At 43.0% G+C, this 70,842-nt stretch overlaps 1 gene segment (V, D, J or C); it reads left to right on the top strand.

Annotated features, from left to right (window-relative positions):
- Window positions 1–12,316: 12,316 nt before the first annotated feature.
- On the top strand, window positions 12,317–47,537 carry LOC111981703 (Ig kappa-b4 chain C region-like). The segment is given in 2 exon segments: window positions 12,317–12,750; window positions 46,965–47,537. Coding segments are annotated over 2 exon segments (468 nt in total).
- Window positions 47,538–70,842: the final 23,305 nt, after the last annotated feature.

Here is a 70,842-nt window from a genome sequence, read left to right as displayed (position 1 = left end):
GTTTTTCAGCTCTCCTACACACTGTTGTCATAGTAATTGATCATCTACTCCCCTCAGCACCTGCAGTAGGTCCCAGCTGTAGCAGTTACAGTCACTGCGCAGTCTGACTGTGAGGGAGTTTTGGGACGGCTCTGTATCACTGTTGTGAACACTGGGATCACTGTTGGTAAACTCTGACAGTAGTAATCTCCTGCATCTTCAGCCTGACTTCACTGATGTCAGAGTGAGTCACTCCCAGATCCACTACCAACTGAATCTAGAGGAGTCCAACAGCTGAACTTGTTGTTTATCAGATAAATGAGGAGTTTAGGGCTTCTCCGGGTCTTGTAGTAACAGTGAAGGTAAGTACTGGTATATACCACTGCTGAGTTTACAGCCAATTTTGTTGACGTCTCCAAGTGCCAACAGCTTTCACTGCATGTGTCTGAGTCAGATATACTGTCCTCTGATTCTGAATATTGGATAGTGAGAGAAACAACAACAAAAAACGGCTTTTAATATCTTAAATTACGTAATTAATTACCAATTTACCTGAGATAAGCGATGATACTACTCAATTATCATTACTTAGATATCATCATTCTTATACCTTGTATGGTAGAAAGCAAGTGTCCAGATGAATATGGTGATAAAATCCATGGTGTTAGTGGTTCTGTTGGCATGAAGGAGCACTCTCAGTGCATGAAGTGGTAAACTCACAGGATATAAATACTACCGGAGCACTGAAGCATGTGCTGGTCTTATGCAAAGGTCCAATCTATGCGTAAACTAACATAGAGAGAGTTTTTGCAACATCAAGAGGTTGGGGAAAAGAACAATCGTTATGTAATCCAACCAGTTGAAAGTGTCCGTTGGTACTTAAAGAACATGATGTCAGATCAGTTGTCGTCGGAGACATTATTACTGATGATAGGACGACATAAACGGTATCTTTGGAAGTCTACACATTCTAGTTATCAGATTCACATGGAATTGTTGTGCAATTTAAATGTTTAAATATGAAACTATTTGTGAAAAGATTAAATGTAATTTTAGCTTCTAAATGAGAGAATTGTTTTCATGAGTGAACATTGCTTACTCAGTGGCCCTCCCCAAGTGAACAGGCATTGGTTGCGAACTATAAAACACGCCCTTCTCTCCCCCACTACAAAAGCCCATTGGAAAAAGTCAACCTCTTATGTTCCCGTTGACTGCTGTCAATACGTTTAGGGCTAATATCAACTACAGAACTAAGCCAACTTCAGAGTGAGCTCTGGTTGTGAATGGTTGAACGACTACAACCTAACGAAATTAACGTTGTGTTCCCGATGACGTGAGGACTGAAGTCCATACGCTTTAACCTTTCTAGCCCTGGCGTTCCGCTAGCGGAACTCCTGCCACATTCCACTGAAAAGGCAGAGCGCGAAATTCAAAAAAATATTTTTTAGAAATATTTAACTTTCACACATTAACAAGTCCAATACAGCTAATGAAAGATACACATCTTGTGAATCCAGCCAACATGTCCGATTTTTTAAATGTTTTACAGGGAAAACACAATATATATTTATGTTAGCTCACCAACAAATAGAAAAAAGCACAAAAAAAGCACAGACATTTTTCACAGCACAGGAGGCATGCACAAAATCAACCAAACTAACCTAGAACCAACCAAAGTAACCAAGAAACAACTTAATCAGATGACAGTCTTATAACATGTTATACAATAAATCTATGTTTTGTTCGAAAAATGTGCATATTTCAGGTATAAATCATAGTTTACATTGCGGCTACAATCAGAAATTGCACCGAAAGCAGCCAGAATAATTACAGACACCAACGTGACATACCGAAATACTCATCATAAAACATTTCTGAAAAATACATGGTGTATAGCAAATTAAAGACAAAGATCTTGTGAATACAGCCAATATTTCCGATTTTTTAAGTGTTTTACAGTGAAAACACAATATAGCATTATATTAGCTTACTACAATAGCCTACCACACTACCGCATTCATTCATCAAGGCACGTTAGCGATAGCAATAGGCACGTTAGCGTTAGCGAATAAACCAGCAAAAGATATTAAATTTCACTAACCTTCATAAACCTTCCTCAGATGACAGTCCTATAACATCAGGTTATACATACACTTATGTTTTGTTCGAAAATGTGCATATTTAGAGCTGAAATCCGTGGTTATACAATGTGCTAACGTAGCATATTTTTCCCAGAATGTGCGGATATACATGTTGTATAGGATAGATCCATTAGTTCTTAATGCAATCGCAGTGTTAGAATTCTAAAAATATCTTCATTACGACATAAGACTTAGTTATGGTAAGGGAATAACCAAAACCTGAGCGCAAAGCTACTAGTACACAGTTCGACAGATATATGAAATAGCATCACAAAATGGTTCCTACTTTTGCTGATCTTCCATCAGAATGTTGTACAAGRGGTCYTTTGTCCAGAACCGTCKTTGTTTGGAWTCAGAACGWCCTCTTTCCCTCTTGAATTAGCAAGCACACTGGCCAGGTGGTGCTAAGCTCTCCTTCGTGAACAAACGCAAACAACGCAACACGCCTAACGTCCCGAATAAATTTCAATAGTCTAATAAAACTATATTGAAAAAACATCCTTTTCGATGATATTGTGACATGTATCAAATAAAATCAAAGCCGGAGATAGTATTCGCCCATAACGACAGCTTTCCAGTAGGCAATAACAGGTCCCTTCATGCGCCTTGCAGAGAACATAAAATGGGGGACACGTTGTTCCAAGAGGGTTTATTCAACCTCAGACCGAGATAATCAACTAATTTCTCCTCTCACTTCCTCTTGACATCTAGGGGAAGGTGTATGACGTGCACGTAGTGTCATACGTATCATGCCCATTTATAGGCAGGCCCTTGAACACAGCATCGATTTCAGACTTTCCACTTCCTGGTCAGAAAGTGCGCTGCCAAATGAGTTGTGTTTTACCCACAGACAAAATTCAAACGGTTTTAGAAACTAGAGAGTGTTTTCTATCCAATAGTAATAATAATATGCATATTGTACGAGCAAGAATTGAGTACGAGGCCGTTTAAATTGGGTACGATTTTCCCCCAAAGTGAAAACAGCGCCCTCTGGTCCTCATCAAGTTTTAAAGGGTGAATTTCAACGTGGAGGTGACGATCGCCACGCTGGAAGGATGAATGTGACTACACCAGCCAAAATATAGCATGAGCTTATAGTATGGCTACTTGGTATGAACTTTGAACTCTCATTCACTAAATACATCCTTGACGTCGAGTTATCAGCAGCAGCTGTGGACGTGCGTGGCCTGGGAAGGGATGGAGAATCTCTTCGGAACGACAGGGTGCTACATCGTATCTGTCGTACCACCAGACAACAGGGTACTACAACGTACACGTTCTACCACCAGACGACAGGGCACTACAACGTATCCGTTCTACCATGTTCTTCAAAGGACAGGGATGATCTCTGCTGGTCAACCCAGCCTTCCATCTTCGACCAATCTATTGAAGCACAGCTCAGAGTAAATATATTTCTTGCATTTCCTTTTCCGAATGGACGGTTATTTAGAATGCATAATATTCTGTACTTACGATAGCATAGCTTCATAAGGCCCGATAGAGACCCAATCCTTTTGTTCCTCAGTCTTCCCATCTTTATTCAAACCCAACCCCCTTTCTTTGTGTAACCAGCCGTCATATCGGTTTTCGCCCCCTGGGGACGTTTTTATGACATAATTAGTAATCAATGTATAGATCCATCCTGTGCATATGTAATTCTGTGTGCTTATTTAGGTATTTAGTAAATAAATAATTAAACCAGATTTTGTATTTGTAACAACTTCCGCCGGAGTCGGTCCCTCTCCTTGTTCGAGCGGATCTCGCGCGTCAACGTCACGGCCTTCTAGCCATCGCATATATTTAGCTCAGTGTATTTTAGTTCCATTGGAGGCTACTCAGAGGAGGAAGGGGAGGACCATCCTCCTCAGTGAATTTCATAAAATAAAAATAGTGAACATTTAAAAGTTAACCTTTTTAGACAAATCTATGCACGTCATCATAGTTTTTTATAAAACACCATTGTTTTTGCAATGAAGGTCTACAGTAGCCTCAACAGCACTCTGTAGGGTAGCACCATGGTTGTAGCCGGAGGACAGCAAACTTCCGTCTTCGTCTGGGTACATTGACTAGTACAAAACCTAAGAGGTTTGTGGTTCTCACCCCTTTCCATAGACTTACACAGTAATTATGACAACTTCCGGAGGACATCCTCCAACCTATCAGAGCTCTTGCAGCATGAACTGTCATGCACCAAGCCTCCGACGCACCAAGCTCCTGTGCGTCCCCAGAGTCCTGTGCGTCCTGTTGCTGCTCCCCGCACTAGCCCTGAGATGCGTGTCCCCAGCCCGGTACCACCAGTGCCGGCACCACGCACTAGGCCTAATGTGCGTCTCCGGGTCCAGTATGCCTGTTCCATCTCCCCGCACTAGCCTGAGAGTGCGGTGTCCTTAGTCCGGTACCTCCAGTTCTGGTACCACGCACCAGGCCTACAGTGCGCCTCAGCCATGAGCAGCCAGAGTCGCCCGCCAGCCATGAGCAGCCAGAGTCGCCGCCAACCATGAGCAGCCAGAGTCGCGCCGCCAGCCATGAGCAGCCAGAGTCGCCCGCCAGTCATGAGCAGCCAGAGTCGCCCGCCAGCCATGAGCAGCCAGAGTCGCCCGCCAGCCATGCAGCCAGAGTCGCCCACCAGCCAGGATCTGCCAAAGCCGCCAGCCAGCCAGGATCTACCAGAGCCACCAAAGCGGGTATTGACAATGGTGGAGTGGGGGCCACGTCCCGCACCCGAGCCGCCGATAATAAGGCCCACCCGGACCCCCCTTCAATGTCAGGTTGTGCGCCAGAGCCGCACCTTGGTGGGGTTGGGGAACGCACGCCCGCTAGTATCTTTGTTTTCTTTATTATTTTAGTTAGGTCAGGGTGTGACATGGGGAATGTATGTGTTTTTGTATTGTCTAGGGGTTTTGTATGGTAAATGGGTCAGTGTCTTGTCTAGGTGTTTGTATGTCTATGGCTGCCTAGATTGGTTCTCAATTAGAGGCAGCTGTGGTTCATTGTCTCTGATTGAGAGCCATATTTAAGGCGGTCATAGGCATTGGGGTTTTGTGGGTAATTGTCTATGTCTATGTTGCATGTTAGCACTTAGTCTTTAATAGCTTCACGTTCATCTGTTTGTTGTTTTGTTTCGTTGTTCCTAAGTAAAGAGAAGATGTATTTTTCACACGCTGCGCCTTGGTCCTCTCTTTCGCCTCAAGACGATCGTGACAGTCAAAATATAACGAGTACTTTTGAGTGTCAGGAAAATGTATGTAGTGAATGTTGTAATGTAGTAAAGTAAAAGTTGGAAAAAATATAAATAGTAACGTAAAGTACAGATATCCCCAAAAAACGACTTAAGTAGTACTTTAAAGTATTTTTACACCACTGTAAATTCCCCTAAGTTATAACATTTGAAATGGCCTTGAAAAACACCATCATCAGGAGCTGAACTCTCCTCCTCATACAACGTATGAGGTGAAAAGGACTCTAGGGCAACTGAGAGTGCAGAAAGGACAGAACCAACTGAGTGAACTATCACCGAACTTAACAGGAGTTGATGACGATGAACGAGAGTAGTAAGGTTTCAACAAATTCACATGAAAAAGTTGGGTGGCCTTCCTGCGCTTAGGAGTTGCAATCAGACAGTTCTGTTCAGACACTTTGCGCACCTCCGTGATAGGACCAGTGAACTTAACCTGCAAAGGAGAACCTACAATTAGGTAAAAGAGCGAAAACCTGGTCACCAGAGCTAAATTGTCTACGCTCAGCCCGAACGTCATAAATATGCTTAATCTTTACTTGTGCACTTTCCAGTTTCTCTTTTCCCATTTCACCAGCAGAGCACAGTCCATTACGAACACCATTGACATAATCAAGTACATTTAGTGGTGGCTCTACTGTTCCCCAGCTGTCCTGCAACACAGCCAGAGGGCCACGCACTGCATGTCCAAAAAACAGATAATTTGGACTAAATCCTATACGGTCCTGGACAACTTCTCTAGCTGCCAACAGTAACAATGGCAAACCAACACTGGAACTCTTCCAAGTCAAGGTACAGTGCCTTCAGGAAAGTATTCAGAGACCTTGACTATTTCCACATTTTGTTTTCGTTACATCCTTATTCTAAAATTGATTAAATAGTTTTTTCTTCTTCATAAATCTACACACAATACCCTATAATGACAAAGAAAACCTTTTTTTAATGTTTGCACCTTTGGCGGCGGTTACAGCCTCGAGTGTTCTTGGGTATGATGCTACAAGCTTGGCACACCTGTATTTGGGAGTTTCCTCCATTCTTCTCAGCAGATCCTCTCAAGCTCTGTCAGGTTGGATGCACAGCTATTTTCAGGTCTCTCCAGAGATGTTCGATTGGGTTCAAGTCCAGGCTCTGGCTGGGTAACTCAAGGACATTCAGAGACTTGTCCCAAAGCCACTCCTACATTGTCTTGGTTGTGTACTTGTCACGTTTCTGACCTTATTTTCCTTTGTTTAGTCTTTATTTAGTTGGTCAGGACGTGAGTTGGGTGGGTATAGTCTATGTTGTCTGTTTCTATGTGGGGTTTCTTGTTTGGCCTGATATGGTTCTCAATCAGAGGCAGGTGTTAGTCATTGTCTCTGATTGGGAACCATNTTTCCTTTGTTTAGTCTTTATTTAGTTGGTCAGGACGTGAGTTGGGTGGGTATAGTCTATGTTGTCTGTTTCTATGTGGGGTTTCTTGTTTGGCCTGATATGGTTCTCAATCAGAGGCAGGTGTTAGTCATTGTCTCTGATTGGGAACCATATTTAGGTAGCCTGTTTTGTAGTATGTTTTGTGGGTGATTGTTCCTGTTCGTGTGTTCATATGTTCTGTGTTCACTAGTTCGGGACTGTAGCGTCTTCGGTTCTTTCTGTCAGTTTGTTGTTTTTGTTCATTGTTTAAGTAGCCTATTAAACTATGGATTATCATCACGCTGCATTTTGGTCCTCCTCTCTTTCACCCGAAGACAGCCGTTACAGAATCACCCACCAAAACCGGACCAAGCAGCGTGGTAACGGACAGCGGCAGCAGCAGCAGCAGCAGCGATGTCAGGAATGGACATGGGAGGACGAGTTGGATGGTAAAGGACCCTGGGCAGAGCCAGGGGAATATCGCCGCCCGAAAACTGAGCTGTAGACAGCGAAAGCGGAGAGGCGGCGTTATGAGGAGGCTGCACGAAAGCGTGATCTGGACTGTGTTAATACTTGGGAAGAGATAGACAGGTGGGCTTTCAACCCAGGGAGAGTGCCGGAGCCCGCCTGGGATTCTATGGAGCAATGTGAGGAGGGATACCGGCGAATGGAGGCAGCACGGCGACGCGGTGGGAAGCCCGAGAGACAGCCCCAAAAATGTATTGGGGGGAGGCACACGGGGAGTGTTGCTAAGCCAGGTAGGAAACCTGTTTCTCATGGTCTGAGAGTCTTTAGGAGCCTTTTGTCAAACTCCAAGTAGGCTGTCATGTGCCTTTTACTGAGGAGTGGCTTCCGTCTGGCCGCTCTACCATAAAGGCCTAATTGGTGGAGTGCTGCAGAGATGGTTGTCCTTCTGGAAGGTTATCTCATCTCCACAGAGGAACTCTGGACCTCTGTCAGAGTGACCATCGGGTTCAGTTTGGCCGGGCAGCCAGCTCTGGGAAGAGTCTTGGTGGTTCCAAACTTTTCCATTTAAGAATGATGGAGGTCACTGTGTTCTTGGGGACCTTCAATGCTGCAGACATTTTTTGGTACCCCTCCCCAGTTCTGTGCCTTGACACAATCCTGTCGCTGAGTTCTACGGACAGTTCCATCGACCTCATGGCTTGGTTTTTGCTCTGGCATGCACTGTCAACTGTGGGACCTTATATAGACAAGTGTGTGCCTTTCCAAATCATGCCCAGTCAATTGAATTTACCACAGGTAGACTCTAGTCAAGTTTTAGAAACATCTCAATGATGATCAATGGAAACAGGATGCACCTGAGCTCAATTTCGAGTCTCATAGCAAAGGGTCTGAATACTTATGTAAATAAGGTATTTCTGTTTTTAGATTAAATAAATTAGAAACAATTTCTAAAAACCTGTTTTCACTTCTTCATTATGGGGTATTGTGTGTAGATTGCTGAGGAAATGGTTTTATTTAATCCATTTTAGAACAAGGCTGTAACATAACTAAATGTGGAAAATGTCAAGGGGCCTCCGTCTTTAATTTTCTTCCCGCATGTGTTGCAAGTTGCAATCCGTTTTCTGTTGATACATCGTCGTATTTATATCTGAAAATAATAATTTGGGGCATCATCTTTCCAAGGGCTCCATCTGAATTCACCCACCGACGTTCCTCTGCACTGCCACACACAACTTTTTCTCAGCTGGCACAATTTGATTGGCTGCTGTCCGATTCAAACTGTAATCCGTTAAATGAAGAGTTGATGCGCTGCACACTTTTTTAATAGCATAATTTTTTATATTTGGGCTTGGGGAGGGTATCAAGTCAGGTCAAGTCATAAGGCTCAAGTCCAAGTCAAGTCACGATTCATTGGTGTTAAAGTCAAAGTCGAGTTGCAAGTCATCATATTTGTGACTCGAGTCTGACTCGAGTCCAAGTCATGTGACTCGAGTCCACACCTCTGCAGTTTGCAACTGTTGGACTAATGATTACACCATAGGTTAGCTAGATGCAGGCAAGAGGGTGCAAGGCGGTATTGAATGTGTCACTGTCTGTCCATGTGTCACTGTCAGTCACCACAAACCTTTCTCTCGAGCTACGTTGAATTAATAGGCTAGGTTGTAGGAACCTCATGATGGGCATAGGGAAAATGCAAGTAATATTTAGTAGCATAAACCAATCTATGTGAAACTGGGTGAATGTAATATCAATGACAGTCATCCAATATGCTGTAATAGAGATAAGGCCATGCTCATAAAAAAAAGAATCATCCTCCCTCATCTTAAATGGCACCGACCGCCACTGTTTAGTTCAGTCAGTGGTCCATGTCACTGTCTCTTCCCCTTGGCTGAACATCTGGTGACAGTGCTGCTCTATTCTGGGACAAGCAGAACCACCCAGCCCTGTCTATGTAAATCTCAGTTTCACTCCTACAGTTCCCAGTCTACCAGTTAACCAGTTTCCCTCCCTGAAATACCCTGGACTGGGACTGATGTGAGGGAGGTGACTGATGTTAACCTCTATGGTGGATTCAGGGAGGGACACATAAMAGATAAGGCACCAAGTAATTAATGACAGATAAAAAAAAGATTATACTTCACGATGATAGTGTGTAGTGTATGTCTCCACGTAAATGTGTCTCATGTTTGAGCCCAGCATCATGTCTCATTCACAGATCTAACAGCTCATGAAAAGGGTTAATACATGCTAGATGATCACATCAATAACTGGTGGTGAAGTGCATGTAGGGATTTGGTTTGAGGGGCTGATGATGATTTAACATCACTTTTCTTTTACTTCTGTAGATCTTACTCTGCATATGGACTGGTAATGTATTTCAAAACGTCTAATAACTTTCATACACACTTTCAGTTCATTACCAATATAACAAGATACAACCATGATGATGATATTAATGATGATGATGATGATGAGGAGGAGGACGATAATTAGGACGTGAGTTCTAACATGCGTTCTAACCATATTCAAAGTTGATCTGATCAGTGTTCCATGTCATTGTCTCTTCCTGCAGTAGGTCCCAGCTGTACAGTACAGTCACTGTGCAGTCTGACTGAGGGAGGTTTTTGTACGGCTCTGTATCACTGTGTGAACACTGGACCACTGTGTAAACTCTGACAGTAGTAATCTCCTGCATCTTCAGTCTGGACTCTACTGATGGTCAGAGTGAAGTCACTCCCAGATCCACTTCCACTGAATCTAGATGGAGTCCCAGACTGAAGTGTTGTAGCACGGTAAATAAGGAGTTTAGGAGCTCCACCAGGTTTCTGTAGGTACCAGGCTAAAAAGTCATTGTTGTAAACATTACTGCTGGTTTTACAGTTCAGAGAGACTGTCTGTTCTGGGACAACAGCTTTCACTGCCGGAGTCTGTGTCACAACGTACTGTCCTCTGGATTCTGAAAAATATAGTAAAAACATTTATATAAATGAAATGTTACATATAGTAATGAATAGTTCTGAATACAAATATTAACATTGATATACTGTACATGTAAACACTGTAGATTTAATTCATTTGCAATAATACATTCTGAAATGTTAACCTTCTATGCAGAAAGCAAGTGTCCAGATGAAGATGGTGATAAAAGTCATGGTTGCTGTGGGTTCTGTTGTCATGAAGGACAGCTCTCAGACACGAAGTGTTAAACTCACAGGGATATAAATGCTGTTAGAGCAGCGGAGCAAATGAATTATGCAAATTAATGTTACAAATCTATTTCAGGTTCCAAGTAGGCTCCCATCAAAATACATTTTGAGATTTATTTTATAATAATTAGGTGGGTACTTAAATTTGTCTTATTTCACACAGTTTTATTTTTTTATTTTTTATTTCACCCTTATTTAACCAGGTAGGCAAGTTGAGAACAAGATCTCATTTACAATTGCGACCTGGCCAAGATAAAGCAAAGCAGTTCGACACATACAACAACACAGAGTTACACATGGAGTAAAACAAACATACAGTCAATAATACAGTAGAAAAATAAGTCTATATACAATGTGAGCAAGTGAGGTGAGATAAGGGAGGTGAAGGCAAAAAAAGGCCATGGTGGTGAATTAAATACAATATAGCAAGTAAAACATTGGAATGGTTGATTTGCAGTGGAAGAATGCGCAAAGTAGAGATAGAAATAATGGGGTGCAAAGGAGCATAAATAAATAAATAAATACAGTAGGGAAAGAGGTAGTTGTTTGGGCTAAATTATAGATGGGCTATGTACAGGTGCAGTAATCTGTGAGCTGCTCTGACAGCTGGTGCTTAAAGCTAGTGAGGGAGATAAGTGTTTCCAGTTTCAGAGATTTTTGTAGTTCGTTCCAGTCATTGGCAGCAGAGAACTGGAAGGAGAGGCGGCCAAAGGAAGAATTGGTTTTGGGGGTGACCAGAGAGATATACCTGCTGGAGCGCATGCTACAGGTGGGTGCTGCTATGGTGACCAGCGAGCTGAGATAAGGGGGGACTTTACCTAGCAGGGTCTTGTAGATGACCTGGAGCCAGTGGGTTTGGCAACGAGTATGAAGCGAGGGACAGCCAACGAGAGCGTACAGGTCGCAGTGGTGGGTAGTATATGGGGCTTTGGGCTTTATGCCCAAGTGTGAATTGGAAATGTTATTTTTTTTGCATATCCCAAACTCCCCCTGAGAGAACCTCGGAGAGTGGGGTCAAGGCCAGGGTCTGCCATTGTCAACGGCGACCCTGGAGCAATTAAGGTTAAGTGCTTTTCTCAAGGTCACATCAGCATATATTTCACCTTGTCGGCCCGGATATTCAAACTAGTGACCTTTCAGTTACTGGCCCAACGCTCTAACCTCTAGCTACCTGCTGCCCCTTTTACAACATCAAACAGCAACTGTTTTATCTGATAACTAATGTAGGGTAATGTCATACCACCATTATATTTTGATTCTGATGATGATCAGATATAATGAACTGTCTGTTCACTCATGCTTGGTCTCTCATGTAAATTCCTCTAATCAGGTAGTGAACACTTCTCTAAACTAAAGCTGGTAGGATTCCTCTGGTAGTATTGTCTGTCCTCTGTGACTTTACCATCACTGTTAAATGTGAGATCAACATGTTTAATAAAGGAATATACAACATGATCACTATCACTACTGCTGCTGCTGTTGTCTTTCATATGGACAATATGGAGGAATACTAGCAACACTGATCTAATGCTGGACTGCACGTACAGACAAGGAGAACTCCTGATACACAGAGGAAGGAAAAAGGACTCATATCTGGATTTAAGACACAATTTATATTTTTATTATCTAGAAACATCTAATATGAAGTGTTTGTTCTACCTGGAAGATGTTAAAGTATATTAGTGTTGATTATGATTCTGTATGAGTGATATTCATTGTAACAGCTGCAGCAACACAACACAAAGAGGTTTTTGTACCAGCAGTAATAGTGATTGTATCACTGTGGTGTACTTTTGGTAGCGGCACCAGACTTGATGTTGGAAGTAAGTAAAGAAGAAAATTAACTATTTTATTCACCTTTTGATGTCGTTTTTCAGTATCTCTATATGTTTTGCCTTGATAATGAGGATTTTTCAAACTAACTTCTTTTAATGATTTAAACAAAATACACAAGGCCTACACATACTATGGCCAATATGAATGTTATTACATCTAATCAAATTTGACCTGCCTTTAAACTATAAAAGTGATTAGCCTACATTTTAGATTAGTTGTATGAATAAACATACTGCACCTACAGTAGTAGGAAATGTACAAGAAAAAGTCAGGTTTGGTCAATGTTAAGGAAATCAACATGAAAAACACTTTATTTCTAATTGAGGAGATTAAATCATTTCTGAAATGTATTCATACTATAGCAGAGTTAATTATTTGAACCACAGTCTAAAGAAATTAAGAGTGCCAAACATGCAGGAGGTTTTTGTACGAGCAGTACTAGGGATTGTATCAATGTGGTACACTTTTGGTAGCGGCACCAGACTAGATGTTGGAAGTAAGTAACAAGCTCTGATAATTCTTTCTGATTATTTTGGGGGGTATTTTACTTTGTGAAACTCCGTCTCCATGAAAATATTGCAATTTTACATTTTTTTACTTCCTAAAAAACATATATATTTTTTATTACTTTTGACAAAGCTTTCTTTCAAATGAAATGTTATTTAATTAACATGTTCAAATGTAGGTGTTTAGTTAAATGTGTGGTTTGATGGATTGCAGAGGATAGTTCCAGTATGATAACTATTTAATAATATTGGATATAGTTGTTGCATTGTGTATTACTGTTTGTGTGAGATTTTAGATCTTTCACTCTTAAATATTTTTAAAAATATTCTTAAAAATGTTGCTTTTGACTGAACCTTCTTTCAAATAATATTTTATTGAATCAAAATGATAAATTGTAATTTATTTATGTCTGGTTTGTATGATGGCAGACTGTAACTTAATTCTGATAAATAACTATTTAAGAGTATTGTATATAGTATTCATCATTGTTGCATTGTGTTCATGGTAGACTTCACTGTTAGTGTGAAGACAAAGGGTCTCAGTTATGGTTGTAACTGACTTCATAATCCAACATGGATGATATGTGATGAAAATACTATGAATATGATCAGGCTGTTCTGATCAGATCCATTCCTGAACAATATCTGTATAACATGCATAACTGACACCGCATGACTAGTAACTCTAGTCATTTAAACAATTTCTACTTGTTTGGTTCATAATTCTGCTGAATCATATTACTTTAGGTTTTTCTCCACATATTCTAAACAATCTAACTTCTACATTCATATTTAGAGGGCATTTCCAATTCACTTTATTTTGTTGTGTCCTTTGCTGAAGATAATCTCTTACTGTAGCTGTACTTGATGTAGTTACTTAGTTGATGTGCTCTGTTTGTTCCAGGTAACAGTGCCCCCACACTCACCGTCCTGCCCCCCTCTAGTGAGGAGCTGTCCAGTACAACAACAGCCACACTGACGTGTCTGGCCAACAAGGGTTTCCCCTCAGACTGGACCTTGAGCTGGAAAGTGGACGGGACCAGCAAGAASCAGRAGRMCAGTMYCRGGGTCCTGGAGAAGGAYGGTCTGTACAGCTGGAGCAGCACCCTGACTCTCACTGGCCAGGAGTGGACCAAGGCAGGAGAGGTGACCTGTGAAGCCCAGCAGAAATCCCAGACTCCAGTCTCCAAGACCCTGAGGAAGGCTGACTGTTCTGGGTAGGACCCCTCAGTCACACCCCTGTGGAGAGAGGCTGCTGGTTCCTCTGCTTTGACTCTGTTCTGAGATCAGATGTTCTCTGTCTTATTGATCACTGACATGTAGACTAACAGAGGGCTTTGCTTGAGTTCATGTGTCAATCCTCTCTGTAGACTGAGATTGTATCAGTGTTAGATGTGATGTGTTCTGTTTTATTACAATTAGATACTGTAGGAATGATTGCTTTGATGCTTTGATGAATAGATGAAAATAAAGATTTCTCTTTGGAACATATATTTCTGTTGTCTTTTTTAATAATTAAACTACAGTCTTAAATGTTGTTGAATGGTATTGACATATATTAATAAAGCCTGATTCACAGTTTCTTTGAAACTATCAGACCTAATTGTCACTGCTTCGTTTTTTATGTTCTCACTTGAAACCACATCATCTTCAACCAGCAAATCAAATCAAATGAAATGTTACTAGTCACATGCGCCGAATACAACAGATGTAGACCTTACAGAGAAATGCTTACTTATGAGAGCCCTAACCAACAACGCAGTCTAAAAAAAATATGGATAAGAATAAGACATAAAAGTAACAAGTAATTAAAGAGCAGCAGTAAAATAACAATAGTGAGCCTATATACAGGGGGGAACCGATACAGAGTCAATGTGCGGTGGCACCGGCTCGTTGAGGTAGTATGTACATGTAGGTAGATTTATTAAAGTGACTATGCATAGATGACAACAGAGAGTAGCGGTGGTGTAAAGAGGGGGAGAGGGGGTGCAATGCAAATAGTCTGGGTAGCCATTTGACTAGATGTTCAGGAGTCTAATGGCTTGGGGGTAGAAGCTGTTAAGAAGCATCTTGGACCTAGACTTGGCTCTCCGGTACATCTTGCCATGCGGTAGCAGAGAGAACAGTCTATGACTAGGTTGGCTGGAGTTTTTTAGGGCCTTTTTAGGGCCTTCCTATGACACCACTTGGTATAGAGGTCCTGGATGGCAGAAAGCTTGGCCCCAGTGATGTACTGGGTCGTTCGCACTACCCTCTGTTGAGCCTTGCGGTCGGAGGCCTAGCAGTTGCCATGACAGGCAGTGACGCAACCGGTCAGGATGCTCTCGATGTTGCAGCTGTAGAACCTTTTTAGGATCTGAGGACCCATGCCAAATCTTTTCAGTCTCCTGAGGGGGAATAGGTTTTGTTGTGTCCTCTTCACGACTGTCTTGGTGTGTTTGGACCATGTTAGTTTGATGGTGATGTGGACACCAAGGAACTTGAAGCTCTCAACCTGCTCCACTGCATCCCCGTCGATGAGAATGGGGGCGTGCCTGGTCCTCTTTTTCCTGTAGTCCACAATCATCTCCTTTGTCTTGATCATGTTGAGGGAGAGGTTGTTGTCCTGGCACCACATGGCCAGGTCTCTGACCAACTCCCTATAGGCTGTCTCATCATTGTCGGTGATCAGGCCTACCATTGTTGTGTCGTCGGCAAACTTAATTTATGGTGTTGGAGTCATGCTTGGCCATGCAGTCATGGGTAAACAGGGAGTACAGGAGGGGACTGAGCACGCACCCCTGAGGGGTCCCCGTGTTGAGAATCAGCGTGGTAGATGTGTTGTTACCTACCCTTACCACCTGGGGGCTGCCCGTCAGGAAGTCCAGGATCCAGTTGCAGAGGGAGGTGTTTAGTCCCAGGGTCCTTAGCTTATTGATGAGCTTTGAGGGCACTATGGCGTTGAAAGCTGAGCTGTAGTCAATGAATAGCGTTCTCACATAGTTGTTCCTTTTGTCCAGGTGGGAATGGGCAGTGTGGAGTGCAATAGAGATTGCATCACCTGTGGCTCTGTTGGGGCAGTATGCACATTGGAGTGGGTCTAGGGTTGCTGGGATGATGGTGTAGATGTGAGCCATGACCAGCCATTCAAAGCATTTCATGGCTACAGACGTGAGTGCTATGGGTTGGTAGTCATTTAGGGAGGATTACCTTGTGTTCTTGGGCACAGGGACTATGGTGGTCTGCTTGAAACATGTTGGTATTAGAGACTCAGACAGGGAGAGGTTGAAAGTGTCAGTGAAGAGACTTGCCAGCTGGTCAGCGCATGCTCGCAGTACACGTTCTGGTAATCCTTCTGGCCCTGCGGCCTTAAAAATGTTGACCTATTTAAAGGTCTTACTCACATCGGCTGCAGAGAGCGTGATCACACAGTCTTCCGTGACAGTTGGTGCTCTCATGCATGTTTCAGTGTTATTTGCCTCGAAGCGAGCATAGAAGTAGTTTAGCTCATCTGGTAGGCTTGTGTCACTGTGCAGCTCTCAGCTGTGCTTCCCTTAGTAGTCTGTAATGGTTTGCAARTCCTGCCACATCCAAYTAGYGTCAGAGCCGGTGTAGATCGATTYGATCTTGGTCCTGTATTGAYGCTTTGCCTGTTTGATGGTTCATCGGATGGCATAGCGGGATTTCTTATAAGCTTCCGGGTTAGAGTCCTGCTCCTTGAAAGCGGCAGCTCTAGCCTTTAGCTCAGTGCGGATGATGCCTGTAATCCATGTCTTCTGGTTGGGGTATGTACATACGGTAACTGTGGGGACGACGTCCACTTATTGTTGAACCCAATGACTGACGTGGTGTACTCCTCAATGCCATCAAAGGAATCCCAGAACATATTCCAGTCTGTGCCAGTAAAACAGTCCTGCAGCTTAGAATCTGTAACATCTGACTACTTTTTTATTGATCTAGTCACTGGTGCTTCCTGCTTTAATTTTAGCTCATAAGCAGGAATCAGGAGGATAGAATTATGGTCAAATTTGCCAATTGGAGGACAACGGAGAGCTTTGTATGCGTCTGTGGAGTATATGTGCTCCAGAGTTCTTTTTCCCCTGGTTGCACATTTAACTTCTCAGGGATAGGCGTCCCGCTAGCAAAGACTGCAGACATATCCACATATTCTAAGTCAGAACCGTCCAGAGTAGTGATGTTGGACGGGCGGGCAGGTGCAGGCAGCGATCGGTTGAAGAGCATGCATTTAGTTTTACTTGTATTTACGAGCAATTGGAGGCCACGGAAGGAGAGTTGTATGGCATTGAAGCTCGTCTGGAGGGTTGTTAACACAGTGTCMAAAGAAGGGCCAGARGTATACAGAATRGTGTCGTCTGCGTAGAGGTGGATCAGAGAMTCACCAGCAGCAAGAGCGACATCATTGATGTATACAGAGAAGAGAGTCGGTCCAAGAATTGAACCCTGTGGCACCCCCATAGAGACTGCCAGAGGCCCGGACAACAGGCCCTCCGATTTGACACACTGAACTCTATCAGAGAAGTAGTTGGTGAACCAGGCGAGGCAATCATTTGAGAAACCAAGGCTATTGAGTCTGCCGATGAGGATGTGGTGATTGACAGAGTCGAAAGCCCTGGCCAGATCAATGAATACGGCTGCACATTTAACTTCTCAGGGATAGGCGTCCCGCTAGCAAAGACTGCTGACACCTAGTGGAAGCCATCGGAATTGCAATATGGGAGCTGGACTTACCCTATACTTTCCATTGTAAGAGCATGGGATCTCAAAACCTTTTTTTCCCCGGTTGGTTATTCTTTGGATTTTCTCCTACCATATCTATAGTCTCATACATTATTTCAACATTTCTACAAACTTCAAAGTGTTTTCTTTCCAATGGTACCAATTATATGCATATCCTGGCTTCAGGGCCTGAGTAACAGGCAGTTAACTTTGGGCACGTCAGTCAGGCGGAAATTGAGAAAAAAGGACCCTAGCCTGAAGATAGAAATTCAGTAAAACGGATTTAAGTTTCCTTGCATTAAAGTCCCCTGCTATTAGGAGCGCCGCCTATGGGTGAGCGTTTTCTCGTTTGCTTATGGCGGAGTACAGCTCATTCAATGCTGTATTAGTGCCAGCCTCGGACTGAGGTGGTACTTAAACAGCTACGAAGAATACAGATGGAAACTCTCTCGGTATGTAGTGTGGTCTACAATTTTTATTTATTTCACCTTTATTTAACCAGGTAGGCAAGTTGAGAACAAGTTCTCATTTACAATTGCGATCTGGCCAAGATAAAGCAAAGCAGTTCGACACATACAACAACACAGAGTTACACGTGGAGTAAAACAAACATACAGTCAATAATACAGTAGAAAAATAAGTCTATTGTCACGGCGGTGGAAGAAGGAGAGGACCAAAGCGCAGCTTGATTAGTGTTCATCTTAATTGAATGAATATCAAAACTGAACACTACAAATTACAAAAAAACAAAAGTGAAAACTGAAACAGTTCTATCTGGAGCAGACACACAAAGACTGAAGACAACCACCCACAAAACACAATAGAACACAGGCTACCTAAATATGGTTCCCAATCAGAGACAATGACTAACACCTGCCTCTGATTGAGAACCATATCAGGCCAAACGAGAAACCCCACATAGAAACAGAAAACATAGATCATACCCACCCAACTCACGCCCTGACCACACTAAAACAAAGAAAATACAAAAGAACTATGGTCAGAACGTGACATCTATATGCAATGTGAGCAAATGAGGTGAGATAAGGGAGGTAAAGGCAACAAAAAAAAGGCCATGGTGGTGAAGTAAATACAATATAGCAAGTAAAACACTGGAATGGTAGATTTGCAGTGGAAGAATGTGCAAAGTAGAGATAGAAATAATGGGGTGCAAAGGAGCAAAAATAAATAAATAAATAAATACAGTAGGGGGAGAGGTAGTTGTTTGGGCTAAATTATAAATGGGCTATGTACAGGTGCAGTAATCTGTGAGCTGCTCTGACAGCTGGTGCTTAAAGCTAGTGAGGGAGATAAGTGTTTCCAGTTTCAGAGATTTTTGTAGTTTGTTCCAGTCATTGGCAGCAGAGATTGGAAGGAGAGGCGGCCAAAGGAAGAATTGGTTTGGGGTGACTAGAGAGATATACCTGCTGGAGCGCATGCTACAGGTGGTGCTGCTATGGGACCAGCGAGCTGAGATAAGGGGGGACTTTACCTAGCAGGGTCTTGTAGATGACCTGGAGCAGTGGGTCTGGCGACGAGTATGAAGCGAGGGTCAGCCAAATGAGAGCGTACAGGTCGCAGTGGTGGGTAGTAATGGGCTTTGGTGACAAAACGGATGGCACTGTGTAGACTGCATCCAATTTATTGAGTGGGTATTGGAGCTATTTTGTAAATGACATCGCCGAAGTCGAGGATCGGTAGGATGGTCAGTTTTACAAGGGTATGTTGGCAGCATGAGTGAATGATGCTTTGTTGCGAAATAGGAAGCCAATTCTAGATTTAACTTTGATTGGAGATGTTTGATGTGAGTCTGGAGGGAGAGTTTACAGTCTAACCAGACATATCCACATATTTTAAGTCAGAAGTCCAGAGTAGTGATGTTGGACGGGCGGGCAAGTGACGGCAGCGATCGGTTTGAAGAGCATGCATTTAGTTTTCTTGTATTTACGAGCAATTGGAGGCCAGGAAGGAGAGTTGTATGCATTGAAGCTTGTCTGGAGGTTGTTAACCTTTCACGAGCCTCTACCCGGGTCGCGGGATCCCCCCCCCCCCCCCCCCCCCCACACTGATTAGCATAGCTAGCATAGCTTCACAAGTAGATAGTAGCATCTAAATATCATTAAATCACAAGTCCAAGACACCAGAAGAAAGATACAGATCTTGTGAATACCCATCATTTTCTGTTTTTTAAATGTTTTACAGGCGAGACAGCACAATATGTAAATCTATTGCTAACCACGTTAGCAAATAACACAATTTTTCTTGTCCACCATTTTTCTCTCCACCACTAGCTATCACCAATTCGCCAAATAAGATATTGATAGCCACTAACCAAGAAAAACCTCATCAGATGACAGTCTGATAACATATTTTGTATAGGATAAGGTTTTGTAGAAAAATGCCAGTAGAAATCACAGTTTTCAATTGCACCGACCATCACAATCGACTAGAAATTACTACAGAGAGCAACGTGTATGACCAATTTACTCATCATAAAACAGTTTCATAAAATAGACAAAGCATAGCAATGGAAGACACAGATCTTGTGATTTCAGACAATATTTCAGATTTCTAAGCGTTTTACAGCGAAACAATAAAATCGATAAGTTAGCATCCACATGTGCAACGTTACCAGAGCATCGATTCAAGCCAAAGAGAGCGATAACGTATCATCGCCAAAATTATATTAATTTTCACTAACCTTCAGATTTTTTCCGATGACACTCCTGTAACTATATGACAACATACTATATTGTTTGTCGAAATGTGCATATTAGCCATAAAAAACGTGGTGTATACAATGAAATAGTAGCAAATCAAGCCTAAATGTCGGACGTCATCTTTCAGAGTGATCTAGTTTAATCGAAAGCTAATCATTACTTGACTAAAAAATCCAGGTTGACAGGAATCGAAAGACAAATTTCGTTTTAATGCAATCGCTGATTTACATTTCTAAAATTATCCTTACTGTGGCCAATACAGGGTCGCCAAGTGGAAGTATACCAAACAATGGCGAATAGCGTTTAAAATATTTCGAGAGAAACAACGATTTATCATATAATATTTCTTACTATGAGGTGATTTTCCATCAGATTCTTGGGCAATGTATCCTTTCTTGGGTCTAATCTTCTTTTGGTCGAAAGATGTCCTCTGTCCTTCGAAATGTCCTACACGATCGACCGGGACCCGAAACGTGCCCAAAGCTTCAAAGTGCACCACAAAGAAATTCCTCAAAATCGCACTAAACGGATATAAATTGCATAAAACGGTTCAAATTAACTACCTTATGATGTTTTTAACAACTATAATGAGTAAAAACATGACCGGAGAAATATTACTGGCTAAACAACCATTTGGAAGGAGGCAAGTCGATGTCCATCTTGCGTAAGCGCAGCCAGGGAGGAATGTACTTCCACGTTTTGGTGTTTATAGTGGCTCTGATTGCGCAATCGACTCCATTCAAAAGCGTCATCACGTACTGACATCCAGAGGAAGACGTAGGCAGTGTCTGTTTCTCCATAGCATTTCAGGCACCTAAACCGACCCAGATCAGGGGCAAGTCTGAAATCTGACTCCTGTCAGGAAAAGTGCTGTTAGAAGGAGTCTGTACCACTCAGAGACGAATTCCAACGGCTATAGAAACTAGAGAGTGTTTCTATCCAATAATAACAATAATATGCATATGTACGAGCAAGAATTGAGTGCTAGACAGTTTAATTTGAGACCAAAAAATGCTAATGTGATGCTAATGCTACATTCTAACTGAAATATGCCACTTTTTTAAAAACATCCTATACCATAAATATGTTATCAGACTGTCATCTGATGAGGTTTTTTCTTGTTAGTGGCTATTTTTATTCTTTATTTGGCGAATTAGTGATAGCTACTGATGCAGGAAAAAATGGTGTAGTTAAAAAGTGGTGTATTTGCTAACTGTGGTTAGCAATAGATTTACATATTGTGTCTTCCTGTAAACCATTTTAAAAAACAGAAATGATGGGTTATTCACAGATCTGTATCTTTCATCTGGTTCTTGACTTGTGATTTAATGATATTTAGATCTACTATCTACTTTTTTTTTTTTTTTTTTTTTTTTTACTTTATTTACTAGGCAAGTCAGTTAAGCAACAAATTCTTTTTTCAATGACGGCCTAGGAACAGTGGGTTAACTGCCTGTTCAGGGGCAGAACGACAGATTGTACCTTGTCAGCTCGGGGATTCGATCTTGCAACCTTTCGGTTCTAGTCCAACGCTCTAACCACTAGGCTACGCTGCCGCCCATTTGTGAAGCTATGCTAGCTATGCTAATCAGTGTGTGGGGGTGGGGGTGATCCCGGACCCGGGGTAGAGGCTTGTGAAAGGTTAAGGGTAGTCACGGTCTGGAGAGAACAAGGGTATATCCTGTTCCTGGTTCTAAATTTCTTGAATGGGGCATGCTTATTTAAGATGGTGAGGAAGGCCTTTTTTTTTTTTAATAACCAGACATTCTAACGAGGATGAGGTCAATATCCTTCTAGGATACCCCGGCCAGGTTGATTAGAAAGGCCTGCTCGCTGAAGTGTTTCAGGAGCGTTTGGACAGTGATGAGTGGAGGTCGTTTGACGCTACCCATTACGATGCGCAGGCAATGAGGCAGTGATCGCTGAGGTCTTGGTTGAAAACAGAGAGGTGTATTTAGAGGCAAGTTGGTTAGAGATATCTATGGGGTGCCCGTGTTTACGGCTTTGGGGTGGTCGCTGTAGGTTATTGATCATTTGTGTGGATTAATGGCATCAAGCTTAGATTGGTAAGATGGCTGGATGTTAAGCATTGTTCCAGTTAGTTCACCTAGCAGCAGACGAGCTCTGAAGATAGATGGGGGGCAATCAGTTCAATATGTGTCCAGAGCACAGCGGGGGGCAGAGGGTGGTCTTATAGCAGGTGGGGTGAGAGATGAGGGTGGGTGTTTACAGGCTTTGGGGTGGTAGCTGGTAGGTTCATTGATCTTTGTGTGAGATGAGGCATCAAGCTTAGATTGTAAGATGGCTGTGATGTTAAGCATGTTCAGTTTAGTTCACCTAGCAGCACGAGCTCTGAAGATAGATGGGGGGCAATCAGTTCACATATGTGTCCAGAGCACAGCTGGGGCAGAGGGTGGTCCATAGCAGGCGGCACGGTGAGAGACTTGTTTTAGAGAGGTGGGATTTTTAAAAGTAGAAGTTCAAATTGTTTGGGTACAAGCCTGGATAGTAAAACAGACACTCTGCAGGCTATCTCTGCAGTAGATTGAACACCGCCCTTTGCCGTTCTATCTTGTCTGAAAATGTTGTAGTTAGGGATGGAGATTTCAGAATTTTTGTAGTCTCTCTTAGCCAGGATTCAGCACACGGCTTGAAATCCGGGTTGCAGAGTGTGCTAAAGCAGTGAATAAAACACTTAGGAGGAGCTTCGGTTATTAGGCTATTACGGTTACAGAAGTCATCAAAAGAAGAGCGCCTGGGAATAGGAGGGGAGCTAGGCACTGCAGGGCCTGGATTCACCTCTACATCACCAGAGGAACAGATGAGGAGTAGGATAGGCTAGGCTAAAACTATGAAATTGGTGTCTAGAACTTAGCTTATCATGAGATTTCTCCGCAGGTGGCAATAGCTCGAGACCTCCTTAGATACGTGCACCAGCTGTTATTTACAAAAATAATAGTCGCGCCCTTGTCTTACCGACTCCGCTGTTCTATCCTGCCAGTACATCGCATAACCAGCCAGCTGTATGTTGGATATTGTCGTCGTTCAGACACGATCCGTGAAGCATAAGATGTTACAGTTTTTAATGTCCGTTGGTAGTTCGATCTTCTGCGTATCGTCGTTTTATTCTCCTAAGATTGCACGTTTGCTAGCAGAATGTACGTTCGTCGTACGGAGACAAGGCGCAGCGTGATTGAAATACATTCTTTATTAAACGAAGAACACTTAAACAACGACAAATAACAAAAACGAACGAAGCTATAAACAACTAGTGCTGACATGCAACTACACATGAGACAACTATCACAAAATACATGTGGGAAAAGGTTACCTAAGTATGGTTCTCAATCAGAGACAAGATAGACAGCTGCCTCTGTTGAGAACAACACCGGGCAAACGAAATACAAATCATAAAAAAGGAAACATAGAATGCCACCCAAATCAGGGGCTGACACAGAAAGGAGGGAGTGGGGGTTTTTCTCGATCGCCTACAAAGTCTCAGAAGCAGCCACACCTTCGGCCCCTCTTCTCCGCCTCCTTTTCACGCAGATCAGGGGATCGGGGCCTGTTCCAGAGGAAGCAGTATATCCTTCACATCGGCTCATCAGAGTCATGAGAATGAATATAAGGCATTCTGCTAGTCTGTGGAAATCGCAGTCCTGATGTCTAGAAGTTATTTTTGGTCATAAGAGATGGTAAGCGCAACATTATGAACAAAATAAGTAAAAAAATAAGTTCAAACAAGCAATAAACAAACAAAAATACAATCTGCGGGGCACGTAAACGTCTGCCTTCTTCGGCGCCATTTACAGCAGTTGATATTAACACAAGATAATAACAATGTTAACAGATTACAGGAGAAGGTCTGCACTACAATGTTAACAGATTAATAGGAGAGGTCTAGATACTATAATGTTAACAGATGTAACAGTGAGAAGACGTTCAAAGTGATAGAGATTAGATAATGTTAACAGATTAACAGGAGATTGGTGTAGATCTACATGGTTAACAGATTACAGGAGAGGTGTAGATACTACAATGTTAACAGTTAACTGGAGAGGTGTAGATACTACAATGTTAACAGATTAACAGGAGAGGTCTAGACAGTACAATGTTTCAAGAATAACAGGACAGGTCTCGCCACATGTAGTAGGTGATGGTTATTTTGATTCATATCTTTGGACCATTTTTTGACCATGCTTGATTTATAGATTCATAAAGACAGTAAGCTAATGTTATTGAACATTTGATTACACCTGTATTAAGCAACGTCTGTTTTACAAGATCCACGTAATTTCAACGGTATCACATCTTCAAGATAGTCAAAGAGTCTTTTCTACCTCCAACCCTCTGGGAACAGAGTGAACATCTGGTGACAGTGCTGCTCTATTCTGGGACAAGCAGAACCACCCAGCCCTGTGTATGTAAATCTCAGTTTCACTCCCACAGCTATCAGTCTAGCAGTTGAACAGTTTCACTGTCTGAAATAGCCTGGACTGGGCCAGATGTGAGGGAGTGACTGGTTTTAACCTCTATGGTGGATGCAGGAAGGGAGACATAACATATATGCCACCATGTAATTAATGACAGATAAAATGGGTATTCTACTTTATGATGATAGTTTATGTACAAGTAGTTTACATGTGTCTCATGTTGAATCCAGCATCAGGTCTCATTCACAGAGCTAACAGTACGTAACCTACTCATGAAAAAAGTTAATATGCTGCTGTTGATGATCACCTCCATTGGATTTCCACAGCTGGTTGTAAGGTCCATTTGGGGATATTCTGATGGCTTGGGAGCCTGAAGCGATTGTAACTTTCAAGTAATGTTCAATTACGTGAATAAAAAGGGCATAAATACAATGCTATTTTTGGTTATTGGTTGTTTATTAGCAAGACAAAATTATAATTAATAATGGTGATCAATTTTTTTAAAGTCATACATCATGTAACTTCTGAACATATCACTTTATCTGTTTATTAGTGTTATGGTAATATGCTATGGTAACATATTGGTATCCATGGAAAAGAGGAATACCAGTCAGTTTCCACCTTCCAGTGATCATTGGCACTGCCTGCCCGCTCATTAGGCAGGATTAGGCGGCCACCTATGGCGTTAGATTGACAAGGGCGGCATTTTCTGAGCTAAACTGACCAGTACACACATACAGCAACACATAAAACCTCACATAATTCTGCCCAAAAACAATGATCATTTCTCTCAACCAGTGGCATATGGGCTTTTTAGGTGAGCGCTGATGCAGCCCTATGATAAGCAGTGCCCACTTTGACAAAGGCAGGGGCGCAAAACATTTTGCTTGTCCATTCCCAGTGCGCTTCTCCAGGGTGCTGTTGGAGAGACACATCGCTGCGGCGTTCCACAGAAAATAATCATGTAACATAAATCATGTCGCGGATATAGGATATGGTAGAGAGAGTATAAGGCTTTTCTGTCGCCTACAGGACAGAGATAACATGTTAAAGTGTAATGAGACGGACACTTACATCATGCAGGTTTCTCCGATCAATTTCTCTATTCATTTCACCTTTATTTAACCAGGAAGGCCAGTTGAGAACAAGTTCTCAGTTACAACTGCGACCTGGCCAAGATGAAGCAAACAGTGCGACAAAAACAACAACACAGAGTTACACATAAACAAACATACAGTCAATAACACAAAAGAAAATAAAAATTTAAAAATCTATGTACAGTGTGTGCAAATGCAGAAGAGTAGGGAGATAGGCAATAAATAGGCCCGAGAGCCGAAAATAATTACAATTTAGCATTAATACTGGAGTGATAGATGTGCAGATGATGATGTGCAAGTAGAGTTTCTGGGGTGCAAAAGAGCAAGAGGGTAAGTAATAATATGGAGATTAGGTAGTAGGTAATAGATTGTGCTATTTACAGATTGGCTGTGGACAGGTACAGTGATCGGTAAGCTGCTCAGACTGCTGATGCTTAAAGTTAGAGAGGGAGATATAAGACCCCAGCTACAGAGATTTTTGCAATTTCTTCCAGTCATTGGCAGCAGAGAACTGGAAGGAAAGGTGGCCAACGGAGGTGTTGGCTTTGGAGATGACCAGTGAGATATACCTGCTGGAGCGTGTGCTATGGGTGAGTGTTGTTATGGTGACCAGTGAGCTGAGATAAGGCAGAGCTTTACCTAGCAAAGACTTGTAGATGACCTGGAGCCAGTGGGTCTGGCGACAAATATGTAGCGAGGGCCAGCCGACGAGAGCATACAGGTCACGGTTGTGGGTGGTATATGGGGCTTTGGTGACAAAATGGATGGCACTGTAATAGACTGCATCCAGTTTGCTGAGTAGAGTGTTGGAGGCTATTTTGTAAATGACATTGCTGAAGTCGAGGATCTTTAGGATAGTCAGTTTTACGAGGGTATGTTTGGCAGCATGAGTAAAGGATTCTTTGTTGCGATATGGGAAGCCGAATCGGGCGGGCGGGTGCGGGCAGCGATCGGTTGAAGAGCATGCATTTAGTTTTACTAGCGTTTAAGAGCAGTTGGAGGCCACGGAAGGAGTGTTGTATGGCATTGAAGCTTGTTTGGAGGTTTGTTCACAGAGTGTCCAAATAAGGGCCAGATGTATACAGCATGGTGCGTCTGCGTAGAGGTGGATCAAGGAATCACCCGCAGCAAGAGCGACATCATTAATATATACAGAGAAAAGAGTCAGCCCGAGATTTGATACCCCCATAGAGACTGCCAGAGGTCCGGACAACAGGCCCTCCGATTTGACACACTGAACTCTATCTGAAAAGTAGTTGGTGAACCAGGAGAGGCAGTCTTTTGAGAAACCAAGGCTGTTGAGTCTGCTGATAAGAATACGGTGATTGACAGAGTCGAAAGCCTTGGCCAGGTCGATGAAGACGGCTGCTCAGTACTGTCTTTTATTGATGGCGGTTATGATATCGTTTAGTACCTTGAGCGTGGCTGAGGTGCACCCGTGACCAGCTCGGAAACCGGATTGCACAGCGGAGAAGGTATGGTGGGATTCGAAATGGCCAGTGATCTGTTTGTTAACTTGGCATTCAAAGACTTAAATGCTGCTGACTGACTTCATTTAAAAACATATATATATATATATCTTTTTTTTTTAATTACCTCTTAGGCAAGTCAGTTAAGAACAAATATTTTTTCCCAATGACAACCAACCCCGGGACATTTGTGCGTCACCCTATGGGATTCCCAATCACCACCGTTTGTGATTCAGCCCAGGATCGAACCAACTAGCCCAACTGATCTAAAAGGGAGATCTCCAGAGCCGGCTGCTCTCTGGAACTACCATAGTGGTGTCTGACTGAGGGAGGATTTTGTACGACTCTGTATCACTGTGTGAACACCCAGACACTGTTGGGGTAGTGTAAACTCCGACAGTATTAATCTCCTGCATCTTCAGCCTGGACTCCACTGATGGTCAGAGTGAAGTCACTCCCAGATCCACTGCCACTGAATCTAGATATAATCTAAGGATACTAGGTATTTAGGAGCTCCTCTAAGTTTCTGTTGATAACAGGCCATCCCCTTTCCATAGATGTCACTGTATACAGCACTGCAGGTCTTACAGCTGAATGTTAATGAGTGACCCAATGAAGCAGTTTTCACTGTTGGAGTCTGAGTCACAATGACCTGGCCTCTGGACTCTGAAACAGAGATGGCATGTCGAATTAGCATTAAATTGGTCATTCATTTGTCCATATAGATTATTATCTTAAGCTGTAATAAGGTTATATAGCCTAATATTGCAATGGTTTGCGTCATTTTCTGTCAAATATATTACCTTGGAGACACAGGGAAAATATCCATATGAAGATGGTGATTAAAGTCATGGTTGTTGTGGGTTCTGTTGTCATGAAGAACAGCTCTCAGTCATGAAGTGTTAAACTCACAGGGATATAAACACTCCCAGACCACATTTACGTCATTTAGCAGACGCTCTTATCCAGAGCGACTTACAAATTGGAAAGTTCATACATATTCATCCTGGTCCCCCCGTGGGGAATGAACCCACAACCATGGCGTTGCAAGCGCCATGCTCTACCAACTGAGCCACACGGGACCAGACCACTGAAGCATATGCTGTCTATGCAAAGTGTCCTATGTATGGGGGCTCACAATTGACCCAGCGTCGTCAGCGTTTGGCCGGGGTAGGCCGTCATTGTAAATAAGAATTTGTTCTTTACTGACTAGCCTAGTTAAATAAAGGTTAAATATAACACAATATATGTAAATAGTTTTCCTGGACAGTCAAACTGATGTGATGTAGAAACCTGATAGCTATGTAATGACTGACATGGTTTCTGATATAAGTGCTGAATGGGGACTGATATATTGATTATAGACATCTACAAATGGAGCATATTGTTATTGCTGTGTTATTAGAGCAGATAGTATCTGCTTTATGTCTCCCTCCAGTGGTCAGGATCAGTAACTGCAGTCTGTGTGTGGACTGTGATGCTGCTGACTGACTGATCGAAAGAGGAGATCTAAAGAGCTCTGACGTCTCCAGTCTCCTGTTTCACCTGCTGCTCTCTGGGACTACCACAGTGGTGTGAGGGAGGATGTATGGGTAATGTTTAGGGGCTTTAATGTATCTGTTTGAATCATGTTGACTAAATTCTAGCTATTCATAACACAGGTCATCTTTAGGGGTTTTGATCATTGTACATCATCTCTATTCAGATTGGTTGATGATTTTCCTTGAGTTACTCAACAGAGTCAACATGTAGTTAATAGTCAGGAGAAACATTTAGTGATCAGTTATGATCTAAGGTCTTCTAGACATAGCTCTAGTTTGACTCTATTGTTGTTCAGCTCTACTACACACTGTGTCATTGTACTGGATCATCTCCTCCCCTCAGCACCTGCAGTAGGTCCCAGCTGTAGCAGTACAGTCACTGTGCAGTCTGACTGAGGGGGGTTTTTGTACGGCTCTGTATCACTGTGTGAACTCTCCACTACTGTGGTAACTCTGACAGTAGTAATCTCCTGCATCTTCAGCCTGGACTTCACTGATGGTCAGTGTGAAGTCACTACCAGATCCACTACCACTGAATCTAGATGGAGTCCCAGACTGAAGTGTTGTAGCAGAGTAAATAAGGAGTTTAGGAGCTCCTCCAGGTTTCTGTTGATACCAGGCTAGAAGGTAACCACCATGCACATCACTGCTGGTTTTACAGTTCAGAGTGACTGTCTGTCCTGGGAGAACAGCTTTCACTGCAGGAGTCTGAGTCACAGTGTACTGTCCACTGGATTCTGAAACCGAGAATAAAAACATTTATATAAATGAAATATTACATATAGTAATGAATAATTATGAATAGAAATAGTAACATTGATATATTAATTCTTTAAAAAATGTGTAACCTTGGAAGCAGAAAACAAGTGTCCAGATGAATATGGGGATAAAAGTCATGGTGGGTTGTGGTGGGTTCTGTTGTCATGAAGGACAGCTCTCAGTCATGAAGTGGTAAACTCACAGGGCTATAAACACTACCAGAGCACTGAAGCATGTGCTGCCAATGCAAAGTGTCCTCTCTATGCAAACTTACTTTTTTGGTCCGACTAGGAAACTGTAGTTGAAGAGGTTCTTCTTCTTCTTCTTATTTTAGTTTTTTTTTCAGACTTACAACCCCCCCCCCCCAAAAAAAGGTGTATTTACTGCACTTAATTTATGTTGAAAAAGGGAGAGGGGTGAAAATGTTATAAATAAAATAATATCTATGTACTCCATAAGTCAAAGTCACTGTCTAATCAGGTCCCTACACAGTCTCAGGGGGCTGGCAGGGAGAAACATCTTCAGACAGTATTCCCTGCAATGCTTCGGCTGTTACTTCCTGAACACCCTAAAACCTTTCAGCTGCAGATGCAATTATGTCCAGTTTCTTGGATTTCTGTTCATTTTGAGCAGTTTTAATTTATCACCTGCACAATAAATGCCTCAAAATACACCTTCTACCGGATCAGTGTATCAGGATCCCTCAATGACATTCTCAGGCTCTGGGGCATCCACTGCCGTAGCTTCCTCAGCTCAACTCCTACAACTATTTCCACCTCCTCCGTGTAAGAGACCTTGTTGAAGAGGTTTGTGTGAGCAGCAGCATTTTTAAAGGTTAGGGCTGATTGTCCAGGCAATCATGGCCCTGATTGGTAAACTAGGTTTAACTGGGCTAAATTAGAGTCTGGCAGGGTGCTGGAAGGTTCTAGCAGGAGAGAGGTCTTGCACTTGACAGAACCTTACATTGTTTTAGGGGCTTATAAACTTTGTTATACCATCTCAATAAATATGGTTGAATCTTCGTCACTTGAGTGGGTTGAGTTACTGACATGATCTTCCTGTCTGGGTTGGGCCCCCCCTTGGTTGTGCTGTGGTGGAGATCTTTGTGGGCTATACTCGGCCTTGTCTCAGGATTGTAGTTGGTGGTTGAAGATATCCTCTAGTGGTGCGGGGGCTGTGCTTTGGCAAAGTGGGTGGGGTTATATCCTTCCTGTTTGGCCCTGTCCGGGGGTATCATCGGATGGGGCACAGTGTCTCCTGACCCCTCTGTCTTCAGCCTCCATTATTTATGCTGAGTAGTTTATGTGTCGGGGGGCTAGGGTCAGTTGGTTATACCTGGAGTACTTCTCCTGTCTTATCCAGTGTCCTGTGTGAATTTAAGTATGCTCTCTCTAATTCTCTCGTTCTTTCTTTCTTCTCTCTCTCTCTGAGAACCTGAGCCCTAGGACCATACGTCACGGCAAACCGCGGCATGATGACTCCTTGCTGTCCCCAGTCCGCCTGGCCTTGCTGCTATTCATTTCAACTGTTCTGCCTGCGGTTATGGAACCCTAACCTGTCCCAGACCTGCTGTTTTCAACTCTTAATGATCGGCTATGAAAAGCCACTGACTTTTATTCCTGATTATTATTTGACCATGCTTGTCATTTATGAACATTTAGAAAAATCTTGGCTCTCTCTAATTCTCTCCTTCTCTCTTTCTTTCTCTCTCTCGGAGGACCAGAGCCCTGGACCATACGTCAAGACTACCGGGCATGTGACTCCTTGCTGTCCCCAGTCCCACCTGCTTGATGCTTATTCAGTTTCAACTGTTCTTTCTGCGGTTATGGAACCGTCACCTGTCCAGACCTGCTGTTTTCAAACTCTTAATGATCGGCTATGAAAAGCCAACTGAAAATTATTCATGATTATTATTTGACCATGCTTGTCACTTATGACCATTTTGAACATCTTGGCATAGTTCTGTTATAATCTCCACCCGGCACAAGCCAGAAGAGGACTGGCCACCCTCATAGCCTGGTTTCCTCTCTAGGTTTCTTCCAAGGTGGCCTTTCTAGGGAGTTTTTCCTAGCCACGTGCTTCTAACACCTGCATTGCTTGCTGTTGGGTTTAGGCTGTGTAAAGGCTCTCTTTTCGGTGAGTGAGTAGACCAAGGCGCAGCGGGTGATGAATACATGATGACTTTAATGTAAGACGAAGACAGACAACGAAATACACTTGACTAAATAAACAAAATAACAAAACGAACTAGACAGACTAATACGCGAACTTACATGAAACGAAGAACACATGCACAGGAACAACCGAATGAACGAGACGAGACAGTACCGGGTGGCAACAAACACAGACACAGCGACAGGAGACATCACCCACAAACAAACAGTGAGAACAACCTACCTTAATATGATCTCAATTAAGGAAAAACGCAAAACACCTGCCTCTAATTAAGAGCCATACCAGGCAACCCAAACCAACATAGAAAACAAGCAAAATAGACTGCCCACCCAACACTCACGCCCTGACCATCACACACATACAAAACAACAGAAAACAGGTCAGGAACGTGACAGAACCCCCCCCTCAAGGTGCGAACGCGGCGCACCAGCACAAAGTCCAGGGAGGTCTGGGTGGGCATCTGCCACGGGGTGGCTCAGGCTTCCGGACGCTGTCCCCACACCACCATAGTCACTCCCCGCTTCTGTATCCCCCTTCCCAATGACCACCCTCCAACTAAAACCACCTAATGAAGGGGCAGCACGGGATAAGGGGCAGCACCGGGATAAGGGGCGGCAGGTCCGGGCTGAAGGGGCTTGGCAGGGTCCGGGCCTGGCAAGGTCCGGGCTGAGGCTTCGGCAGGTCGGGCTGAGGGACTCTGGCAGGTCCGGGCTGAGGGACTCTGGCAGCTCCGGCTGAGGGACTCTGGCAGGTTCCGGGCTGAGGGACTATCGTTGGCAGGTCCGGGCTGGCGGAAGACTCTGGCAGGTCCGGGCTGGCGGAAGGCTCTGGCTGATTCCGGTCTGGCGGAAGGCTCTGGCTGATCCGGTCTGGCGGAAGGCTTGGTGATGCCGGTCTGGCGGAAGGCTCTGGCTGATCCGGTTCTGGCGCGAAGGCTCTGGCTGATCCGGTCTGGCGAAGCTCTGCTGATCCGGTCTGCGGAAGGCTCTGCTGATCCGTCTCGGAAGCTCTGGCTGATCCGTCTGGCTTGTATGCGGGGAAGGCTTCTGGCTTGATCCGGTCTGGCGAAGGCTCTGGCGGCTCCTGTCTGGCGGACGGCTCTAGCGGCTCCTGTCTGCGGACGGGCTCTGGTTAGGCTCATGGCAGACGGGCGGCTTTGCAGGCTCATGCAGACGGCCGGCAACATTGGACAGACGGACAGTTCAGAACGGCGTTGGGCAGACAGAGACAGTTCAGGCGCCGCTGGGCAGACGCGGCAGTTCAGGCGCGCTGGGCAGACGGGCAGTTCAGGCGCCGCTTGGGCAGACGGGCGTTCAGGCGCCGCTGGGCAGACGGGCAGTTCAGGCGCCGCTGGCGAACGGGCAGTTCAGGCGCCGCTGGCAGACGGGCAGTTCAGGCGCCGCATGGTGACAGACGGGCAGTTCAGGCGCCCTGGACAGACGGGCAGTTCAAGCCGCCTCAGCGGCGTCAGCCTTGGCCGACGAGACTCTGGCGGCTGAGACGCACTGTAGGCCTGTGACGTGGTGCCGGAAACGGAGGCACTGGGCTGGAGACACGCCACCATAGGGAGAGTGGCGTGGAGGAGGGAACAGGGCTCTGGAGATGCACTGAAGCCTGGGCGTGGTGTAGGCACTGATGGTTGAGCTGGGGTGGGAAGGTGGCCGCGGATATACGGACCGTGAAGGAGCGACACGTTGCTCTTGAGCAACAACGAGCCTCCCAAACCTTACGTCAGGTGAATGGTCCCAGTAGCCCTGCCAAGACTGCGGCGAGGTGGAATAGCCCGCACTTGGGCATATGCAAGGCGAACCGGGACCCACTGAAGGCTGCCATGTACGCCGGAGCCCGAGGAGACGTATGGAGGCAGATACGTTGGGCCGGCTTCATGGCATTGTGCGGCTCGATGCCCAACCTAGCCCTCCCAGTGCGGCAAGGTGGAATAGCCCGCACTGGGCCTAAGCACGCGTACTGGGGACACCGTGCGCTTTACCGCATAACACGGTGGTCTGACCAGTACGAGCGCCTCTCACTCCACGCAAGCCCGGGGAGTTGGCTCAGGTATCCTACCGGCTTCGACAACACTTTCCCCTTTATCCCCAAGAAATTTTTGGGTGTACTCACGGGCTTCCAGCCACTTGCCTTGCAAGCGCCTCATATTGCGCCTCTCCGCTTTCGCTGCCTCCAGTCCGCTTGGGGCGGCGACACTCCACTGCTCTGCCAGGGTCCTTTACCGTCCAGGATCTCTTCCATGTCCAATCCTCCTTTCCCCACTGCTGCTGTTGTGGCTGTCCGTTAACCCGCTGCTTGATCTGGGTTTGGTGGGTGATTCTGTAAAGCTCTCTTTCGGTGAGTGAGTAGACCAAGGCGCAGCGGGTGATGAATACATGATGACTTTAATGTAAGACGAAGACAGACACGAAATACACTTGACTAAATAAACAAATAACAAAACGAACTAGACAGACCTAAACTACGAACTTACATGAACGAAGAACACTGCACAGGAACAACCGATGAACGAGACGAGACAGTACCGTGTGGTGCAAAAACACAGACACAGCGACAGGAGACAATCACCACAAACAAACAGTGAGAACAACCTTAATATGACTCTCAATTAGAGGAAAACGCAAAACACTGCCTCTAATTAAGAGCCATACAGGCACCCAAAACAACATAAAACAGCAAACATAGACTGCCCACCCAACACTCGACGCCCTGACATCACACACAATACAAAACACAGAAAACAGGTCAGGAACGTGACAGGCTGGGTTTCTGTACAGCACTTCGAGATAATTAGCTGATGTACGAAGGGCTATATAAAATAAGCTTGATTTGATTGATTTTGCTTGAAATTCATTTACCTGACAGAGTGATCTACAGAGACTGGGGTTTTTGTTCTGAAATGATGTGAGACACTCTTGTTGCAACAGAGTCCATTTAACGTATTATGTGAACATGTAAGGCAATGTTTACATATGAACTACCGCAAAATAGGAGAATACTAATGCAATCTGGACATTTGGTGTTATCCTTAAGGAATGATTTAACATGAGGTGGATGAGTTGACATTACTGTCAGCATCACTGATATAATATAGCTCACTGTATTTAAGTTCAGTCAGTGTTCCAGGTCACTTGGTGTTCTTCCCCAACAGCACCTACAGTCACACTCAATAGTGCAGTTACTGTGAAATCTGAAAGAGGTTTTTGTATGGCTCTATATCACTGTTGTGAACACCCAGGCACTTACAAGGCATGCACACTTACAGCAGTAATTCCTGCATCTTCAGCCTGGACTCCACTGATGTCAGAGTGAAGTACTCCCAGATCCACTGCCACTGATTGTAGATGGAGTCCAGAAATAAGAGTACTTCCTCGATATAAATAAGGAGACCATCTGTCCTGGTAGAACAGTTTCCACTGAAGGAGTCTGAAGTCGCAGTGATCTGTCCTCTTGGATTCTGAAATAATAAAATACATTTCTATCCAAGAAATATCACATATAATAATCAATAGTTAGGAAAATAATATTAACATGAATATACTGTATGTTATACCTTTGTGTAGATTCAATTATTTTTCAACATAATATTCTGATAATGTTAACTTTGAAAGCAGAAGGCAAATGTCCAGATGAAGATGGGTGATAAAGTCATGGTTGTTGTGGGTTCTGTTGTCATGAAGGACAGCTCTCATTACGGAGTGTTAACCTTTCATTGGTACTCATCCCGGATCCGGGAGCACCCCCACCCCTCCACTGAGTAGCATAGCTAGCATAGCGTCACAAGATAAATTGTAGCATCTAAATATCATTAAATCACAAGTCCAAGACACCAAATGAAAGATACAGATCTTGTGAATAAAGCCCCATTTCAGATTTTTTTAAATGTTTTACAGGGATAGTACAAAATATGTAAATCTATTAGCTAACCACGTTTAGCAAAAGACACCAATTTTCTAACTCCATCAGTTTCTTACTCATCAGTGCTATCACCAATTCGGCCAAATAAAGATATTGATAGTCACTAACCAAGAAAAAACCTCATCAGATGACAGTCTGATAACATATTTATTGTATAGGATAGGTTTTGTTAGAAAAAAATGTTGCATATTTCAGGTATTAAATCATAGTTTACAATTGCACCCACCATCGACAACGTCGACTAGAATAAATACATGAGAGCAACGTGTATTACCTAATTACTAACATAAAACATTTCTTAAAAATACACAGCTCACAGCAATGGAAAGACACAGATTCTTGTGATTCAGACAATTTCAGATTTCTAAGTGTTTACAGCGAAAACACAATAAACGTTATATTAGCTACCACATGTCAAACGTTACCCCAGATGAATTCAAGGCAAAGAGAGCCATAACGTAACATCGCCAAAATATAAATTTTTTCACTAACCTTCTGAATTCTCCGATGACACTCCTGTAACATCATATTACAACATACATATAGAGTTTGTTCGAAAATGTGCATATTTAGCCACAAAAAAACGTGTTATACAATGACAATACTAGCAAAACTAGCCTGAAAATGTCGGGCGCATTATTTGACAGTGATCTTGTTCTCATGAATAACTATTCTATAACTTGACAAAAAAAATATAAGTTGGCAGCTATCGAAAGACAAATTAGTTCTTAATGCTATCGCTGAATTACATTTCTAAATTATCCTTACTGTGCAATACAGGGTTCGCGCAGCGAAGTATACCATAAAAAAATGGCGGAATATGCGTTTAACATTTTTCAACATAACAGCGATTTATCATCATAAATAGTTCTTACTTTGAGCTGTCTTCCATCAGATTCTTTGGGCAAGTCCTTTCTCTTGGTCTAATCTTCTTTTGGCCGAAAAGATGTCCTCTTGTCGTCGGAAATGCCACGTAACGTCGACCGGGACACCAAAACGTGCCCGGCGCTTCAGAGTGCATCACAAAGCAATGCTCTAAATCGCACTGAAGGCGGATATAAATTGCTATAAAACGTTTAAATTAACTTAGCTTATGATGTTTTTAAAAACTATATACGAGTAAAACAATGAACGGTGAAATATTTACTGGTTAAACCAAAGCTTGGAAAGAGGCCAGTCGACGTTCATTGTGCGTCTGGGCGCAGGTCCAAAAGAGGGAGTCGTCTGGGTTTTGTGTTTTTATAGAGGCCCTGATTGCGAATCGACCCATTCAAATTGTCATCCACTTACTGACATCTAGTGGAAGACGTAGGCAGTGCTTGTATCCTGATAGAAATCACAGGGACTTTAAAACTGACCTGGGACCAGAGGCCAAAGATTTATGAAATCTCACTCCATATCAGGAAAAGTGCTGTAGAATGAGTTATGTTTCCACTCAGAGAACATAATTCAAACGGCTATAGAACAGAGAGTGTTTTCTATCCAATATATAACAATAATATGCATATTGTACGATCAAGAATTGAGTATATTTTTTTTTTTTTATTTTTTTTTTTTTTTTTTTTTTTTTTTTTTTTTTTTTTTTTTTTTTTTTTTTTTTTTTTTTTTTTTTTTTTTTTTTTTTTTTTTTTTTTTTTTTTTTTTTTTTTTTTTTTTTTTTGGCAGTTAATTCTGTAGAGCAAATTATGCTTAATGCAAAAACAGCACCCCCTATTAGTGGCAAGAATGTTATAACTCACAGGGATATAAATGCTGTTTAGAGCACTGAAGCATGTGCTGTGTAGTTGAATAGCTTCCTCTTCTTTTCTGGATTGGGTTGGAGGATTGCATTCATTTAAGGGTGTATAAACTCCACCTACTGTACTAAATTGTGAGGCTCATCTTCATTACATTAATCTTTATTATTCCTTTCCATAAAAGGAAAAAACTTACCACACCCAACTAACCCTACACCTATATACAACTATTTCATAAAAACACTGTCCCAGGAACAGTGGGACAGTAATATCTGCATATATCTGCAGTAATATCTGCAGTAATATCTGGTACACCCAGGTACTTTTCTTCAGCTACCACCTACACATTAAAACCCACTACCCCATTCCACTACTTTGACCCTATCTGCTCCTGCACCATGCCAATGGCCTGGCAAGATGGGACACCACCCCTCAACACACCCTGTAACTCCGCTGAAGTGGGCCTCCTGAGTGGCGCAGCGGTCTAAGACTCTGCGTCGCAGGTTTCTAAGGCACTGCATCACAGTGCTTGAGGTGTCACTTCAGACCCGGGTTTGATCCCAGGCTGTGTCACAGCTGGCTGTGACTGTGAGACCCATGAGGCGGCGCACAATTGTACCAGTGTCGTCCGGGTTAGGGGAGGGTTTGGCCAGCCTGGATTTCCTTGATTTAGAATGTATTTACATAGAATGTATTTATATAGAATGTATTTATATAGAATGAAGTTATATAGAATGTATTTACATAGAATGTATTTCTATAGAATGTATTTATATAGAATGTATTTACATAGAATGTATTTATATAGAATGTATTTATATAGAATGTATTTACATAGAATGTATTTACATAGAATGTATTTATATAGAATGTATTTATATAGAATGTATTTATATAGAATGTATTTATATCGAATTAAGTTATATGTAATGTATTTATTTAGAATGTATTTATTTAGAAGTCCTTTAATATTTATTTAGTCCTATCGTGTGCTGTGTTTTGATTTAATTCTTATTTACTTGTTTGATTGACTTCCTTTGAATTGGTTAACTCCTTTTGAGTGCTCTTCTCATTGAGTGAATGAGGGAATGAGTGTGTTAGTTAGGGACTATTGGGGTATTGGGGTTAATGAGCTGCCCTGCACAAAGGCAGCTCTCAGACAATGTTCAGGACATTCAAGCCAGCAGCGGGAGAGGACAGGTGCCCCAGGCTGTGGTCCACCACACAACTACCACTGCTGTGTCTGGGGAGAAGAGACTGGATGAGTGTGACACTGCTCGGGAAGAGCCAAAAGGTAACGACCCTGCTTGGGATGAAGAGCCAAACAATGTGTGAGTGTGTACCAATGGTTTCCAGTATGATGACTACTGATGACGTGAGACCCACGAGGCGGCGCACAATTGACCCAGTGTCGTCCGGGTTGGGGAGGGTTTGGTCGGCCGGGATTTCCTTGTCCCATCGCGCTCTAGCAATTCCTTGTGGCGGGCCGGGCGACTGCCAGCCGTCTTCGGTCGCCAGCTGTTACAGTGTTTCCGTGATGACACGTTGGTGTGGCTAGCTTCCGGGTTAAGCGAACAGTGTGTCAAGGAGCAGTGCGGCTTCGCAGGGTTGTGTTTTGGAGGACGCATGGCTCTCGACCTTTGACTCTCCCGAGTCCATAGGGGAGTTGCAGCGATCGGACAAGACTGTAACTTCCACTTGGATATCACAAAATTAGGGATAACAAATATAATAATAACTCTTCTGAAGTCTACTCTCGTATACCCAAATACTTCTCTGCAGCTGCCACCACAAAATATTTTCTCTGTGATTTACGTTCCGTTTCTGTGGTATAGTTGATAACTGTTGTTATGAACGCTAAGAAGACAACCTTACTAAAGCATAACTCACATGTTGCTCTATCCCTCTGTGCTGGCACACATCATCTATTATCAGGATACCTCACCTGTTGTATTATACTAGTAATGCAGTACTATGAGTCCCTTTTGCATTATACTAGTAATGCAGTACTATGAGTTGCCCCCCTCTTTGCGTTCTTGACTATGTGGAGTTCTTAGTTTTACAATCAATTTCAAATCAAGTTTAACCAGTTTTATTAGTAGCCCTTCGTTACATCAGCTCATATACTCTCGAAGTGCTGTACAAAAACCCAGCCTAAAACCCCACAACAGCAAGCAATGCAAGGGTGTAGAAGCACGGTGGCTAGGAAAAGACTCCCTAGAAAGGCCAAAACCTAGAAGAAACCTAGAGAGGAACCAGGCTATGAGGGGTAGCCAGTTCTCTTGCTGGCGTGGCCGGGTGGAGATTATAACAGAACATGGCCAAATGTTCATAAATGTTCCATAAATGACAAGCTATGGTCCAATAATAATCAGGAATAAATTTCAGTTGGCTTTTCATGAGCCGGATAATTTAAGAGTGAAGAACAGCACAGGTCTGGGACAGGTAGGGTTCCATAACCGCAGCAGAACAGTTGAAACTGGGACAGCACGCAGAGGCCAGGTGGAGCTGGGGGAACAGCAAGGAGTCATCATGCCCGGTAGTCGCCTGGACGTATGGTCCTAGGGGCTCGAGTTATCCTCCAGAGAAAAAAAGAAAGAGGAAGGAAGAGAATTAGAGAGAGCCAAAGATTCAAAAATGTTCATAAATGACAAGTATGGTCAAATAATAATCAGGAATAAATGTCAGTTGGCTTTTCATAGCCGATAATTAAGAGTTGGAAACAGCAGGTCTGGGACAGGTAGCGCGTTCCATAACGCGCAGGCAGAACAGTTGAAACTGGGACCGCAGCAAGGCCAGGTGACTGGGGACAGCAAGGAGTCATCATGCCCGGTAGTCCTGAACGTATGGTCCTAGGGCTCAGTTCCTCCGAGAAGAGAGAAAGAAAGAGGAGAAGGAGACGATTGAGAGAGAGCATACTTAAATTCACACAGGACACTTGGATAAGACCAGGAGACGTACTGCCAGATATAACCAACTGCGCCCGAGCCCCCGACACAAACTACTGCAGCATAAATACTGGAGGCTGAAGACAGGAGGGGTCAGGAGACACTGTGGCCCCATTCCGAAGAAACCCCCGGACAGGGCCAAACAGGAAGGATATAACCCACCCACTTTGCCAAAGCACAGCCCCGCCACTAAGAGGATAATCTTTTCAACCACAACTTACAATCCTGAGACAAGGCCGAGTATAGCCCACAAAAGATCTCCACCCACACAACAAACCAAGGGGGCCGCCAACCCAGACAGGAAGATCACTTCAGTAACTCAACCCACTCAAGTGAAGCACCCTCCTTAGGGACGGCATGAAAGAGCACCAGTAGCCAGTGACTCAGCCCCTGTAATAGGGTTAGAGGTAGAGAATCCCGGTGGAGGGGAACCGGCCAGGCAGAGACAGCAAAGGGCGGTTCAGTGCGTCCAGAGCCTTTCCGTTCACCTTCACACTCCTAGGGGCCAGATCTACAACTTCAATCATAATGAACCCTACTGAAGAGATCAAGTCGGTTCAGTAAGACTTAAAGGTCTGAAGGACACGAGTCCTGCGTCTCTCAGCATGGTAGGCAGACATTCCGAAAAAATGGAGATCGATAGGAGAAGAGCGCTGCACTCAGCTGTTTGCTTAAAGTAAATGCTTAAGGGACAAATGTAGGAGGCCCCGTGGCGTCTTTTTGACGCGGTAGTAGTACGGTGTAGGTATGTATCGGCAGGACCCAGACTCGGAAAGATAGGTATGCAGGAGCAGAGCCCAGATGGTAACGTGCTGGTGTTGAGTCAGATGGATTAAACAGTAAACTCTTGACGGAATCAGCCTCTTGAGCCTTAACATTAAGGCACCAGTGTCCAGGGAAGCTGCACACTGGAGTAATATGATCAAATTGTCTTGATTCTTAAAGAGCCGTATTTAGCGAACTAACTGACAGTTTGATATTTAGCTAGTGCTTTATCCAGGGTAGTCGGAAAGTAGAGCATTGCAGTATTATACCCTAAGAAGTAACCATAATGCATGGATTAATTTTTCGCTAAATCATTGTTTGGACAGGAAGATTTCTGATTTTTGCAATGATGACGTAGATGGAAAAGAGAGCTGTTCCTTTGAAACAGTCTTGAGTATGTTCGTCAAAAGAGAGATCAAGGTCTAAGAAGTAACGCGAGGTCCTTCACAGTGGTTTTTTGTGATGACGACTGTTAAACAAACCATCAAGATTAATTGTCCAGATTAACGAGAAGATCTTCTTTGTTCTCTTGGACTCTAAACAAGCATCTCTGTTTTGGTCCAGGCGGGGAGTTTAAACAGAGGATAAGCGTTATATCAGCCAATCCACTCCTTAATGTCATTGAACACAGGCTTGTCTAAGTGCTTGAGCGGGATTTGCAACATTCGGGGTTGTGGGTTGGGTTTCCGCACGAGTATGTTTTCAATTGAAGGATGTACACGCTGTCCGTTGTCATCCGCATAGCAAAGTGAAAGTTATACATTATGTTTTTGGCGAATAACATCTCCCAAGAGGTAAAACTTACCCTAGTGAAAGAACAATAGTGGTCCCGCTAGAAACGGAACACCTTAGGAGGAAGCACCCGAAATGTCAGCAGTTGATTTGCTCAGCAAGGACAAAACCATTCCACAGCATGACAACTGGATATCTTTCCGAACAAAAGACATCGCAATGATGCTAACCCCAGGCGCCAGTAAGACTCTGTCACCTACGTGTAGACGCAATTTTGGGCCTGTTCCAGTGCTCTTTCCAAAAGAAATTGTGGTGATGCGATGGTGTCAACAGGCAAGCACTAAGGTCTAGTAAGCCACCGAGGACAGATGCAGAGCCGTCGGGTCCTGACGCCATTAAATAGGTCATTTACCAACCTCCAGCTAACAGTCGCAGGTCCAGTGCTATGATGGGGGGTCTAAAAACCAAGACTGAAAGCATTTCGTATACATTGTTTGTCCTCCACCGGAAGGCAGTGAGTTCGCTGCCGGCAACAGCTTTTCTAAAATTTTTTGGAGTAAGGATAATGGAAGATTCGATATAAGGATCCGATGAGGTTATCATTTACCGATTTTTCCGGGTCAAGTTTTGGCTTTTTTCAAAGAGAGGCTGTTGATGACTGGCCGACTTTTTAGGTGATGTTTTGGTACACATCCGGTGATAGGAGCCGTTTATTATTGGTTCAACACGCTAGAGGCCAAGCACAGGCAAGCAGCTCTTCAGTAGTTTAGTAGGGAATAGGATCCAGTATGTCAGCTTTGAAGGTTTTAGGGCCATGATTATTTTAATACATCCCTATCGTGTCAAGATGACACCCATACGCTAGTACTACAAATCGCTGAGTTGTCTCTCTGCATGCGTAAGTCCTGGCAGAGCTGCAGTCCAGGAAGACTAAGCCCTGGTAGAATATACGCCGACGTTGTTAAAGAGGAGTCCGTCAATTTGTACCATCTCTAAATATGACTAGATACTTTTCCCTCAAAATAAGCGTTTCGATGAATTGTATTGCTGGCTGAAAGATGAAAGCCATCCTCTCTTGGGAATGCTGCAATTTTAGTTTAGCTTTTGCAAACAGTACAAAAATACATTTTGGAATGTGTCTTATTCCCAATTAAGTTGAAAAGAGTAAGGATGATTCGAGCAGTCAGTGGGGCTCTTCGATAGCTGGGCAGCGGTACTGTCATTGCAAGTAGTCCGGACAGACTTCGAAGTCTGGGTGTGGCGCCATTTGCGTCCCCGTTCCGAATTTTCTGGAAAGCCTGCTTCTGAGCCTGTCGGGGTCTTGTTCTGAGTATACCAGGGAGGACTGTACGTTGTCGTTGCGTGTAGCGAGAGTTTCGGATCTTGCGTTTTAGGACGGTGCTAAAACTGAGCAGTTCTAGTGGGTATATTGCGCTGCGCAAGGCTCCGACATTGTGCGAGAGTTCTCAGTTAAGGTGGGGTTAACACGATGGAAATCGTAGTATTGGCTGCTGTCGCTCTGACGTCCTTCTGAGTCCCGGAGTATGCAGGCGAGACTAGGGATCCTGGAGAGAGACGGCATCAAAGACATTATTTGTGTTGGTTCTATGAGAAGCTTTATACCAGCAGCGGACTTTTTGGATGCTCGGCTTGGTTGGAGTCTGAGCAAGGGATTTATTTGTTTGGCGATTGCTTCAAAGTGTAATAAAATGGTGGTGCGATAGTACGCAGGATTAATGAGGAAAAACGATTAGATTTACAACATTTATTCGCATGGGACAAACTAGGTCCTAGAGGTATACCTGTGGCAGTGCAGTAGGGTCCACGAGACATGTTGGACCAAACCCACTGAGTATTCGAGTGAATGCTCGAAAAGCCTTTTGGAGTGGGTCTGTGGGAGTATTTTCTCATATGAATAATTAAAATCACAAAATTCAAGATATATTCATTGCCTATGCATACACAGGTCGGCGATAGAATTGCAGGATCGAGAGAAGCTGTATATGCAGGATGCCTGTAGTAGCCACAGTAGGTTAAACAAGTAAAGTATTGAGTAGGAGTGTGCATATGATTTCATGCACCTAGAAGCTAAAGACGAAAACGTCATTTTTTTTGGTGTAACTTGAAATTCTGCTAACTGTAAATGTTAGCCACAGACCTCCGCCTTTGGGGCATGCACGGGGGATACTGGTCATAGTGTAAGGAGTGAGGGCCATTTAACACAGTCAAATTCATCGGGCTAAGCCAATGTTTCAGTCAGGCCAATCACATTTCAGATTATGATCAGTGACTTAGTTTCATTGATACATAACTGCTTGAAGTGAGGGTCTAACAATTAAAGTCACACCTATTTTGAGAATGTGAGGTATACGATCTCTTTCAATAATGAGAGGAATGGAGGAGGTTTTATCTAAATGAGATGCAAGGCGAACACCGCATGTTTAGTTTTTAGCCTCGCACCTAAGGTCCGAGGCCAGACACAGTCCAATGCGGTATGGCTGAGCTGACCTACACTGTATGCTAGTGGCAGACTCCACTAAGCTGGCAGGCTGGCTACAGCCTGCCTGCCCTGGCCTGCACCCTATTCATTGTGGAGTTAGAGCCTGCTATTGTTGGTAGTAAGGATGAGAGCACCCCTCAGCTTAGGATGGAGTTCCGTCACTCCTCAGCAGGTCAGGCTTGGTCTGTTTGTGGGTGAGTCCAGAAAGAGGGCCAATTATCTACAAATTCTATCTTTTTGGAGGGGCAGAAAACAGTTTTCATCCAGCGATTGAGTTGGTGAGACTCTGCTGTAGAGTCCGTCACTGCGCCCTAACTGGGGAGGGCAAGACAATTACTCGATGGCGCACATCTTTCTAGCTGATTTAAGGCTGAAGTATGTTGCGCTTGGTGACCTCTGACTGTTTCATCCTAAATCGTGGTGCCTCGACGTGGATTACAATATCCTCTATACCTCAACTGCCAGTTTTAGCTTTAGCCAGCACATCTTAGATTAGCCTTAACGTCGGTAGCCCTGCCCCTGGTAAACAGTGTATGATCGCTGGGTGATTCGTTTAAGTCTAATACTGCGGGTAATGGAGTCGCCAATGACTAGGGTTTTCAATTTGTCAGAGCTAATGGTGGGAGCCTTCGGCGTCTCAGACGCCCGTAACGGGAGAGTAGAAGACAAGAGAAGACTCGGCCTCAGACCCGACTCGCTACTCAATGGGGAAAACGGTTGAAAGTTTCTGTCGGCTGAATGAGGACACCGGTTGAGCATTTCCCAACAGCATTTCCCTCCAGAAGCCATGAGAAAATTGTCCGGCTGCGGGGACAGTGGCGGGGGGATTTATACTAACGTTACTATCTGTACTTACTGGTGGCACAGACGCTGTTTCACCCTTTCCTACACTGAAATTACCCTTGCCTAACGATTGCGTCTGAAGCTGGGCTTGCAGCACAGCTACCTCGCCGTAAGGCGATCATTTCTCCTGTATATTATGAGTACAGGAATGCAGTTAGAAGACATCATGTTAATGTTACTACTTAGCTTCGGCTGTTGAAGATGCTGACGAACCATGTCCAGATAAAGCGTCCGGAGTGAAAAAGTTGAATGAGGAAAAAAGTTGTGATGGAAAAACTAAAAATATAAACGGTAATTAAAACGTAAAGTTGTCAGCTAGCAAAAGTTACGGTTGGCAACAAAAGCACAGCAACACGTCTGCAAATTCAAGATTCTATCAGTCCTGTTGTGCATATATATATATATATATTATTATATTATTATATATATTATAATAATATATATATATTATATATATACTAGTACTTCAGTACTATCAATCTCTACTTTATTATACCCCTTTCCTTCAATACTATCAGTCCCTATTTTATTATACCCATACTTCAGTACTATCAGTCCTGCTGTATTATACTAGTAATGCAGTACTATCAGTCCCTATTGTATTATACTAGTACTTCAGTACTATCAGTCCCTGTTGTATATACACTGCTCAAAAAAATAAAGGGAACACTTAAACAACACATGTAACTCCAATTCAATCACACTTCTGTGAAATCAAACTGTCCACTTAGGAAGCAACACTTATTGACAATACATTTCACATGCTGTGTGGCAAATGGAATAGACAAAAGGTGGACATTATAGGCAATTAGCAAGACATAAAGGAGTGGTTCTGCAGGTGGTGCCACAGACCACTTCTCAGTTCCTATGCTTCCTGGCTGATGTTTTGGTCACTTTTGAATGCTAGCGGTGCTTTCACTCTAGTGGTAGCATGAGACGGAGTCTACAACCCACACAAGTGGCTCAGGTAGTGCAGCTCATCCAGGATGGCACATCAATGCGAGCTGTGGCAAGAAGGTTTGCTGTGTCTGTCAGCGTAGTGTCCAGAGCATGGAGGCGCTACCAGGAGACAGGCCAGTACATCAGGAGACGTGGAGGAGGTCGTAGGAGGGCAACAACCCAGCAGCAGGACCGCTACCGACTGTCCGCCTTTGTGCAAGGAGGAGCACTGCCAGAGCCCATATGCACATTTGTGGCCTGATGGAGGTCATTTTGCACCACAATTATATTGTTATTCTGATGATGATCAGATATAATGAACTGTCTGTTCACTCATGCTTGGTCTCTCATATAAGTTCCTCTAATCAGTTAGTGAACACTTCTCTAAACTAAAGCTGGTAGGATTCCTCTGGTAGTGTAGTCTGTCCTCTGTGACTTTAACACCACTGTTAAATGTGAGATCAACATGTTTAATAAAGGAATATATTAGGAGAAGACTAGGAGAACCTGATACACAGAGGAAGGAAAAATGACTCATATCGGGATTTTAGACACAATTCCAATTTTTTAAATGATCTATAAACAGCTTATATGAAGTGTTTTGTTCTACCTGGAAGATGTTAAAGTGTATCTGTGTTGATTCTGATTCTGTATGAGTGATCTTCACTGTATGACTAGTATCTCTAGTTATTTAAACACGTTATACTTGTTTGGTTTGTAAATCTGTTTTATATCATATTACTTCAGGGTTTTCTCCACATATTCTAAACAATCTAACTTCTACATTCAAATTTAGAAGGCATTTCCAATTCACTTTATTTTGTTGTGTCCTTTGCTGAAGATAATCTCTTACTGTAGCTGTACTTGATGGAGTTACTTAGTTGATGTGATCTGTTTGTTCCAGGTAACAGTTCCCCCACCCTCACCGTTCTGCCCCCCTCTAGTGAGGAGCTGTCCAGTACAACAACAGCCACACTGACGTGTCTGGCAAACAAGGGTTTCCCCTCAGACTGGACCATGAACTGGAAAGTGGACGGGACCAGCAAGAAGCAGGAGGACAGTACCAGGGTCCTGGAGAAGGATGGCCTGTACAGCTGGAGCAGCACCCTGACTCTCACTGGCCAGGAGTGGACCAAGGCAGGAGAGGTGACCTGTGAAGCCCAGCAGAAATCCCAGACTCCAGTCACCAAGACCCTGAGGAAGGCTGACTGTTCTGGGTAGGACCCCTCAGTCACACCCCTGTGGAGAGAGGCTGCTGGTTCCTCTGCTTTGACTCTGTTCTGAGATCAGATGTTCTCTGTCTTATTGATCACTGACATGTAGACTAACAGAGGGCTTTGCTTGAGTTCATGTGTCAATCATCTCTGTAGACTGAGATTGAATCAGTGTTAGATGTGATGTGTTCTGTTTTATTACTATCCGATACTGTAGGAATGTTTGCTTTGATGAAAATAAAGATTTCCCTTTGGAACAAATATTTTAATTGTCTCTTTGAAAAATTAGACTTTAGTTGTACATGTTGAATGGTGTAGACATTTATTAATGAAGCCTGATTCACAGTTTCTTTTAAAACTATCAGACCTAAATGTCATTGCTTAGTTATTTATGTTCTAACTGCGTTGTCATCAACCAGTAGTTTATTGTAAGGGATGGATCGAAATGTGCAGAATTTGTACCTGGTGGAAAATTGGTTCATGCTTTTTCAATTTAGTCCAGGGGAGGGTCATGTAATTTGCATTTCATGAAATGTGTGTATTTCTCAGTGTTTAATAATTAGTTGCTTATTAGGCTATACAGTATATCGATGTGTGTCCGATGCCGCCCCTGATAATCAAGTGCGCCTATAGGCTATTTAGTGTGGTCTCAATCAAATGATCCCTAGCCTAGAGGCTATAGGCTACAAAGTGTATGCTCAGAGAAGCACAGTGCAAAGTTATATTTCTAAGATAGCTGTTGGGATGGTGTAAATAAAACTATGCTGCATTACACATCGCAATGGATATTTCAAACCTGAGCCCCGGCCTTCTCTATGCTTGCTGATGAAAAACGTGTTGTGTGCTGGCTAACCAATGGCTGTGCTGTGTAGGCCTATGGTTACAGTTCAGGAGGAGCGTCAAAGGCTTCTTCTGAAAGCAATTTTTGATTMRACCTAGTCAGTGGTATAAAGTACTTAAGTAAAAWTACTTTAAAGTACTACTTAAGTAGTTTTTGGYKGTATCTGTACTTTACTTTTTATATTTATGSCAACTTTTACTTTTACTTCACTACATTCCTAAAGAACATAATGTCCTTTTTACTCCATACATTTTCCCTGACACAAAAAGTACTCCAATTCACACAGTTATCAAAAGAACATYTCTTGTCATCCCTACTGYTTCTGACCAGGYGGGTCAWAAAATAAATAAGTAAAAGGGAAAGTCACCSAGTAAAATATTATATTGCGTGCAGACTAGCCTATACCCTATGTTCTGTTCAGTTTGATAAGGACAGCGCAAATATGAGRAGGASKRSWRGWMRWCWWYKWTKWTWTTAWWAAMAACATGTTTCTTKCMCATGATGRAGGCTATTCATATGAGTTATTGACCTCACAATAATCCAGATTCAAGTCATTGACATTGTGCTGAAACTTGAAGCAGCAGTCACAATAGTCAGACAGCTCATGGTGCTGAAAGTAGGAAAATTCAAGTAGGCATAATTAATTTCAATGTCTTCATTTCAATTAGTCTTTACTAACAACAAGAGGGCTTTGTGTTGATGCCTATTTCTTCCTATTTAAGAAATAAGATGTAGGGCTATCCGTTTGACCAGTGAAATTAGGCTATAGGCTGCAATATCCATAGATTTGTCGGTCAAAGTCAATTGACTTTGCTTGGGAAGTAATCCAATTCTGTCACTATCAATTGATTAAACTATGAACATTCTGTACATTAGAAGATGTTTAAACTCAGACAGCTTTTAGGGAAACATTTGTAACCTTCCTTCATTGAGTTAAGCCATGGAAGAACAGTAGCCAGCAGTTAAAGCTTACATTTTGCTACGTCGGAAGACCTACTCAGTCTGGGATGGAAAGGCCAACTTTTGAAAGTACCGTACTCAGATTCCTAATGTCACGTTCCTGACCTGTTTTCTCTTATTTTTGTATGTGTTTAGATGGTCAGGGCGTGAGTTGGGGTGGGCATTCTATGTTATGTGTTTCTATGTTGGTTTAAATGGGTTGCCTGATATGGTTCTCAATTAGAGGCAGGTGTTTGACATTTCCTCTGATTGAGAACCATATTAAGGTAGGATGTTCTCACTGTTTGTTTGTGGGTGATTGTCTTCCGTGTCTGTGTTTGTCGCGCCACACGGGACTGTTTCGGTTTGTGTAGTCTATTCCTGTTCGCGTTTCTGCGTGTTTATGTAAGTTCTCAAGTTCAGGTCTGTCTACGTCGTTTTGTTGTTTTGTAATATTCTCAAGTGTATTTCATTTTCGTCTTTGTTTAATAAATATTCATTATGTCAGAATACCTCGATGCGTATTGGTCCGATCCCTGCTTCTCCTCTTCAGACGAAGAGGAGGAGAGCAACCGTTACACCTAATTACATCTCAGATTGAATTATTTGCATTACAGGGACAGTTTTGTTGCAAACAAGATGTGATTTGGCATAGAGAAACATAATAAGATGCACACATAAGAATATCTCTCTGTCATTTTATAGTCTGTAATTTTGGTAATTTGTATGGTATTAAAAAAACATTCTGCTAATATGTAAAATGATGTAGAATTGCATGCAATTTTTATAAAAGGCAAATTTTTCTCTGACCTGCAAATACCATGCAATGCTTTTATTATAAAGATCTTTCCCCCCCTACTCTTGTCCACAACCTTCTGGCCTTCAGCCCTGTGCGTTATCAACATTCCTGCGTTGCCATGGAGGCCTGATGCTTACAGGGCGAAGAGCACTTTATAAAACTGCACATCTAAAGCTCTGGTCTGTTCAAGAAACGAGGGTAAACGGTAGGCATATTCCCTGCCATCCACTTTATGTTTTAATTATTATTTTGGGTAAAGGGGAGGGTCACTTGTTTCATTTTCAAGCGTTCAGTGAGGGCCATCCATTTTCGTTTTAGAGACGTCCAATTTTCTCCATGTAAGCATAACTTTCCCTCCCTAACACAAGATGATAATAATAAAATTTTCGCAGATTAACAGGTGAGGTCTAGCAACATGTAGTAGATCATAGTCCTTGTTCAGTTTTTGACCCAGTTGACTTCTAGACTTTTACAGACAGTGAGCTAATGCTATTGAATATTTGATTTATATCTTGGACTCTTACCAATGTGATGATCACACCTGCATTAAGCTACATTTGTTTGAAAAGTTGTCCACATAACATTAAAAGTATCACATCTTCACAATAGTCATAGAGTCTTCTCTACCTCCAATCGCCTGGGAAAAGAGTGAACATCTGGTGACAGTGCTGCTCTATTCTGGGACAAGCAGAACCACCCAGCCCTGTGTATGTAAATCTCAGTTTCACTCCCACAGCATCCAGTCTACCAGTTGACCAGTTTCACTGTCTGAAATACCCTGGACTGGGCCAGATGTGAGGGAGTGACTGGTTTTAGTCTCTGTAGTGGATTCAGGGAGGGAGACATAACAGATATGCCACCATGTAATTAATGACAGATAAAATGGAAATTATACCTTATGTAAACTCAGCAAAAAAAGAAACGTCCCTTTTTCAGGACCCTGACTTTCAAAGATAATTCGTAAAAATGCAAATATCTTCATTGTAAAGGGTTTAAACACTGTTTCCCATGCTTGTTCAATTAAACATAAACAATTAATGAACATGCACCTGTGGAACGGTCGTTAAGATACTAACAGCTTACAGACGGTAGGCAATTAAAGTCACAGTTATGAAAACTTAGGACACTAAAAAGCCTTTCTACTAACTCTGAAAAACACCAAAAGAAAGATGCTTAGGGTCCCTGCTCATCTGCGTGAACGTGCCTTAGGCATGCTGCAAATAGGCATGAGGATGTGGCCAGGGAAATAAATTGCAATGTCCGTACTGTGAGACGCCTAAGACAGCGCTACAGGGACACAGGACGGACAGCTGATTGTCCTCGCAATCGATTTGGAGTTGGAGGGTCCGTCATGGTCTGGGGCGGTGTGTCACAGCATCATCGGACTGAGCTTGTTCTCATTGCAGGCAATCTCAACTCTGTGCGTTACAGGGAAGACATCCTCCTCCCTCATGTGGTACCCTTACTGCAGGCTCATCCTGACATGATCCTCCAGCATGACAATGCCACGAGCCATACTGCTCATTCTGTGCGTGATTTCCTGCAAGACAGGAATGTCAGTGTTCTGTCCCGGCCAGCAAAGAGCCCGGATCTCAATCCCATTGAGCACGTCTGGGATCTGTTGAATCGGAGGGTGAGGGCTAGGGCCATTACCCCCAGAAATGTCCGGGAACTTGCAGGTGCCTTGGTGGAAGAGTGGGGTAAGATCTCACAGCAGAACTGGCAAATCTGGTGCAGCATGAGGAGGAGATGCACTGCAGTACTTAATGCAGCTGGTGGCCACACCAGATACTGACTGTTACTTTTGATTTTGACCCGCCCTTTGATCAGGGACACATTATTCCTTTTATTTTAGTCACATGTCTGTGGAACTTGTTCAGTTTATGTCTCAGTTGTTGAATCTTGTTATGTTCATACAAATATTTACACATGTTAAGTTTGCTGAAAATAAATGCATTTGACAGTGAGAGCAAGTTTCTTTTTTTGCTGAGTTTAGATACTGGATGTAGTGTAAATGTGTCTTATGTTTGAGCCCAGCATGATATCTCATTCACAGATCTAACAGTCAGTATCCCGCTCATGAAAATAGTTAATATAATATCCATTTGAATCAGACATTTGGTTGAGGTTCATATGAGGACTTGTTTTGGGGGGCTGAAATTATTGTAACTTTGAAGTAATGTTGAGGTCATAGCACCTTTTGTTTTACTTCTGTACATCTTGCTTTGCATATGGACAGGAATTGTGTTTCAAAACGTCAAAAACTTGTATATATTCCAAAAGGCCATGACAAAAACTATAAGTCATAACCATGATGATGATGATGAGGATGGTCATGTGATCTGAATAATTGATTTCTATTTATGTCACATGTCACAGTTGACCTCCTCTAGTGACCAGTGTTCCATGTCACTGTCTCGTCCCCCTCAGCACCTGCAGTAGGTCCCAGCTGTAGCAGTACAGTCACTGTGCAGTCTGACTGAGGGAGGTTTTTGTACGACTTTGTATCACTGTGTGAACACTCCACCACTGTGGTAACTCTGACAGTAATAATCTCCTGCATCTTCAGCCTGGACTTCACTGATGGTCAGAGTGAAGTCACTATGAGAGCCACTGCCACTGAATCTAGATGGAGTCCCAGACTGAAGTGTTGTAGCATAGTAAATAAGGAGTTTAGGAGCTCCGCCAGGTTTCTGTTGGTACCAGGCCATACAGGTGTAATCCCCAGTACACTGATCTGCTACATTTGAACTGGTTTTACAGTTTATAATAACTGGCAGTCCTTGGCGAACAGTTTTCACTGCAGGAGTCTGAGTCACAGTGACCTGTCCTCTGGATTCTGAAACAGAGACATTTAAGAATATTGTATTTCAAACATGTTTTTGTCTGAATTTTAATTAGTCTCATTCTGTCAAAGTTAATATTTAGATTACATACTTCGATAACAAAGTTAATTTTGGAGCATTAAATTCAAAAATCATACCCTGAATTAAGAAAGTCAGTATCCACACAAAGCTCATGATGAAAGTCATCATTGAAGTTCTGTTGTCATGAAGGACAGCTCTCAGTCATGAAGTGTTAAACTCACAGGACTATAAACACTACCAGAGCACTGAAGCATGTGCTGTCTATGCAAATAGTCTTATACTGTATGTAAATAGTCTTCCTGGACAGTCAGACTTTATTACTAAATATTGTGTGATGTAGAAACATGATAGCTATGTAATAATTGACATGGTTTTTGATTTAAGTGCTCTAAGTGCTTTAATTACAGACATCTACAAATTAAGCATATTGTTATTACTGTGTCATTAGACCAGATGGTATCTGCTTTATGTCTCCCTCCAGTGGTCAGGCTCAGTAACTGCAGTCTGTGTGTGGACTGTGTGAAGCTGCTGACTGACTCCTATCTGAAGGGGAGATCTCCAGAGATCTGACGTCTCCAGTCTCCTGCTTCACCTGCTGCTCTCTGGAACTACCACAGTGGTGTGAGGGAGGATGTATGGGTAATGTTTAGGGGCTTTAATRTATCTGTTTGAATCATGTTGAYTAAWTTCTAGCTATTCAAAACACAAGTCATCTTTAGGGGTTTGGATCATTGCACATCATCTCTAATCCAGATTGGTTGATGGTTTTCCTTGAGTTACTCAACAGAGTCAACATGTAGTTAATGTTCAGGAGAAACATTTAGTGATCAGTTCTGATGTAAGGTCTTCTAGACACAGCTCTAGTTTCACTCTATTGTTGTTCATCTCTACTACACACTGTGTCATTGTACTGGATCATTTCCTCCCCTCAGCACCTGCAGTAGGTCCCAGCTGTAGCAGTACAGTCACTGTGCAGTCTGACTGAGGGAGGTTTTAGTACRGCTCTGTATKACTGKGTGAACWCTGGAYCACTGTGTTCACTCTGACAGTAGTAATCTCCTGCATCTTCAGCCTGGACTCCACTGATGGTCAGAGTGAAGTCACTCCCAGATCCACTGCCACTGAATCTAGATGGAGTCCCAGACTGAAGTCTGTTTGAAGAGTACATCAGGAGTTTAGGAGCTCCTCCAGGTTTCTGTTGGTACCAGGCCATACAGTAATAATACCCAGTACAACCAAAAGATACAGTCACACTGGTTTTGCAGTTTATAATAACTGTCTGTTCTGGGAGAACAGTTTTCATTGTAGGAGTCTGAGTCACAGTGACCATTTAAGAATGTTTTGAAATGTGTTTGTTTTATTTACATTTTCATGAATCTCAATCTGTCGAGGCAATTTAGATTTAATATTTTGATAAGAAAAATCATTTGCAGATCATGATATTCAATAGTCTTACCCTGAATTAAAAACATCAATATCCACAAGAAGCTCATGGTAAAAGTCATCGTTGAAGTTCTGTTGTCATGAAGGACAGCTCTCAGTCATGAAGTGTTAAACTCACAGGGCTATAAGCACTCCCAGAGCACTGAAGCATGTGCTGCTAATGCAAATAGTCTTCCTGGTAAGGACCCACATTCATAACTGTTTAATATGACACAAATTATACAGATACAGATTATGTTATTAAATTATATTATCATATTTTAAATACCTCATTATGTAAATCAGTGATCCAAGATTGCCGTTCTTTACTCAGATTTACTCAGAACCCAGGACTATTAGTCCCTATTGTATTATACTAGTACCTCAGTACTATAGGGTGGTATTGAGAGTGCTCTGCGTATGAGGGTTCTCAATATTGTGTGAAGGAGGTTTTAGTACGGAGACTTCACCAGAACAATGTTATGAGATGTTATCATCTTCTCCAGAAAAACATTTTTTTTTAGACAATATCTTTTTAGAGATTTTTGTGGACAGATCGGTGGATTGGTAGAGGGCAGAGTCACCGAAGTGAGAGAATTGTTCACATACCACCATGTTTATTTGGCAATAAAACCATAAGCATTCTAACATGTGATTAAAAAGACCACATTTTGATATACTGTATTGAATAACACCTCATAGTTCTGTTGAGATTTTGCAACGACTATTTATGTAATATAAGCAACACTTTGTATTGCATTCATAGTAAATGTTAACACTGACATGGTTTGAAGGTGAAATTCATCTGTAGTTCTGAAATGTATTTTGAGGTCATTTTGGGCTTGTATATCAGAGTCGATTTGACATAAATTTATATGAAGATTTCATGTCAGATTTAAAATTGTGAATATTAAATGATACTGTATCTAGACTATATGAAAGTGCTTTTTTGTCTTGGACTAGTCTTCATCTGTGTCCAGGAAACCCCCTCCCAGTGTTCTGTTGCTCTTGATGTGCTGAACTGTAGAGCATGAATGTAACATACGTTTATCTCCACTCCTCTCCTAATGTTATAGAGTAGTAGCTGACCCTCTCCCCCCGTCCTCTGAACAGCTCTCCGGGGGCTCGGCCACACTGGCCTGCCTGCTGAGTGACTACTCCCCTCAGGGGGCGATGGTGAGCTGGGAGGTAGACGGGCGGAGGTAAAGGAGGGGGTCCTGACCACCACAGAGGAAGAAAAGGGCGGCCGCCGCAGCAGCAGCACCCTGACCCTGAGCAAGGCACGCTGGGAAGAGGGAGAGGTGTACACCTGCAGGGACGCCCAGGACAACACCAGTGATTCGGCCGCCTTCCGCAGAAGTCACTGTAGTGTCTAGAAGCCATTGCTGGAGGCTAGAGAGTCCCCACATTGTGTTTGTATTTTAGTGTTTATGTAACGTTGGTCATATTCCTCCTCCTCGAACGAGGAGGAGCATGGATCGGACCAACACGCAGCGAGGTATGAAGACATAATGAATTTAATTGAACAGACGAACACTGACACGAAATACACTTGAATAAACTATAAAACAACAAACGACGTTAAACGACGCTGAAACATGAGAACTACATAAAAACGAAGAACGCACGAACAGGAAAAACGAATGAGACATACCGTGTGGTGCAACAAAACACAGACACAGCGACAACCACCCACAAACAAACAGTGAGAACAGCTACCTTAATATGGTTCTCAATCAGAGGAAACGTCAACACCTGCCTCTAATTGAGAACCATATCAGGCAACACATTTAACCCAACATAGAAAACATAACATAGAATGCCCACCCAACTCACGCCTGACCAACTAACACATACAAAACATGAGAAACAGGTCAGAGACGTGACAGTTTAGAGCTGAATGTTACAGTATAATAGTGAATAATATCAGAAGTGCTGTGTGATTAACTATTTTGAGATTAAGTTGTACATGTCTTCTTGCCTATGAGTTTAAATAAAGCTTGTTTTGATTTAAATATAACCCAGGAGTTGATTTTAAGTAGGATTCCAGTGATCACTATCACATGAATAGGGCGGCACATTTCATACTAATTTATATCAATCAGCTCCTTTCATAATTTAGCATTGTAGTTTACGCTACTCTCATGTTTTCAAACAGAATTAAAAGGGCATCAATTAAAAAGATCTTCTCTACTCCAACCCCCTGGGAACAGAGTGAACATCTGGTGACGTGCTGCTCTATTCTGGGACAAGCAGAACCACCCAGCCTTGTCTATGTAAATCTCAGTTTCACTCCCGCAGCATCCAGTCTAGCAGATGAACAGTTTCACTGCTGAAATACCCTGGACTGGGCCAGATGTGAGGGAGTGACTGGTTTTAACCTCTGTAGTGGATTCAGATGGGAGACATAACAGATATGCCATAATGTAGTTAATGACAGACACATTTGTTTAATATTTCATGTAGTATGTGTATAATAGTTGGATAGTATACATGTGTTTAATGGTTGAGTCCAGCATCAGGTCTCATTCACAGGTCTAGCAGTCAGTAACCTACTAAGGACAAAAAGTTAATATTTTGCTGTAGATATTTTGCTGTCCATTTTAAATCAGACATTTGGTTGAGGTTCATATGAGGACTTGTTATGGGGGGCTGAAGTGATTATAACTTTGAAATAATGAAGAGGTCATAACACTTTTTGTTTGGTTTCTCATGTGGACTGGTAATAGCTCCCATTTGACCTGTGTACCTACATTGTCCAGCAGACAAATGAACACTATCGTCTAACACATGACTGTATCTTGTTGACTGTACCTAAGGCCTGTACAGAGCTGGGGGAAAAAAGTGTTTGAGTTCTCTGGCCCTTCCACTTGAAGGAGCTTCAAAGGGACATGAAACTGCAGGAGCTAGTCTCTATGACTGACTACTGTAGCTAGGGTAAGAACTATGGGACAATGAAGTGGGGGACTGTCAATGGTTTGACCCCTAAATGCACCACATCTCCCCAAATAATTATTGCCTTCTCAATGTGTACATTTATGGTTTTAAACTGTAGTGCTTTGCATTTTATATTGTAATTGTGTGTAAAACTTTGTGTGCCACTATTTGGCCAGGTCTCTCTTGTGAAATATATGTTTAATCTCAATGAGACTGACCTGGGAAAATAGGTCAATAAATACATAAACCTTTTTTTCCAAAATATCAAACTTGTTTAAGTGAACTTTCAGGTCATCACAAATATAATTAGTTACAACCATGATAATGATGATGATGGGGAACATGTGATCTGAATGATGCTTTCTACCTTATTCAATGTTTCCTCGACTGATCAGTGTTCCATGTTACTGACTCTTCCCCCTCAGCACCTGCAGTAGGTCCCAGCTGTAGCAGCACAGTCACTGTGCAGTCTGACTGAGGGAGGTTTCTGTACGGCTCGGTATCATGTGTGAACACCCAGACACTGTTGGGGTAGTGTAAACTCTGACAGTAGTAATCTCCTGCATCTTCAGCCTGGACTCTACTGATGGTCAGAGTGAAGTCAGTCCCAGATCCACTACCACTGAATCTAGATGGAGTCCCAGTGAACTTGTTGTTTATCAGATAAATGAGGAGTTTAGGAGCTTCTCCGGGTCTCTGTAGGTACCAGTGAAGGTAAGTACTGTATATACCACTGCTGAGTTTACAGCCAATTTTGACTGTTCCCAGTGCCAACAGCTTTCACTGCAGGTGTCTGAGTCAGAGTGTACTGTCCTCTGGATTCTGAATATGAATAGTGAGTGAAACAAACAAAACGCTTTTTAATATCTTAATTATGCAATTAATACATTTACCCTGAGATAAGCATGATTACTTACTCAATTATCATTACTTAGATATTCATCATTTTATACCTTGTATGTAGAAAGCAAGTGTCCAGATGAATATGGTGATAAAAGTCATGGTTGTTGTGGGTTCTGTTGTCATGAAGGACAGCTCTCAGTCATGAAGTGGTAAACTCACAGGGATATAAATACTACCAGAGCACTGAAGCATGTGCTGTCTATGCAAAGTGTCCAATCTATGCAACAGGGGTGTATTCATTTCTGCCTGTTCTCGTTTTGCTCTGTTTTCTTCTGTTTGTTTCTTTTTTTTACAAAAAAAACAGGAACGTGACCACTACAATACCGATGTCCAAGCAGGACAAAATTGGGATATAAAGAATAGTTAAACGGACAATAATAAAATATATAAAAAATAATAACATAAAACCAAACAATAAGAGAAAACAACAACATAAAGAAAAAGTAGAATAAAACTATATCACAGTTACACCACATTAGAAATGGACTTCATTTACATCCATTATGACCTCTAAAGCCCATTAAACGAGCAATAAAGTATTCGTTTGGTTCTTAAGCGGTAAACGGTTTTCAGTAACCTAACGGAACCAAACAGAATCAAACAGTAGCAAAAGAAAAAAACAGGAGGGACCTAGCAGAATTTGTCCAATAAAAACTCACGTATTTGTTTCAAATCTTTATGCAATGCAAAAACGTTTGCTACAGTGCACAACTACATACATACCCCCAGACTGTCTTAGTCCCACAGAGCCATTGTAATTGAAGAGATTTGTGTGAAGCAAGGAGCAATTTTTAAGCGGTGGGGCTGATTGCCCAGCCAATCATGGCCTTGATTGGTAAACAAGCCTCAGCTGGACTCAATTCAAGGCTGGAAAGGCRCTGGAAGGTTTGAGCAGGGCGTTGCAGGAGAGAGGTTTTATGTTGACTGCACCACAGGTCATTTCAGGACAGTGTTTCCCAAACCTCTCTTCAAGTCTCCCCAGACAGTACACTTACAGTATTCGATGTGTTCCAGAATTAGCACAGCTGATTCAAATGGTCACCTATTTAGCAAGCCCCTCATTAGATAAATCCTCTGGAATAATTGTGGAATAAAATCAAATATGTGGACTTCCTCAAGTACTTAAGGAGAGGTTTGGGAAACACTGTTTTAGGGATTAGGTGTTATAATCATGTTATACCATCTCAATAAATATAGTAGATTTTGACAGAGGGATCTTACAGAGACTGGAGGTTTTATTCTGAAATGTTGTGAGACATTACTATTGAACATATATGGATTCCTTTCAACATATTGTGTGACATGTTGAAGCAATGTTTGCATTTGAACTCTTTCAGGTTGGCCATAACAAAATGGGAGGAATATTTATGTGTCATGACGTTGCCCTGTTGGCGGGAGGTTTATGACCCCCCCCCATAAATACCTTTCCCCCTTTTTCTCTCCACTCTACAGAATGGACTCTTGGAAAGCTTTTTCGTTAACATAGAGAGTGTATTTGCAACATCAAAAGGTTGGGGAAAATAACAATCTTTATGTAATCCAACCAGTTGAAAGTGTCCGTTGGTACTTAAAGAATATGATGTCAGATCAGTTGTCGTCGGAGACATTATTACTGATGATAGGACGACATAAACGGTATCTTTGGAAGTCTACACATTCTAGTTATCAGATTCACATGGAATTGTTGTGCAAATTAAATGTTTAAATATGAAACTATTTGTGAAAAGATTAAATGTAATTTTAGCTTCTAAATGAGAGAATTGTTTTCATGAGTGAACATTACTTACTCAGTGGCCCTGCCCAAGTGAACAGGCATTGGTTGCGAACTATGAAACACGCCCTTCTCTCCCCCACTACAAAAGCCCATTGGCGAAAGTCAACCTCTTATGTTCCCCTTGACTGCTGTCCATACGTTTAGAAGGGCTAATATCAACTACAGAACAAAGACAACCTCAGAGTGAGCTCTGGTTGTGAATGGTTGAACGACTACAACCTAACGAAATTAACATTGTGTTCCCGATGACGTGAGGACTGAAGTCCATACGCTTTAAAGGGTGAATTTCAACGTGGAGGTGACGATCGCCACGCTGGAAGGATGAATATGACTACACCAGCCAAAATATAGCATGAGCTTATAGTATGGCTAATTGGTATGAACTCTCATTCACTAAAGAAGTGATACATCCTAGACGTCGAGTTATCAGCAGCAGCTGTGGACGTGCGTGGCCTTGGAAGGGATGGAGAATCTCTTCGGAACGACTGGGTGCTACATCGTATCTGTCGTACCACCAGACAACAGGGTACTACAACGTACACGTTCTACCACCAGACGACAGGGCACTACAACATATCCGTTCTACCATGTTCTTCAAAGGACAGGGATGATCTCTGCTGGGCAACCCAGCCTTCCATCTTCGACCAATCTATCGAAGCACAGCTCAGAGTAAATATATTTCTTGCATTTCCTTTTCCGAATGGACGGTTATTTAGAATGCATAACATTATGTACTTACGATAGCATAGCTTCATAAGGTCCGATAGAGACCCAATCCTTTTGTTCCTCAGTCTTCCCATCTTTATTCAAACCCAACCCCCTTTCTTTGTGTAACCAGCCGTCATATCGGTTTCGCCCCCCTGGGGACGTTTTATTTTATGACATAATTAGTAATCAATGTATGATCCATCCTGTGCATATGTAATTCTGTGTGCTTATTTAGGTATTTAGTAAATAAATAATTAAACCAGATTTTGTATTTGTAACAACTTCCGCCGGAGTCGGTCCCTCTCCTTGTTCGAGCGGATCTCGGCGGTCAACGTCACCGGCCTTCTAGCCATCGCATATATTTAGCTCAGTGTATTTTAGTTCCATTGGAGGCTACTCAGAGGAGGAAGGGGAGGACCATCCTCCTCAGTGAATTTCAAAAAATAAAAATAGTGAAACATTTAAAAGTTAACCTTTTTAGATAAAACTATACAAAATCTATGCACATGTCACATTGTTTTTATAAAAACACATTGTTTTGCAATGAAGGTCTACAGTAGCCTCAACAGCACTCTGTAGGGTAGCACCATGGTGTAGCCGGAGGACAGCAAACTTCCGTCTTCGTCGGGTACATTGACTTCAGTACAAAACCTAAGAGGTTCGTGGTTCTCACCCCTTTCCATAGACTTACACAGTAATTATGACAACTTCCGGAGGACATCCTCCAACCTATCAGAGGTCTTGCAGCATGAACTGTCATGTTGTCCACCCAATCAGAGGATCAGAGAATGAATCTAGTACTGAAAGCATAAGCTACAGCTAGCTAGCACTGCAGTGCATAACATATGGTGAGTAGTTGACACAAAGAGAGAGAAAAACATAAGTTTAAAAGTTTTGAACAAATTCATTTATTAAAAAATGAAGGAGGAGCAGGAGAGAGAGACGTATATTTCATAGTTTTTTCCACTTCCACTTACTTAGCTAGCTAGCAAATGCAACTAATCCTACTCAAACACCCGGCTCAAACAGAGGGATGCTATGTTAGCTAGCTGGCTATGACTGCCAGTCAGGGAAGAGAGAGTGTTGGCTGATGTGGCTACCCTTTATAGCCTGCAGGCCCAGGTGGCCAAATAAGCACAAACCTGAAACAAAAACAAAACAGAAACAACCCAAAAACAAAAAACAAATGCCTTATTGCGCCATTCATTATTATTTAAAAAAACACCCAGCTATACCCCCTGACCCACCTCTGCCCGCCAGGCTGCCCCTCCCTCTCCCACCTCAGCAACCTCAGATCCTAAGGAGCACTTTAAGAGTGAGAGAAAAAGAGACAGAACCGGGGAAGCAAGAGGGAGACAGAAGAGCACAGGCAAGTTATCCAAAACAATGACAAAAACTACGGCATTGAGGCACAGGACAAGGCATCGGCAAGGACATTTTCTTTGCCCTTAATAAGACGAATGTCCAAATTGTAGACCTGCAAAAACAGATCCCACCTCATAAGCCTCTGATTTGGGTTCTACAAACCAAAAGGCATAACTGTATAAGAATACAGTCCAGAAGTTGTGATGAAAGCAGAAATCTCCATTGCTCTAGGAGACAAGGGGACGTGGCAGTACCCTTTTAGAAGATCAAACTTGCTCACAAATTTTGCAGAACCCACTTGATCAACACAATCCTCCATACGAGGAAGAGGAAAGGAATCAGGCTACGTAATGTTGTTAACTTTACGATAGTCTGTGCATGGCCTAAAAGATGCACCAGGCTTCTTGGCTAACAGATAAGGTGAAGCCCAACTGGAACAAGAATGTTCAGCAATATCGTTATCCAACATGTACTTGACTTCCGCATCTAAGTGCCAGCACTTGTCAGGAGAACACGATAGAAGCACTGTCTTATTGGCTGAGCAGCTCCAACATCAACATCATGCTCAATGAGATGAGTATGAGAGAGCGTATCAGAAAACAGCACAGGATAACTGTCAATACGTTTACCGCAATAGAGCACGCAAATTCCAAGTGGTGGAAAAAGTACTCAGTTGTTATACTTGAGTAAAAGTAAAGATACATCAATAGAAAATGACTCAAGTAAAAGTGAAAGTCGGCCAGTAAAATACTTCTTGAGTAAAAGTCTAAAAGTATTTTGTTTAAAATATACTTAAGTATCAAAGGTAAATGGAATTGCTCAAATTTACTTAAGTATCAGAAGCAAAAGTATAAATAATTTCAAAATCTTTATATTAAGCGAACCAGACGGAACAATTTTTTTTTCTTTTTTCATAGACAGATAGCCAGGGGTAAACTCCAACACTCAGACAGAATTTACAAACGAAGCATTTGTGTTTAATGAGTCTGCCATATCAGAGGCAGTAGGGATGATCAGGGGAAATGTATGGAGTAAAAAGTATATTATTTTCTTTATGAATATAGTGAAGTAAAAGTCAAAGTTGGCAAATATAAATAGATAGTAAAAATATAAATAGTAACATTAAAGTACAGATTTTCCCCCAAAACGACTTATGTAGTACTTTAAAGTATTTTTACACCACTGTAAATTCCCCAAAGTTCTGAAATTTTAAATGGCCTTGAAAAACACCATCATCAGGAGCTGAACTCTCCTCCTCATACAACGTATGAGGTGAAAAGGACTCTAGGGCAACTGAGAATGCAGAAAGGACAGAGCCAACTCTAAGTGAACTATCACCTAACAGGAGTTGATGCCGATGAACGAGAGTAGTAAGGTTTCAACAAATTCACATGAAAAAGTTGGGTGGCCTTCCTGCGCTTAGGAGTTGCAATCAGACAGTTCTGTTCAGACACTTTGCGCACCTCCGTGAAAGGACCATTGAACTTAACCTGCAAAGGAGAACCTACAAATAGGTAAAAGAGATAAAACCTGGTCACCAGAGCTAAATTGTCTACGCTCAGACCGACGGTCATAAATATGTTTAATCTTTACTTGTGTACTTTCCAGTTTCTCTTTTCCCATTTCACCAGCAGAGCACAGTCTATTACGAACACCATTGACATAATCAAGTACATTTAGTGGTTGCTCTACTGTTCCCCAGCTGTCCTGCAACACAGCCAGAGGGCCACGCACTGCATGTCCAAAAAACGGATAATTTGGACTAAATCCTCTACTGTCCCGGACAACTTCTCTAGCTGCCAACAGTAACCATGGCAAACCAACACTAGAACTCTTCCAAGTCAAGGTACAGTGCCTTCGGGAAAGTATTCAGAGCCCTTGACTTTTTCCACATTTTGTGACGTTACAGATTAAATCGTTTTTTCTTCTTCATCAATCTACACACAATACCCTATAATGACAAAGAAAAAACAGTTTACATTTTTTTATTGCACCTTCAGCGGCGGTTACAGCCTCAAGTCTTCTTGGGTATGACGCTACAAGCTTGGCACACCATTATTTTGGGAGTTTCTTCCATTCTTCTCAGCAGATCCTCTCAAGCTCTGTCAGGTTGGATGGGGAGCGTTGCTGCACAGCTATTTTCAGGTCTCTCCAGAGATGTTCCATTGGGTTCAAGTCCAGAATCTGGCTGAGCCACTCAAGGACATTAAGAGACTTGTCCCGAAGCCACTCCTACATTGGTTGTGTACTTAGGGTTTTTGTCCTGTTGGAAGGTGAACCTTCACCCCAGTCTGAGGTCCTGAGCACTCTGGAGCAGGTTGTCATCAAGGATTTGCCTCGATCCTGATTAGTCTCCTAGTCCCTGCTGCTGAAAAACATCCCCACAGCATAATGCTGCCACCAACATGCTTCACCGTAGGATGGTGCCAGGTTTTCTCCAGATGTGACGTTTGGCATCAGGCTAAAGGGTTCAATCTTGGTTTCATCAGAGTAGAGAATCTTGTTTCTCATGGTCTGAGAGTCTTTAGGAGCCTTTTGGCAAACTCCAAGCGGGCTGTCATGTGCCTTTTTCTGAGGAGTGGCTTCCGTCTGGCCGCTCTACCATAAAGGCCTAATTGGTAGAGTGCTGCAGAGATGGTTGTCCTTCTGGAAGGTTATCCCATCTCCACAGAGGAACTCTAGGGCTCTGTCAGTATGACCATCGGCTTCAGTTTGCCCGGGCAACCAGCTCTAGGAAGAGTCTTGGTGGTTCCAAACTTTTCCATTTAAGAATGATGGAGGTCACTGTGTTCTTGGGGAACTTCAATGCTGCAGACATTTTTTGGTACCCTCGACACAATCCTGTCTCTGAGTTCTACGGACAGTTCCATCTACCTCATGGCTTGGTTTTTGCTTGGCATGCACTGTCAACTGTTGGACCTTATATAGACAAGTGTGTGCCTTTCCAAATCATGCCCAGTCACTTGAATTTACCACAGGTAGACTCTAGTCAAGTTTTAGAAACATCTCAATGATGATCAATGGAAACAGGATGCACCTGAGCTCAATTTCGAGTCTCATAGCAAAGGGTCTGAATACTTATGTAAATAAGGTATTTCTGTTTTTAGATTTAAATAAATTAGAAACAATTTCTAAAAACCTGTTTTCACTTCTTCATTATGGGGTATTGTGTGTAGATTGCTGAGGAAATGGTTTTATTTAATCCATTTTAGAACAAGGCTGTAACATAACTAAATGTGGAAAATGTCAAGGGGTCTGAATACTTTCCAAATGCACTGTAAGCTTTTAGTTTGACTAATGTATTGCCACTGGGGCCTGCTGGTGTAACTGCTAAACTGCTTACTGACTGTACACTGTGCTGCATGATTGTAGCGGGTTTACTAACGCGTTAGTTATATTAGCTATGTTGACTATGACGTTACTTTAGCTAATATGGTGAGCTAGCTGCGGTTATGATATGAAGGTTTAGCTAGGAAAGTTTTTTTCGCCTGGTCACAGACAGCTGATGTGTTGAACACTGAAGTCCACAAGTGAAGGGAAAATGTGAGAGGAGGAGAGCGCATAGATCCGAGAATAAATACAACGAGCTGTTTGGAATCATAAAACACGGGACGAGATGTTAAAACTGTCCATTGTGCCAATAGATGGTATGCACTCACATGAGATTTGCCGTGATGTTGACAGAGTGGCATGGGAGGTTTATTTCTTAGACTGGGTTAAGATGTCAATTTTGGGACACATCCTCAGTAGTGTGCCTTCGAATCAGTGGGTGTTTCGGCCTTTAATCACTAAACACCCTCATCAAAGGTGGCCAGCTAAAGGGTGATCAAGCCTTAGCTTGTGTCCCATGCCCAATTAAGATTTCCCACGGGACTATGCAAGGCAGGGGCGTCCTCTTCCCTGAGCCAGCCCTACAGCTGACCGCATACCTCATATGCCCTCCTCAAGTTGGAGGGATCTGAATTGGGTTCTCAGGTGGGGTGGGGGGTCATGAAGTTATAGCCCAGCAAGGGTCCTTCCGTTTGATCCAGATCCACTGGCTGCCTCTTTCAGCTGCTTGAGAAACTGCTCTGACGGTCTGCCGCAGAGCCTGTCCATGGATTCCAAGTTCTTTCAGCAACCTGATGGTGGAAGAAGCCACGAATCCTCTGCATCCCACTTCAACTGGCCAGCCTTTTGCATTCCAGCCACGCTGAGTTGCGTCTGCTGCCAACTCTGTGTAACGCAGTTTCTTACGCTCGTAGGCCTCTTCAACAGAGTTTTCCCACGGGACTGTGAGCTCTATGATGTACACAGCCTTTCGTGAAGGGGACCAGAGTACCATATCTGGCCTAAGGTTGGTAGAAGCAATCTCAGGTGGAAAGATTAGTTGCTGGCCAATATCGACAAGCATCTTCCAGTCCCGGGCCATGCCTAGGTGTCCAGTTTCTGGCTTTGTAGGAGGATGCTTGGGCCTTTTCTGTCCCTCTCGGATGAATGTTGTTGTTTTGACGGGATTGCTTGTTTTTGGAGGTAATGAATTGGTTGCACTCCTCTTGGTCTCAAGTGCTGCAGCCAGGCTCTTGAGGACCTGATTGTGCCTCCAGGTGTAGCGGCCTTGTGAGAGGCTGGTCTTGCAACCTGTCATTATATGCCTGAGAGTCGCTGGAGCTGGGCAGAGGGGGCAGGTCGGGTCCTCGCCATACCATTGATGTAGGTTTTTTGGTGATGGAAGCACATCATAAACAGCTCTTATGATGAAGCTGATGTTGCTTGCCTCCATTTGCCAAAGCTCACTCCAGTTGATCTTTCTCCTCTCCAGGCCTTCCCACCGCGTCCATTGCCCTTGTTTAGCAAGAGTATGTGGCTACAAAAGGGAACTGTTTGCATGTGATCAGGGGTGTATTCATTCCGCCGATTCTGTTGAAAAACACTTCTTAAACGGAAGGAAACGGAGCGAAACGTGAATAAACATACATGAATTTGTGCAATAGAAACTATTGTTTGCTGTCACGCCTGCTCCCGCTCTTCCTCCCCCTGGCACTCGAGGGCGCCAGGATCCCCAGCATTACACACTCAAGCCACCATCAGTACGCACACCTGCCTTCCCTCCGTCACGCACATCAGCGATCATTGGACTCACATGGACTCAATTACTCGTGTCATTACCTTCCCTATATCTGTCTGTTCCCAAGCTCTGTTCCCTGCTTCGGGATTGATTGTCTCATGTCCGTGTTCCGACGATGTTCCTGTCTTGCTTCCTTGTCTGTTTCCTAATAAATGTCTCCCCGTACCTGCTTCTCCTGTCCGGCGTCAGTCCTTACAGTTTGCCAGAGGCGGGACCAAGTCATTGTTTTACAAGTCACAAATAAGTCTCAAGTCTTAGTACTCAAGTCCCTAGTCAAGACAGGCAAGTCCGAGTCAAGTCTCAAGTCAAGACCGTCAAATATCAAGTCAAGTCTCAAGTCCTAAACGTTGAGTTTCGAATCCTAAACAAGTCATAATTATTTTTTATTTTTTAATTTTATTTCACCTTTATTTAACCAGGTAAGCTAGTTGAGAACAAGTTCTCATTTACAACTGCGACCTGGCCAAGATAAAGCAAAGCAGTGTGATACAGACAACAACACAGAGTTAGACATGGAATGAACAAGCGTACAGTCAACACAATAGGAAAAAAAGAGAGTCTATATACAGTGTGTGCAAATGGCTGTGATAGATGTGATAGATGAAGTGATAGATGAACAGATGATGATGAGCAGATGATGGTGTGTAAGTAGCGATACCGGTGTGCAAAAGAGCAGCAAAGTAAATAAAAACAATATGGGGATGAGGTAGGTAGATTGGGTGGGCTATTTACAGATGGACTATGTAAAGCTGCAGCTATCGGTTAGCTGCTCAGATAGCTGATGCTTAAAGTTAGTGAAGGAAATGTTAGTCTCCAGCTTCAGCGATTTTTGCAATTCGTTCCAATCACTGGCAGCAGAGAACTGGAAGGAAAGGCGGCCAAATCAGGTGTTGGCGTTGGGGATGATCAGTGAGATATACCTGCTGGAACGTGTGCTACGGGTGGGTGTTGTTATCGTGACCAGTGAGCTGAGATAAGGCAGAGCTTTACCTAGCATAGACTTGTAGATGACCTGGAGCCAGTGGGTCTGGCGACGAATATGTAGCGAGGGCCAGCCGACTGGAGCATACAGGTCGCAGTGGTGGGTGGTATATGGCGCTTTGGTAACAAAATGGATGGCACTGTGATGGACTGCATCCAATTTGCTGAGTAGAGTATTGGAAGCTATTTTATAGATGACATCGCCGAAGTCGAGGATCGGTAGGATAGTCAGTTTTACAAGGGTAAGTTTGGCGACGTGAGTGAAGGAGGCTTTGTTGTGAAATAGAAAGCCGATTCTAGATTTGATTTTGTATTGGAGATGTTTGATATGAGTCTGGAAGGAGAGTTTACAGTCTAGCCAGACACCTAGGTATTTGTAATGTCCACATATTCTAGGTCAGAACCGTACAGAGTAGTGATGCTAGTCGGGCGGGCGGGTGCAGGCAGCGAACGGTTGAAAAGCATGCATTTGGTTTTGCTAGCGTTTAAGAGCAGTTGGAGGCCACGGAAGGAGTGTTGTATGGCATTGAACCTCGTTTGGAGGTTAGTTAACACAGTGTCCAAAGAAGGGCCAGATGTATACAGAATGGTGTCGTCTGAATAGAGGTGGATCAGGGAATCACCAGTAGAAAGAGCGACATCGTTGATATATACAGAGAAAAGAGTCGGCCCGAGAATTTAACCCTGTGGTACCCCCATAGAGACTGCCAGAGGTCCGTACATCAGGCCCTCCGATTTGACACACTGAACTCTATCTGCGAAGTAGTTGGTGAACCAGGCGAGGCAGTCATTTGAGAAACCAAGGCTATTGAGTTTGCCAATAAGAATACGGTGATTGACAGAGTCGAAATCCTTGGCCAGGTCGATGAAGACGGCTGCACAGTACTGTCTCTTATCGATGGCGGTTATGATATCCCCCTTTGAAGAGGGGGATGACCTCGGCAGCTTTCCAATCTTTAGGGATCTCGGACGAAATGGACAGAGAGGTTGAACAGACTGGTGATAGGGGTTGCAACAATGGCGGCGGATAATTTTTGAAATAGAGGGTCCAGATTGTCTAGCCCAGCTGATTTGTACAGGTCCAGGTTTTGCAGCTCTTTCAGAACATCTGCGATCTGGATTTGGGTGAAGGAGAAGCTGGGGAGGCTCGGCAAGTAGCTGCGAGGGGTGCGGAGCTGTTGGCCGGGGTTGGGGTAGCCAGGAGGAAAGCATGGCCAGCCGTAGAGAAATGCTTATTGAAATTTTTGATTATCATGGATTTATTGGTGGTGACCGTGTCACCTAGCCTCAGTGCAGTGGGCAGCTGGGAGGAGGTGCTCTTGTTCTCCATGGACTTTACAGTGTCTCAAAACATTTTGGAGTTAGAGCTACAGGATGCAAATTTCTGTTTGAAAAAGCTAGCCTTTTGCTTTCCTGACTGACTGTGTGTATTGGTTACTGACTTCCCTGAACAGTTGCATATCGCAGGGACTATTCGATGCTATTGCAGTCCGCCACAGGATGTTTTTGTAATGGTCAAGGCAGTCAGGTCTGGAGTGAACCAAGGGCTATATCTGTTCTTAGTTATACATTTTTTGAAAGGGGCATGCTTATTTAAGACTATCGAGGATCGATAATCGATCACCATCGAGGCGCAATCGGGCGATGTAGGCTTGTCCACAATCGCCCAATTTTAACACACACACACACACTCTCTGTGTGGTTACAGTAGGCTAACGTATGCCAATGGTTTTAGGAACAGCAGTAAAATCAGGCAGGATTTAGGCTACCAACTGCCTAGCCAGTTGTAGCTCAATCTTGGGTGCAATGATCACGTTCCCGCACTGACTGACTGTGTGGAGGCTCATTGATTTAACGTTATGTTAGCCTACATGATACACTATTAAAGTAATAAAATATATAGCTGTCGGCTATATTAGCCACGACTTATCGTTCTTTGTGCAGCTTCAAATTGTCGCGCCTCCGTCTGTTAGTTTCTTCCCTCATGTTTTGCAAGTTGCAATCCGTTTAATATTGATACATCGTTGTCTTTATATCCGAAAATAATAATTTTACGTATCATCTTTCCAAGGGCTCCATCTGAATTCACCTTCCGACGTTCCTCTGCATTGCCACACACAACTTTTTCTCAGCTGGCACAATTTCATTGGCTGCTGTCCGATTCAAACTGTAATCCATTAAATGAAGAGTTGATGCGCTGCACACTTTTTCTAATGGCATTATTTTTAATATTTGGGCTTGGGGAGGGTATCAAGTCAGGTCGAGTCAAAAGGCTCAAGAGTCCATGTCAAGTCACGATTCATTGGTGTTAAAGTCAAAGTCGAGTTGCAAGTCATCATATTTGTGACTCGAGTCTGACTCGAGTCCAAGTCATGTGACTCGAGTCCACACCTCTGCAGTTTGCAACTGTTGGACTAATGATTACACCATAGGTTAGCTAGATGCAGGCAAGAGGGTGCAAGGCGGTATTGAATGTGTCACTGTCTGTCCATGTGTCACTGTCAGTCACCACAAACCTTTCTCTCGAGCTACGTTGAATTAATAGGCCAGGTTGTAGGAACCTCATGATGGGCATAGGGAAAATGCAAGTAATATTTAGTAGCATAAACCAATCTATGTGAAACTGGGTGAATGTAATATCAATGACAGTCATCCAATATGCTGTAATAGAGATAAGGCCATGCTCATAAAAAAAAGAATCATCCTCCCTCATCTTAAATGGCACCGACCGCCACTGTTTAGTTCAGTCAGTGGTCCATGTCACTGTCTCTTCCCCTTGGCTGAACATCTGGTGACAGTGCTGCTCTATTCTGGGACAAGCAGAACCACCCAGCCCTGTCTATGTAAATCTCAGTTTCACTCCTACAGTTCCCAGTCTACCAGTTAACCAGTTTCCCTCCCTGAAATACCCTGGACTGGGACTGA

The sequence above is a fragment of the Salvelinus sp. IW2-2015 genome, linkage group LG3, assembly GCF_002910315.2.
Source record: "Salvelinus sp. IW2-2015 linkage group LG3, ASM291031v2, whole genome shotgun sequence".
NCBI lineage: Eukaryota > Metazoa > Chordata > Actinopteri > Salmoniformes > Salmonidae > Salvelinus > Salvelinus sp. IW2-2015.
Note: the sequence above shows the minus strand (reverse complement) of the source record. Positions and strands in the feature narration are given on the sequence as shown.